This window comes from Lissotriton helveticus, chromosome 5_1 (genome assembly GCF_964261635.1).
Source record: "Lissotriton helveticus chromosome 5_1, aLisHel1.1, whole genome shotgun sequence".
NCBI lineage: Eukaryota > Metazoa > Chordata > Amphibia > Caudata > Salamandridae > Lissotriton > Lissotriton helveticus.
In genome coordinates, this window is record NC_136065.1 from 1,506,578,573 (window position 1) to 1,506,650,661 (window position 72,089).

A 72,089-nucleotide genomic window follows, 5' to 3' on the forward strand; every position below is an offset into this window, starting at 1 on the left:
AGGTTAGCCTTTCCCCTCATGACTTCTAGTTTATATCAACATGTTCCCTAAACATTAGATACCAGATAGGGTTTAAGTACATGTCGCTCCGACCCTCCAGACTCTAGTCTCTGCTCCTAGCACAGAGTTCGTAGCCCCAGCTTCTCCTAGTAAACACGTCATTGTCAGTTTTCGCGCACCATTAGGTTAAAGGTCCCGGCTCCTTAGGTAGCCCCCTCCAATGTTTCCGCCCATTCATGACATATTCTGTTACGTTTTGCATCACATGTCTAAGTAAACTCCCAGTTACACCTCTTATTTCTCTTATCTCTCGCGACTGCTACGTGTCACGCCTTCTACTCCACCTACTGTTACGCCTACTGCAATGTAATGCTATGTGTTTGCGCTATGTATATAAGTCAATGTTTTGTTATTAAATGTTAGCGCGCTCATCCCAGACCAAGCCCCGGCAGCTGCTGGGCCCCAGTTGTCCTGTCGGGCCTTATTGTCCTATTCCCATGCAGGTTGTCCTGATCCTGTCCTTGTGCTGTAATAAACCTGCAGAAACTCCTACTACCTCGAATCTTGACTCTTATTTATTGAGCTATCTGTTATGCTATAAGTCTAGTCAAAAATAGGGTATTATTTATTTATTTACCACATAATGGCGCCCGAATAGGGACTTGCCCTTTCCCCACGCGTCGGTGAAGCCACGCCGACCCCCTGACCCTCTGCAGTCGTGACGGAACCATACTGGCCAAGTGCAGATATTTCTGCTTCAAGTATCCCTCAGGCCCACGGAGGAGACGGAGGAGGCGGTCCAGCATCCGAACGAGACGGTGGAGGAACGCGGCGAGTCCCGACCAGAGCCCAAGCCGAGAGTCCAAGGTCCGAGGTATCCGGAGGCCCACCCGTAACTGATGTCCGAAGTCCGAGGTTCGTCGTCATAGTCCAGTCCCGTCCGAGGCCTTCCGTTCCGTGCTGCCCGGTGAGTACCATTGCTGGGGTAGTGTCTAGACAGGGTCAGTCTAAATTGACTCCTGGTCCGTGGGTTGGTGGTACCCAAGCCCACAAACGAAGTGTTCACCTAGGTGGATACGGGTCTTGATGCGTTCCTTTATGGGACCGGTATGTTCCGTACTGTTACAGCAGTGCATCCAGTAACTCTAGTCTGTTCCGTTCTCGAGAATTCTGTTCTGTTTCTGTTTTCAGTATTTTCAGGTAGTATTCTGTTCGAACTGTTATGTTATGATATTGTTTAATGTATTTCCAATGTCGTGGTATGCCTGAATTGTTTTCCCAATTGTTATTGTTTTTCGTGTATTGTATTGTGTTCCGATTCAAGTTTAGAATGCCGCTCTTTTCCAAGCTACGTCAGTTAAAAACTAGAAAGGGTCTGCTGGAAGCAGCAGTTCCTGTTCCGCCTAGGGACAGTCCAGGTCACTTTATGTATCAGAAACATGGCATAAGCGCCATATTGTATCTAGATTTATGGGTAGAGTATACCAAACAGTTAGAAGAAAAGTATAGATGGCCCGTATCGGGTACATGGGATGCCGAATGTATCATGCGAGTAGAAGAAGCATTATGGAAAAAGAAAGCCAGACAGTCACAGAAAGATGCCATCGAGTTATGGCGTAAGGAAGCGCATAGAAGAACGGAAAAGGAAGTCAGAAAGTCAGAGTTAAGTAGAGAATCCCAAGAACGAGCCCAAGAAAGAGAATTAATCGAGATAGGTGAACAAGTCAAAGCCGAACAGTCAGACAGACAGAGGCATGCCCTTATTAAGGGTATGTATCCTCTCCTTGCCGAAGGCTTGCCAAAAGCGACCCCAGAGGCACCCAGTAATTTCCCGCCACCATTAGTTCCGACCAAACTACGTCACAAACCGACCGCAGCTGATATTTTTATTTCGTCCTATTTGGACGACACAGTTCCAGAATATGCAAATCCAGTTCGCGCTCCACCTATCCCTGTAAATCAGGCACTTCCCGTTCCTCCAGACACCGGAGTACCTGTTACGGTACCCCCGGGTCAGCCTGTCATACAAGTTCAGCCCACGTTACAATTACCGACCCTGCAAGCACGAAGAATGTCAGTCGAAGATTCTAGTCTAGGGGCCGCAGGAGGAGGTCCTCCTCAAACCCCACCGCCACACAAGCGTTTATCAGCACTCGAATTACATGCTCAAGCATCACAGCGTACTCCTAAAAGTAATAAGTCTGTTACAGAAATCAGGCAAGCCCTTGCTGAATGTGTCTATGACACAGTCCCAGGCGAGTATAATATGGTTTTATATTCCGTACGCGTAAGAAGGGTGACCGAGTATCTAGTCACCTTACCAAATATGAAAGAAGATCTAGACAGAATATATCGTTTCATCCGTACAGGGGATGATCCAGAAAGCATTGGCGAAATTATGTCTCAAAGGAAAGCCGAGATTCAGCTCATGATATTAAAGTTCCTGATCAATTGTTTAATAAGAGAACAAGATTATCCGTCTAAAGATCCCGCCGAAATGAGAATTCTAACAAGGTGGAGTGATAATATAGCCGAGGGTAAGCACAAGACCATTAGTGCCATGGAAAGTATGTACAAGAAAATTCGTAAAGAAATAATAAGGTTACACGAACAGCGTAAAGCAGCACAAGTAAGCGAGAAAGAAAGTATCTCTGATCCTGAAGAGGAAGACGAGAATCCCGCCAGAATAGCGTATGTAGGAAAATCCAGATTTCCAGATCGCCATTTACGTCCAGAACCTAAGTCTATGTTTCATCATCCAGCACCAGAACAAGGTTCTTTAGAACAAGTATTTCAAGCTACCGATCACATCCTGAAATCACGAGTCGGTTATAGCGAATTAAGTACTATGCATGAACAAGAACTAGCCCGATCAGCAGTCCGATGGATTACTGATTCTACCACTTTTCCAGACGAAATAGTGGCACAAATGTTTCTGAAACTGCCCCCAGCCGAGCAACGACTGGTGGGTATGTATATGATCCAGCACCTCATTACCCTGTATGAGGGTCAACATTCTGATCCAGGCCCGTTACATGATATCCTGAACGAGTTACTCCAGTACAGATGGAGAGGTCTAGGTACCGATTTAATTAGTGTCATTCTAGAACAGCGCCACAAGTATAGAACGTTCCTGAACCCGCATTTTGTTCATGTCTCACCCCCAGAAAGTAAACCATTCTACATAGACAGACAGAATCCGCTACGAGAAGTCCACCCAGTCCAAGGGGCGGGTGGCGTAATGCAACGAGTGTTTGTATACACTCCGATTTCAAAGATGGAACTCCTTGAAATGAAGAAATTAATTCCCAGTCATGACAAAGATCCAGCGGGGTTCCATAGAGAATTAAAAGACATGCTCCGTATGGGAGAATACACGTACCCAGATATAATTAAAATGTTAAAGGTCCTGTTACCCGCAGGGGTGTATGAAAAGTTAAAAGAAAAAGAATGGGAGGTGGGAGAGAAAAAGATCGATTGGACAGCTCTAGAAGCTGAAGACAAGGCACGAGTACCAGGTACCGGTCTTGGAGATAAATGTAAAGAATTACCAGAATTATTGATTCAAGTTTTACCCAGATTATTGATAACTAGGAAAGAAGACTGGGATGCAATCTCAGCCTGTAAACAGAAACAAGATGAGGATATTAGTGATTTTTATTCTAGATTTGAGAAATGTTTCAGTATTAACAGTGGTCTCAAGACAAGTAGTGAGTCATACCCTCATCTTTTCGTTACCAAATTAGTCGAGAATTCAAGTCCACAAATTAAAAACCGAGTTTTGAAAGTCGAAAGCACCTGGCAAGCAAATACTCCGTCCCAGATGCTCCAGATGCTCCAGTATCACCAGAATAGAATCAGGGAAGAGCAAGAACACGAAAGAAAACGTATGAAAGACACGAAAATGAAAGTGCTAGTTGCACAATCTATTCCTCAAGACAGTCAGAAGAGGGGTCCGAATCAAGCCAGTCATCTTGCGGCTCCCGTTAAAGGGAACTGCAATTATTGTAAACAGCCAGGTCATTTTATAAACGAGTGTGCAGTTCTGAAACACAACATAGCTACTGGTAAGACTAAAGAAAGACCACGTCCGCCTAGACAAGAACAAGTTTCACAGACTCTTCAGTCACAGAATGCACAACAGACAGTTACAGTACCGCAGCCTATTGCTGCAACACAGCACGTTACATCGCAGATGTACCAGTATGCACAGTCCGAGTATCCAGAATACCAGTCATATTCATGAAACAGCCTAGAGAGGGAGGTAGGCTTGCCTCTCATAGAGATACCTGTAGACCAAGAAGGTCCCTATGTTCACAGTCAAGTATTAGGGAAAGACAGAAAGTTTTTGATCGATACAGGGGCAAGTAGGACCACAATTAGTCACGCCGAAGTACCAGGGGCTCCGCTCTCAGGCTCAAGAAATGTTTCCCTTGGATTTTCAGGAAAACCCATAGTTAATGAGATATCTAAGCCAGTTACTCTAGAAGTAGGTCCATTGTCCCGTACTACTGATCTGTTACTTACTAAGTCATGTCCAGAAAATCTATTAGGCATTAAGACACTGAAGGAATTAGGTGCAGTTATTTGCTGTTCCCCAGAGGGAATACGTCTGTTCCTACGTGACTTTAAGGGTCACTATGTATTACGAGATTTTGATTCAAGATTGTCTAATGTTCCGCAGCATTTATGGGCGCAAGGTCCAACTGATGTAGGTTACATGCAAATCACACCCTATCGTGTGACTCTCAAACCAGGTGTAGTGTTACCACGAATCAGGCAGTACAGATTGCCACCTGAGGCTGTAGCAGCCTTATCCAAAATTATTGACGAGCTCATGGCTCAAGGAGTAGTTGTAGAAACTGACTCCAATGTATGCAATTCTCCGATCATTCCAGTCATGAAACGTACTGACCCAAATGCACCCCCAGTATATCGATTAGTGATTGATTTACGAGAGCTTAACAAATGTATTATTCCTCAGTACCCAGTTGTTCCAGACATTTCTTCCCTGTTAACAGCCATTGATTCCGAAGCCATGTTTTTCACTGTTATTGACCTCAAGAATGCATTTTTTAGTGTTCCAATTCATCCAGATAGCCAGTTTCTTTTCGGATTTTGTTTAAATGGAAGGAGCTATATGTTTACACGCGCTCCTCAAGGTTTCACAGAAAGTCCTAGTATTTACAGTCAAGCACTCAAGAGACAACTAGACAATATTCACATGCCAACTGACACTGCCCTACTCCAGTATGTCGATGATCTACTGATCACAGCCCGTTCTGAACGTGCTTGCGAGCGAGCATCACTTACAGTTCTGTATTTTCTAGCCGAGATGGGGCACAAGGTGTCACCTTCGAAGCTTCAATTCTGTGTCCAGCAAGTGGTATACTTAGGACACTTGCTGTCCAAGAGGGGTAGGCAGTTGACACCCGACCGTATCCAGTTAATAGCGAGTCTTCCCCAGCCCAGAACCCAGAAGGAGGTACGTGCCTTTATCGGCCTTACTTCTTATTGTAGACAATGGATTCCCCAGTATGCATTTCTAGCCAAGCCACTGATACAGTTAACGACACAGGAGGCAGCCGTATCGACTGTCCTCCCTTGGACATCTGACCATACACTTAGTTTCAACGAGTTAAAGAAAGCCCTATGTCAAGCTCCAGTTCTAGCTACACCGAACTACAGTAAGCCTTTTACACTTTTCGTTACTGAACGCGAAGGTACAGCATTATCTGTCCTCACACAAGATCAAGCAGGTCAATACAAGCCCTGTGCTTATTTTTCGAGCACATTAGATCCAGTCGCCCAGGCGTTGCCTGCGTGCCTCAAGTCAGTTGCAGCCACAGCACTAGCTATCAGACAAAGTGATTCTATAGTTCTAGGACATTCCCTGACAGTACAAGTTCCACATTCAGTAGAAGTTCTTTTAAACCGAACACAAACTCAGCACTTGACAATTGCACGTTTAACAGGTTATGAATTGACACTGTTCCAGCCACACATAGAAATTAGACGCTGCAACGTCCTGAATCCTGCTACACTGTTACCATCAGTTAGTTCAAATCCAGACACACATGATTGTGTGGAAGTAGTTAACATTACGACAAAGCCAAGACAAGACCTGACAGATATTCCATTACCAGATCCTGACCTGACACTTTATGTGGATGGTTCATGTATGAGAACTAGTACAGGAGAACTAGTCGCCGCGTATGCAGTGACTACTGACACTGAAGTTATTGAAACACACCGTATTGATATCCTGTCCGCTCAAGCAGCAGAGCTAGTTGCTCTGACACAAGCCTGTATACATGCCAAGAACCTGAAGGTTAATGTTTACACAGATTCACGTTACGCATTCGGAGTTGTACACGACTTCGGAGTGCTCTGGCAGGAGAGAGGTTTCATGACTTCTCATGGAACCAAGATTCAGCATGGTCTCCTTATTCAAGCCCTGTTAGATGCCATACATTTACCGACATCTATTTCTATCATGAAATGCAAAGCACATACGAAAGTTACTGACATTATTTCCCAAGGTAATGATTTAGCAGACCGCACAGCCAAGCTTACAGCACAGACTCCAGACATCCCAGTTAATATGACACATACTCCAGATCCGATTACATGCATGACAGTTAAGGACCCTACTCAAGATGTCATAGATATCCAGTCACATGCTACTCCCGATGAAATCAAGAAATGGTCTGTACAAGGAGGGGTCCAGACAGATCAAGGATGGTTAACGAAGGGTAGAGCCACATGGTTTCTCCCCGATTCTATGGTTCAAGTCATTATCAATACCGCACATAGTCCAGCACATTTAGGAGAAAAAGCTATGTTAGATAGTATCCAGAACATTTGGTTCAATAAGCATTTACGAGCTGCAGCCAAGCAGAAAGTCCGTACCTGTATGATATGTTGTCAGTTTAATCCAGGTAAAAGTGTCCCGGTGGAACAAGGTGGTTTCCAGCCCCCTGACCACCCTTTTGAGGTCCTCCAGATGGATTATATTCAAATGGAGCGATGTCGAGGTTTCAAGTATGTCCTTGTAGTTGTATGCGCTTTGTCCAGGTGGACAGAAGCATATCCAGTCCCAGATTACACAGCCGCGACCACTGCCAAGCAGTTGGTTCGTGAATTCTTCCCTAGATATGGACTCCCTAGAGTCGTATATTCTGATAACGGCCAGCCATTCTCATCTGAACTCATGAGACACGTTTCCCTGTTGTTAGGGTACCAGTGGAAGTTCCATTGTGTACGCCATCCAGAAGCAGCTGGACTAGTCGAAAGGCATAATCAGACTCTGAAAATCCGTATAGCAAAAGTCTGTAAAGACAAGGGTGTGGACTGGTTAGTAGCTTTGCCAGTCGCTCTGTTTTACATGCGTATGGTCGCACATTCCAGATCAGGTCTGTCCCCGTATGAGGTCGTTTTCGGCCGCCCCCCCCAATATGTGGGGTACTCCTAGACCCCGAAGTATTACCGATGTTTCATGTAATATGCTGACAGATTACCTAGCTTCCTTGATGTCTGCCCTCAACTCATGTCGTTCACAGGTTGCCGCCGCATTTCCAGACAATACCGAGGTGGCACCGCACGAGATCGTTCCAGGATCCCTTGTGATGATCAGAAATTTTGACAGATCAAGTCCGCTGGAACCACGTTGGAAGGAGCCACGTCAGGTCCTCTTGACCACCCGGACTGCCGTCAAGTTGGAAGGCAGGAAGGGGTGGGTCCACCTTTCTCATGTAAAACTTTTCAATCCATTGAAACCAGTCTTCAAAAACATTTCCAAGAACATTTCCCAGGATTTGAAGGACTGCCAGAACATTGTTTTAAAGGACTGTCCCGCACAAGACATTATTACAACCCCTCCCTTGTTAGAGAAAACTCCGCAACAAGAGTATAAGTTAAAGCTCAGGTCTAATAAGTCAGCCAGTTTGATTGTATAAGTCCTCCCCTAGGTGAAACGGTTAGACTGTTTCTGACATGTATAAAATAGACCCCCATAGTGAGAGAGTCAGTCAAAGCTCAATCAAATGTATCGTTTTTCTGAGTTTCGTATTATTCATCAGCATAATGATTTCCTGCACCAGCTATGCTTTCTATCTGTGTTTTTCAGTTCCTCATGTAAATATGTCTGCTCATGCTACAGTAGAACACACGTTTAGTGATCTGCCCCCTCACGAATATTCATACCGCCTCGCTATGCGTAATAACACATTTATCCGTATGTTACATTATTCACACCAGACCAGCAATGCCACAAATTGTTGGGTGTGTGGTCGACTCCCCCCTTTCCAGACACCGAAGGGAGTTCTGCCACTCTTTCCTTACCCATTCTCACACAATGGTTCGTGTGGAGCATGGTCCACGTTAACGTCATCCTCAACAGATATGTCTTTTCTTAACAGTACATGTTTTCCAGACAAGCAAGGTCTCCCCCACAGAACAGGTTTAGATTTAGAAAATGAAGTATATAATTTAGGAAATTATTCGTCGAATTTCATGGTCCTGAATGTTCAGTCTGATACTACTCCAGACTCACCCGCTATTTCAGTACTACCAGTCAAAGGCGAATTATGTGTCCGTAGTTATGGTTCTATACATATAGGTCATAGTGAATGTACTACTGTTATCGAGTATAGTGACAGTAGGAAATCTATTTTTAAAGCTTCACGTCATTCTTATTTTGTTTGTGGTCAAACTGCATATGTCCGTCTGCCCCTCGATTGGGAGGGAACCTGTTACATTGCTTTCCTACTGCCACCTGTTTTTCTAGCCCCACCTGACTATCATAGGAATTCTTTCTTAGTACACACTAGACACAAGAGAAATCTCCCGATTGTCGATTATACTGAAACCGCCGCAGAGCAATTCATTGATATAGATAAAGGTGTTTTCCCTTATTTAGGTACAGTTGTAAATAGTAAGCTAATCCGTAGGTTAACAAGAACCCTTGAAGCAGTAGTAGATGAGACTGCCTCCGCTCTAGGTAATTTAACTGAAGAGCAATCCTTTATGAGAATTGTCGTTTTACAGAATCGTCTCGTCCTTGACGTCATACTGGCCGATAGGGGCGGGGCCTGTAGAATTCTCGGATCCAGTTGTTGCATTTTCATTCCAAATAACGCGCCGTCTGTTTATTCAGCTATAACCAGACTCCATAAAATTGCCCATCTGTTACACCAAGATCCAGGCACCTGGACATGGTCCGGTTGGTTCTGGAATATAATTTCCGCATGGGGTTGGAAAGTCCTGTCCTTTCTAGGTATTGCAGTAGCGATCATATTTAGCTGCTGCCTCTGTATACAATGTGGCCCTGCGATTTGCAGCATGTGTGCTACCTCTTGTATTCCCAGTCCCAAGCCCCGTTCTAAATCTCGTTCCAAGGCAATTCGAGACGAGCAAATGGTACTGTATGAAATGATAGACGGTATCATGAATATTGATGTTTCCTGATGAAAACGTAGTGACAAGGAGGGAATGTGGAAAAGTAAATTTTGCCATGTTCTGTGTCCCTACGCTTCATCCATCATATGTTATGTGTGCATGACCAATATGCATATGTTATTCCCCATTTCTGATTAAAGACGCAATTACAGTTGTGTCCACCTCTAGTACGTTAGTTTCCAGTCCTCGTGAATACTACGAATATCAGGCCTATGTAAGTAATGTTGCCACGTTTCTCAGTGTGCACGTTATTCAATTATAAAGTCCCCGTTTCCAGGCCTCAAAAGGGCCCGGACCACAGATTCAGCTCCTGTCTCCTGAAAGCCTCGCTGAGGAGCGATACAGCCCCCACCTGTATCCTCGACCCTTCACTCACTTCCTGCCTCGCAGTGCCCGGTGCACCCCGGCTCTGCCTCTGAGTCTGCCAAAAGTATGTTATAGTTCCAGTTATCAGTTCAGTCCTCCTCCTCTGCATTCCTAAGCTACTGAACTGCATCAATAGTTCCCGTCATTGTCTAGCCTTCTCGTCTCCATGTTGGAGAAATACTGTATTTAATGGTTATTTAGTATTCCTCATCACGCACTACATGTAGAATAATGCATGGTCCAGTCTTAGAGTCAGGTTAGCCTTTCCCCTCATGACTTCTAGTTTATATCAACATGTTCCCTAAACATTAGATACCAGATAGGGTTTAAGTACATGTCGCTCCGACCCTCCAGACTCTAGTCTCTGCTCCTAGCACAGAGTTCGTAGCCCCAGCTTCTCCTAGTAAACACGTCATTGTCAGTTTTCGCGCACCATTAGGTTAAAGGTCCCGGCTCCTTAGGTAGCCCCCTCCAATGTTTCCGCCCATTCATGACATATTCTGTTACGTTTTGCATCACATGTCTAAGTAAACTCCCAGTTACACCTCTTATTTCTCTTATCTCTCGCGACTGCTACGTGTCACGCCTTCTACTCCACCTACTGTTACGCCTACTGCAATGTAATGCTATGTGTTTGCGCTATGTATATAAGTCAATGTTTTGTTATTAAATGTTAGCGCGCTCATCCCAGACCAAGCCCCGGCAGCTGCTGGGCCCCAGTTGTCCTGTCGGGCCTTATTGTCCTATTCCCATGCAGGTTGTCCTGATCCTGTCCTTGTGCTGTAATAAACCTGCAGAAACTCCTACTACCTCGAATCTTGACTCTTATTTATTGAGCTATCTGTTATGCTATAAGTCTAGTCAAAAATAGGGTATTATTTATTTATTTACCACAATACAGATAGGCAAGTCTGAAATTTTGCAGACGTTAGACACCGATGATAACCGCGCGTGTCCGGGACAGCCTTGTAAATATTGTGAAGCGCCGTTAGCGATATTTTACAATGAAGTTTTACAAGGCACGCCTTTTGCATCTCATTAGCGATGCGAGGCGAGGAGGAAAGAAACCGGGAACTAAGGCAAGGAAAGACGCTCTAGCGTGTCCTAGTTAATAAAGTGACAAAATTATCGCCGCTTTTCACCTGAAAACGGACACTTAAGCGGCGATAATGTTATCGCCAGCCCTTGATAATATGCCCCTGGGGCTGCAAGAGGTATTGCAAATAAGCCCCAAGGTTTGGGAGAAGTAGAGCCAAGAACAATAAATGGACGCAAAAGAAAAATACTTTCGGTGTAAGTGACAAAAATACATAATGTAGTCACTAGTAAAATGCCAGACTTAAGGCTGGGTACAATATCACATTTACAATTAAACCATCTGTGTAAATTCATGTTTGCTCCTCTTATTCTCACTACTATGGGCCCTGATTCACCAGTGAACTGTAAAAGAACAGGCAGAGATTTATATATCTGCCTGAACAAACAGCAACTTTGAATTCACAAGCATTAATGCAGCATATCTGGAAAGATGCAACAGGCACAGATTTTCATTCATACTACTTACTGGGATTGTCATGATGATTCCCGCTGATTCCTGTTCTCACTGTGCAGAATTCTACATAGCATGATCCCATCTGAGATATCATAGGAGTGCATCATATGCATGCCTAGTCAGCACTCAAATATATTCTGTCTCATTAAATGGAGAGGAGTATTGCATATTTGAAGTTTTCCACATGACATACTCGTGTACAGAACGTGATTAATAAAGGTTTATGTGACACTTACATATTAAAGTGACAGGATCACTTAATATAAATGTATCCCATTGTGAGGTTATTAAGTGTGAATGTGTGTAAACTAATGTTTAAGCATTTATGTGTGTAAAGAGAATTTATCTCAGGCAAGTGCATTTAGAATGACATCTTCATAATTCTTTACAATTTATACATGTATTAAAGAGCTGCTTTCTGTGAGTAGAAATACATATTCTGTAACCCTAGGCACTACTGAAATTGGCTATAGTAAGTTTTGAGAAGCAGTTTGGTCCATGCTCCCGTTTAGAGTTTAACATGTAATTTGTATTTAACCTTCAATGTAGAGTTTCCACTGCAGGTATGGAGAGAGAAAGCCTCATTAGTTAGCATGGGAGGGTTTTGTTTTCTTTAGCTAGCAAGGTATGAGAAGACGCAGTTGGCAAGGAAAAGCCCGATAAAGAGCAAGGAGGCGAGTTCTAATGGGAGAGGAATGACCAAGGACGCGTGAAATTGCAACTTATCGATATGGGAAGGCTGGTAAAAGTATTCGGTTGTACTCAAGCTATGGAAATTCACCGGCAAAGATCCTGTGGTATTGTCTACTCTGACAGCAATTGGTATTTTATGATGGATGAAGTGAGAGACAGGAAAGTCATCTTAGGTTTTCACAGGGAGCAGACCTATGCTTCTGCTTGTGTGGCTACTTGACCCATGGTTGGAGTGCCTTCTAATGAAGACTCCAACAGCTGACACCTTTCTGATTTCACCCCTACTGAATGCTTCTTAGTTTAGGGTTGCCCTTTTAAGATAAATTAGGGATAGATAGCTAGCTCATGCTTATTAAGGAGAATCATCAGATGAAATGTAATCCTCAATTATTTTTCCTGATCGTTTGCATCATCATCATAGAGCTAGTCGTCTGTTTGGTGTTATACAGTGAATCTCTACAGTAGATTTGGTCCTATCTTGGTCTTTCAGGGAGTCTGTGTGGAAGCTATAAAGCTGTGGAGGAGGACCTTGCAACCACCCAGTACATGAGGATGGGGGCTTGTGTAGCACTTATGACATCAATTTCTGGGAGAAATGATTTCTCTTTCTTTCACACCCTCCTCTTTGGCTACATGAGCAGATGGATTGACCGTGTATAAAGCTAACAATCAGAGTTGAATTGTTCCTTGAAACATACAGAAAACCCCCCAATATAATCACTTCAAGACTGCATCTTTCACTTAAATCTACTCCTACCAAGGAAAGTATTTTTCGGCCTTGACAATCTCTCCAGTTACCTATCATTTTCAAAGACATTCGACTCATTTTATTCCTGTCCCTCATCGCCACTCGTTGCTTCTCTAACTGTTATATCTGTATGTATCAAGATATGGGAAATCCCTGCCCTCTGCCTGCGATTGTTCACAATCTGCATCCTACAGCGAACTCAGGCAACCTTGCACCATGGTGCAAAGGTGCCTGTGTTACAGGCAGATTTGTTTTTTGTGCAGGACGGGACACCTGCACGAAAACAATCCTTAGAGGCATTTCTTCTTTCTCAGTGTGCCGCAGAATGCAGCACACCTAGAAAGAGAAAAAGACATTCATTCAGTCAGTGACTTAATGGCAATATGCATGAAGGGAAGCCAGGGTCCAAATCCGGTATTCCCTGCATGGCTAAATTTTGTAATCTAAGTCGAATTAATTTACTTCATGTGTCTAATTTACTTAAAGGTGACATTTGAGAACACTATCAAGTAATTCAGTTTAAGATAGACTCTACAAAAAACTCCCTTGTGTGCTTATTAGTCTGCAATGTTCCATCATCCATAACAATAATATTGGCCATGATGTAAGGGACAGATGTAGGATGGAACCGTGAATGCCTTTACCATGCATGCCTTTACCACGCTTCCATAACCATGCATATGCCTTTACCACTCATGCCTTTACCACCCAATTGATTACCATGCATATGCCTTTACCACGCATGCCTTTACAATGAAAATGCGTTTTGCAGGTAGGTGTAAAACCTTGAAATATATATATATATATATATATATATATATATATATATATATATATATATATATATATATATATATATATATATATATATATATATATATATATATATATATATATATATATATATCAAGTACGAAGAATCTCCCAGATGTCAGGAAATACACGACGACACACCAAAGGTTGCTGTGCTTCAAAAAGTTTATTTCAGGCAGCAAAAACAAACAACGCGTTTCACCAACAGGCTTGATCACGTTTGTAATGGATTTCAAAATGATAGTCCTATTTACAAAAAACAAAATATTGACATAGAAAAAGGACTACTGTGCACTCACCCCCCAGTGTAAAATACATGGCAGACATATTGGAGAGGTGTAGTATTTAGAACAAAATCAATATGATATGCAATTATTGCCTCAAAAAGCGATAAATACAACAAATTCTTTGGTTGTCAATGACAAAACAAATCAAATAAGGCTGCATAGGAATGTAGGATCAAAAACATTCATCTTGACCAGAAAAACCAAATGGACAAACCCTGTTCACATATATATATATATATTACCTACTGGCGGTCGCCAGTAGGTATATATAGTTAGGATTTTTTCCCTATGGGATTTTTGAAAATTCTATGTCTAATAACTTTGGCGTTTGTGGACGGAATTGGCTGAAATTTTCAGGAAAATGGAACATTTTGTTTCTGAGCAGCTCCTGGAAATTTGGGGGGGGTTCGTCAAGGGGGGGCTGAGAAAAAAGGGGGGTCCCAAAACGTGGTTTTCCCATGTTCATTTCCATAGGGCGGTTGGCCTCACTTTTAGGCCGAACGGCTGAATGGATTTGCACGAAACTTGGCAAAATTGTAGGGACTGTTAGCCCGATGTGCCTTTGCTAGGTCTCAATATATGTGCTCCAGTGGATTTTGAGAAATTAACGTTCAAAAAAAGATATATATCTGTAAGCGCGCTCCGGGCAGCGCTCCGGTTCGCGTACTTGACGCGTAACGGAATTTCGCGTAGCGAAGCTGATTGGCTCTCCGGTGTCTGTCAACATTCTAAACAGTCCGGAGCGGCCGCCATCTTGTCTCTTGGTAGGATCGAGAGACAAGAGGAGGCCAAAACAAAGGGGGAAATGACCATAAGGGGGCATAGTAGATCCTCCCTGACCCCCTAGGTTTGATGTGGAGGCTTTAAAAGGGCCCCGCAGGGCAAAAAAAAAATAAAACATTTTTTTGTTTTTTTGCGTGGGAAGCGCCCGGTCCGCGAACCGGGAAGCGTTCTGGGGAGCGTACTATAAGGAAAAAAGAATGATAGACTTTTCAAATACTGTATGTTAATTGATTGTTGGTTTTGTTAATTATTTTTTAATTTCTTTATTTTTTAAGCAATTATTTATTATTGTGATTGTGTTTCAAAATTTAATAACATTTCTAACATTTCACTGTCTGAAATGTTGTCATTTTCATTGAACATAGCTTGTAATCTCTGAGTGTGTAAAATGTCCTCATTTTGAAGGAGGTCATCTACTGCTTGCACACATTGCAGTAGTTCTTGGTCCCAAGTTTCATCCATAAATTCTATATAATTTGGATCAATTATTCTTGGCTGCTCTCTTGCAGGACAATTTGAAATGAAACTTTCTGTTCGCCTTCCATGTTGCCTGAAATTTGGATAAAAAAATATATATTAGTAGAGATAGGGCACTGTTGGGATTAATTTTGGGCAGTGTATAGTATCAGAGTGGAAGTAGGAATATATAAAAGTGTATGTGATTTAACGTAAGTAAATTCATAATTATACAAGAGAAACCTAACTCCATCCATAACTATAACAGAGAAGTCTATCTAAATCTATAACTACTACAGAGGGATAGTATATAACTATCAGAAAAAGATTACCATATTAACTGATAGTGCACAATATACTTCAGTTTTTAAAATAACAACTTACCTTTACAAAGAGGTTGAAGTGATTAGTGAAAATCCAATTGAAATGTACACCAGGAAGTAGTAGTCAAAATGGCTGTGTTTCCTTCTCTTCCTTTATATATATTCAGGTATGTAACCAATCAAATGTCAGGTAAAAAAAGTAGAAAATGAAAGTAACATTTTCATTGGTTGTCAATTCCAACACTTCAGATGTGTTTTGTGAAGTAATTTACCTCACGGTATTTAGAGAGGTCTACAGGCTAAATGGCTAAATGGAATTTCAATCAAATTTGTGAAAATGATAGGGATTGGTATGTAGTATGAGCTAATCTATATTTGGTGAAAGTGTCTCCAGTCGTTTTTCTGTAAATTACTTTCCCACCTTTTTTGATGGAGCGCTTCCCGGGGAGCGCCCCGGTACGCGAACTGGCGAGCGCCCCGGTACGCGAACCTGAAGCGTTACGTGAGTCCACCATTTTGTGTTTCGGTCGAATTAAGATACAAGATGGAGGGCAACTAATGTTCAGAATGGGTAGAAGGGGGCACGGTAGACTTATCTTGACCCCCTAGGTTTTCTGAGGGTGGCTGAGGAGGCCCATATGTGCGGAAAAAAAATAATTTAAAAAAAAATTTCGCGAGGTTAGCTTCCGGTCCGCGTACCGGGTAGCGCCCCGGGGAGCGTACTTTGTTGAAAATTAGTGAAAAAAGTTAGAGTAAAATAATAATTGTGAGTGATCAGATTTAGGGTAGCTCTGAGAAGAGCTTTTGGGTTTATGGTACATTTAGGTACTTATAAGTAGGTACCAATGCAGAGTCTTAAATTCAGAATGAAAACTCTGTTCCCTTCATCTGAGAAGTGAACTCCATCTCCTCTGTAGATATCTTGCATGTAGTAACGCAAGTTATTGTTGTACACGGAGCCCATTCCATGGTCTCTCATGTAAGCTGAAACAGATTTGTTTACATGCTTCCTCGACTTCTCAATTTGTGGACAAAATTGGTTCGACCACCTCCATTTCTGTCTTTGGCATATATTTGAATATACCAAGGCAGTCTGAGGAAAAAGTGCCATTAATTGCTCAAAGATGTCCTTTAAAAGCATTTCCAGACCTACCCCAGTCAAAGTGCCCAAGTCATTACCTCCACAGTGCACAATTAACAGGTCAGGTTTTGGCAAATGCATAAAGGTTTTCACCAATGGTATCAATTGGTGACATTTTAATCCTCTGTGGCCAAACCACTTAATTTCCACATCTTGTAAATTGAGGTTAGGTAAATTTCTGTTATAAGCATACCTCTGAGCCCAGTAGATGTAACTATGTCCAACAATCCAGACAGAAAACATGGTGAGAGAAGGTTCTGCTGCAGTCAGATGAAGTGTGGCAATGAAATGGCAGTTGAAAAAATAAGAGTTTAAAATGAAAAAAACTGTGGAGTTTCTGTGTTAATGAAGCAGTAACAGTGATTGGTGGATTTTGATTGCTGAAAACAGAAAGTTAGGGTGCATGGATGAGTTCTTTGAAAGATGTATTTTGAGTGGTCAAGAAAAAATCATTAAATGAAAGATTTCACTGGATATGCAGGTGCACTGAGAGTTCAGAGTTCAATTGAAACATTGTTGTGTGAACTTGCAAACACCAGAGGTCTTCCAAGAGGTAGTTGCTATGCAAAAAAGGCAGAGAGGGCAGAGGGGGGAAGGGTTTTGATTTGAAAAAAGTGAGGGAAGAGTTTTGATTGGGTGACATGAGAGATATGTGTGAAGAATTACAGCATTTCTGTGCTTTTGATAGCTGCAGACTCTGGAGTGCATACCTTTTGCTCTGCTAAAGACAAAGTGGTGTGTTTCTGAGACTGTTTTGAAACTCATAAAGTATTTGCTAAGGTGAGAAAAGATTTATTTAATTTAGATAGAGAATAGTGTGCTTTAAGGAGAAAATTATGAAGAAAGTTGTGTTTTTAAAATGTTGCTTTGCCTCAAGTGTTTTACAAATAGATTTTGTTTCTTTGAGAAATTGTAATTGGAGAAAATGTGAAGTATTAGTACTGACAGGGTGTTTTTGTGCATAGGAGCTGTGCAGTGTTTTCAAATTATGACTTGAAAATCGTTTTTGAGGAAAAGGAATGCTTTTAACATTTATGACAAGGACATAATGGTGTATGCTTCTTTATAAGGCATTTGAGTGTCTCTGATGTTATTTTTCCCATTTTAATGTAAGACCTTTCCCCGTGGTGCAAATTCCTTGTAAATATGCTCCCACCTGTGCTTGGCAAATTTAGATTTTGATTTTTTAAGTTACATAGCCATGTTAAAAGTGACCCAAAAATGCTTCAAAGGCTTTAAAAAAACGCTTTCATGTGTCTTAAGGACATTTTAATTCATTTCCCCATGAATGTAGGTAGGCCTCACCTTAAACAAACCTTTGGATAGGCCACACCTTATCGTCATCCTGAATTAATCATTTAAAATGCTAGGGACAGATTTATGATAGGTGTATGCCTCTTTTGCGCCACTGTGCGTCACTTTTGTGAAGCAGTGGCGGTGCAAAAGATTTGCTATGTGGCGACAAAATTACAAATTGATGCATCTAGGCAGATGTGTCATGCTGTAAAAAAAACGTGCCACATGAAACCGATGCAGCAGTGATGCAAAAGATGGACCATGTTGCAAGACAGGCCTCACTTCATCTCCATCAAGATAAGAAGCTTAGGGATAGATTTATGATGACTGGTGCATCCCCAGGGATGTGCCAGTCATCCTGCGCCGCTGTTCCGCCACCCATGGTGCGCTGCATTTACAATGTGGCGCACCATGGGGCAAAAACAGCACAGATGCGTGACGCATCTGTGCCGTAAAGGTGGCGCATTGCTGGAGCTGCATCGCAAGTGCCATGCAGCTCCAGCAAGGCTTAGGGGTGCCCCATCTCCATTTAATCTGCAACCCTGAGTAGGCCTCACCTTAAACAAACCTCTGGATAGGCCACACCTTATCGTCATCCTGAATCAATCATTTAACATGTTAGGGAAAGATTTATAATAGCCGTGTGCCTCTTTTGTGCCGCTGTGCGTCACTTTTGTGACGCAGTGGCGGTGCAAAAGATTTGCTATGTGGCGACATATTTAAAAATTGATGCATCTAGGCAGATGTGTCATGCTGTAAAGTCCTGTGCCACATGAAACCTGCGTCAGTTTTCATATAGGTGTTTTGTTGCAAGGTATGCATTAATTTGCAAGAAAGCCCTGTAAAACTAACACAGTGAAATTTAGAAGATATCACTGACTCAGCTTTATAGCATTGCTGAATCAAATCATTACGCCTGTTTGAAACAGGCATAAGGAGTGATGCACCATGCAATGTGTGGCTTGCTCCTGTGCATTGCAGTAGGCATGTTGCGCTTACGACGTGATTCCTGCAATGTGCTGCTTTTGCGGCACAGATGCGTGACGCATCTGTGCTGTTTTCACTCAATGGTGCTCCACATTTAAAATGCTAGGGACAGATTTATGATAGGTGTATGCCTCTTTTGCGCCACTGTACGTCACTTTTGTGACGCAGTGGCGGTGCAAAAGATTTGCTATGTGGCGACAAAATTACAAATTGATGCATCTAGGCAGATGTGTCATGCTGTAAAAAAACCGTGCCACATGAAACCGATGCAGCAGTGATGCAAAAGATGCACCATGTTGCAAGACAGGCCTCACTTCATCTCCAACAAGATAAGAAGCTTAGGGATAGATTTATGATGACTGGTGCATCCCCAGGGATGTGCCAGTCATCCTGCGCTGCTGTTCCGCCACCCATGGTGCGCTGCATTTACAATGCGGCGCACCATGGGGCAAAAACAGCACAGATGCGTGACGCACCTGTGCCGTAAAGGTGGCGCATTGCTGGAGCTGCATCGCAAGTGCCATGGAGCTCCAGCAAGGCTCAGGGGTGCCCCATCTCCATTTAATCTGCAACCCGGAGTAGGCCTCACCTTAAACAAACCTCTGGATAGGCCACACCTTATCGTCATCCTGAATCAATCATTTAACATGTTAGGGACAGATTTATGATAGCCGTGTGCCTCTTTTGTGCCGCTGTGCGTCACTTTTGTGACGCAGCGGCGGTGCAAAAGATTTGCTATGTGGCGACATATTTAAAAATTGATGCATCTAGGCAGATGTGTCATGCTGTAAAGTCCTGTGCCACATGAAACCTGCGTCAGTTTTCATATAGGTGTTTTGTTGCAAGGTATGCATTAATTTGCAAGAAAGCCCTGTAAAACTAACACAGTGAAATTTAGAAGATTTCACTGACTCAGCTTTATAGCATTGCTGAATCAAATCATTACGCCTGTTTGAAACAGGCATAAGGAGTGATGCACCATGCAATGTGTGGCTTGCTCCTGTGCGTTGCAGTAGACATGTTGCGCTTACGACGTGATTCCTGCAATGTGCTGCTTTTGCGGCACAGATGCGTGACGCATCTGTGCTGTTTTCACTCAATGGTGCTCCACATTGTAAATGCAGCACACCATGGGTGGCAGAGCAGCGGTGCACATTAACTGGTGCATCTCTGGGAATGCGTCAGTTAACATAAATCTGCCACTTTACATTTAAGTATGAGCAGGGGACACAGAGTTGGTGAGGCTTATTCAAGGTTAAGAAGAGATGAGTCCTGTTCACTGAAAACTTGGACATAGGCCTTACCTCCTCAGCATCGCTGGTCATGGCTAAATAATAGCTGCAAAATGTTACTCTTGTTAAACAATTTTAATATTATAGTCTCTGAGATTTGTGCCTTACTCTGCAACATCTCATTGTTGTTCTCTTTCTTTAAAGATAACGACAACATCAACATGAGCGACAATCAGCAATCAGTTGATCTCGACCTCATAATTGAACTCGTAATTGAAACATCAGTGGAAGTAGATCCCTTGGATGATTTAAATCCTGAGGATGAAGAAGAACATGATGAGGATGCAGATTTGTCAGAATTGTATGACATAGGGTGGGAAGCTGACGTGCTTGAGCCTATGGAACTATAAACATTTATTTTTAAAAATTTATAATAAATGAAAAGTAAAAATGTAAACCGTTTCATTTAAAAATAAAGACACCTTCAAAAACAGGTTATGTGTAGTGTCTTCAATAAAATATTAAAATATGCTCATAAAATTAGATCAGATTCACATATAAAACAGCACAGGTAAAATGAATATGAATTCCATTTCTTTTCTGCTATTTCTGTATTCTAAATTTGCCAAGCACTAAAAATGTCAAGTAGTGTGTTAAGTTTTTGATGACTGTTATTGATTTACTGTTTGGTAATAGTGGTTAATAACATTTTTTATTATATTTTACCACAGATTCAACTGCAGATCATTTCAAGATTTCAGCATGCCAACTAAAGAAAGACTTAGAAAGGCTGCAAAACGTCAAAGACAGCAGGTAAATGATATAATGCAGCAGTCCTCTAAGAAAAAAACTTGTCAAGTGACCAAGAAAGCACCGGGTAAGAGCACAAAAACATTTATAAGAAATATTTGTAGTAAAAAAAATATTACTACAGAAAATGTTTCAGTCCAGAAAAAGAGAAGCATTTTAAATGGAAAGGAGAGGCCAATCAAAAATGTTACTGCTAGAGCAAGAGATAACTCTGTGCATGATAGTAGAAGGAAACAACAGTTTAGGGACATTCGTAAACGAATGTTCCGCAACAGGATAATTGGCAATTTGTTAAAAAATATTAAGAAAGGTCAACAGAAAGTGGTTTTTTATAAGAGAAAAAAAAAAGTTGAGAAAGTTATTGATCAGGCATTTGAAATTAAACGTAAGTTATTTATTTTGATAATCAATAGAATTAGGAAGCTAAACAAGGCAATTTATGATTTCAAAAGAAATAGTAGATGGAAGAGAATAGTTAATCGTAGTAATTTTTGTGAAGTTTTTTCCGGAGAATGGATGCATAGTTCAAGTTGTGAGGCATTTTTTAATGAGGAAAGTTATTTCCAGGATAATGATTTGGTGCATGCAGTTGACACCAGTGGTCGAGCTTATGAAGTGAAAGATGGTTGTCCAGTTGAAAAAGAAAAACTTGTGACAACAGAGACAGAAGAGGTGTTAGGTAATGAGGTTTTAGGAAGACGTCCTAAGGGTCCTGTGTACACCTGGAAGTGTAGTAGTATTTGCAGTGTGCGACAGGATTCCATCAATTTGCTTTGTGATTTTGTACGGACATTTAATAAGAAAAGTTTGAAGCAGAAAATGAAGTTGTTTCAAGAATTAGATCCTTGCAGAGTGAGAGAAGTGACAGGTTTGCATGGTCATTCACTGGCTTGTCTTTCCAGGAGAGTATGCCAGAGTGTTTTTCATCATTTCAGGATGCTAGCAGTGCATCATAATAAAGTGAGGAAATTAGTTAGAATGTTGTATTATGCTAAGAGTCCAGCAATTATGCTTAAACAATTATGCGCTGCTCTTTTGCATGGTTCAGAAGTAGATGTGAAGAATATTTGTGCAGAAATTGAGTTTGGTTACTTTGGAAGTAAAGAGGAGAATGTTGAAATTGACCAAGAAGAAGAGGGTAATGTGGAAGATAGTGTACAGGTTTCCAGTACAGATAATTTTCAGAGGGAAATTGCGACGTTTCAGGTGAAATCAAGTGAGAGGCCTAATTTCACTTGTGTGTGTTGTCGACGCACTTATTATAAGAATCAGACTAAGTTAGTGGATTTATATGCAAAAAGTGAAAGGGAAAATAATAGTGAATGGAAGGATTTCACAACATATTTGATGGTAGAAAATTGTTTTGATTTGGGATCGGATCAACGTGTGTGTACTTATTGTTGTAGCAAATTAAATCAAAACCAGATGCCTGCTAGAGCAGTTCATAATAATGTGGAATTGGTTGAGATTCCTTCTGAATTGAAGGATTTAAATACTTATGAATCTATTTTGATTCAAAGTATCCATCCCTTTCAGGCTATTGTAAGAATGGAGCCAAAGACAGGGAAATTGCCTCCATCAGATTTACAGAGAGGATTAAAGGGAAGAGTTGTTTATTTGCCTCTAGATTTGAAGAAAAACATTAACACAATTGGAGTAGAAAAAGTGGAAGAGGAACCTCTGGTTATCTTAGTTAATGGGGTTCCGACAAAGAATAAGAAAATATGGCAAGATTTAGTGGATGTTAGGAAAGTCAAAAAGGCAACATTGTATTTGAAAAAAAATAATAAGTACTATAAGAATGTTTATGTTGCAGAAGAGGAAGTAAGTGAGGAAGAAGATAGCGATTTGTGTGCTGGTCAAATTGAGAAAGTAGAACCCACTACTAGTGAAGAAATATATGAACATTATAGTATTCATCCTTTGCATTCCAAGGAAGTCATGGGGAATGCTATTGAGTTGTTTCAAATGAAACAAGCCAAAGGGAGTCCCATTAGTGTTTGGGAGGAAAGTTTGGAAGCTCGGTGTTTCCCACAGCTTTTTCCAACAGGTCAGGGAGGAAGATATGATGAGCGACCTCATCAAATTCCTGCTTCTGAATACCGGACTTTGCGATTGTATGCAGGAGATGCTAGGTTTCGACAATGTATTCCCTATTTGTTTCATCTCCTGTTTGAAAGCGATCTGTCTGGACTGTCATATGCAGTGAACCACATCTTGAAAAGTGGTATACACATGCAAAACATCTCGGCAAGTGACTTTATGGATAAAGTCAATGTCCAAGACAGTATTTTAGATTCTCACCTGATTAATCTCATGGCGTGTCAGCGTGGTACTAATGAGTACTGGTACCGTCGTCATGGTGATTTAAAATGTATGCTGAGGAACTTAGGAACTCCCACATGGTTCCTCACTCTGAGCTGTGCCGAGTATGGCTGGGAAGACTTACTTCAATTTCTATGAGAGGCAAATGGAAACATCGAAAACATCGAATTCAAGACACCCGGAGAACTGTGCTCTTTGGATCCAGTCAATGTATGCCGGTACTTCAATCATAGATTTGAAGCTATGATGTCTTTCATCATGAATAAGAAGAATCCACCTCTTGGAGAGGTGTTGGATTTCTTCTGGAGAAAGGAGTACCAAGCAAGAGATGCTCTTCACATACATATGCTGTTGTGGATCAAGGATGCACCTAAATTTGGAACAGATCCAGAAGACTCAGTGATGAGTTTCATACAACAGTATTCTACGTGTGCTGTTCCAAACGCAAAGGAGAAGAAAAGCCTAAGAGAAAAAGCTCTACGTTTCCAAAGCCATCGTTGTGGAAAGTACTGTCGTCGTAAATTCCGAAACAAGGACAAGTTCTACACCAAATGTCGTTTCGGCTTTCCACGACCGGTGATTTCTAAAGGAAGAGTAAACAGTTTGATGTCTTCGCTGCGACATAATGTGATGAAGAAATCACCTAAAAACACATACAATTTGAAGAGGAACGAAGAGTCCAAGTACATCAACGACTACAACCCGGTGATTTTGTCCATGTGGAATGCTAACATGGATATACAGTTTGTGGCTGATAACTGTATGGCTGTGGCTCGGTATGTGACATCTTACATCACCAAAAAAGAGAAGACAGAATTGAAGGATATGTGGGAGGACATTTCCCATGAAAAGAGCCTCAGCAAGAAGTTGTACAGTTTCAGTCTGAAGATGTTGTCGCATCGAGAAATCGGAGCTTACGAATGTTCTGACCGGTTGTCTTCAGCAAGTCTCTATGCCAAATCCAGGAGTATCGTTTGGGCGAGTCTTGGTCTTGCTGCAACGCGTAATCGAGTTCTGAAACCTCTGCGGGAAATTGAGTATTTGGCCGAAAAGGAGCCAAACAGTACCGACATTTTGAAGACCAACATGTTGGATACATATTATCCAAATCGAAGCAGTCACCTCGAGAATGTTTGTCTGTATGAGGTTCTTCAAAATTACATATTCAAGAGGAATATCAAAGAAGATACTGAGAAAGGAGTGTATGCTGTAATTGGAAGTGAGGGATGTCTGGTCAAGCAAAGAAAATGCCACTTGGTAAACCATCGAAAATTGAGTGGCGAATCTCCTGAAAAAAAGGAGTTTTTTTATTTAGCACTTTTACAACTTTTCAAGCCTTGGCGTGCAGAAGAGGAACTGCTTGGAGATTTCCTCTGTTACGAAGACTCTTTCACTGCCGCCAAGGAGACCATAGAATGTCCTGCTTTTCCCAAATATGTAGAAATGTTGAATGTGGAAATCGAGCAGGAAGCAACGATTGCAGCCGAGATTGCCAGAGACAGTTCTCAGGACAGTCAGAGTTCTGCTTCATTGAGTCAGGATCCACTAGGAGGACCTGTTATCGAAAATGAAGCTGCCACTGCTATGAATGAAGTGGAAAGAGCCATGGCACATGCTCAGGAGGATGCGGTTAACATAGAAGAGTTGGAAAGACAACTCAACGTTGAGCAGAGGAAAATATATGACGAAGTTACCATGCAAATTGATCATGGATTAAGTCATGAGAAGAAAGAGTGCTCATGTACGTCGTTGAAGCCTGTCCGACTCTACGTGAGTGGAGAAGCGGGAACTGGAAAAAGTTTCCTTATTAAAGCAATTTCATGTTATTTGCAGGAAAGGACTGAGTCATCGCTGTCTTGTGTTGTCACCGCTCCAACTGGACTGGCAGCACATAACATTAAAGGGATTACTTTACATCGTTTACTGATGCTGCCAGTGGAGCATGACAACAATTTACAATATCACAAGCTATCTGGAGATGCTTGTTGTGAAGTTTCAAGAATCTTGAGGAAAATGAAACTTCTTATCATTGACGAAGTAAGCATGGTTTCCAATGTCATGCTTGCCTTTGTGCATTTGAGAATGCAAGAAGTTCTCAAAACAGAGTATGATGTGTTATTTGGTGGCAAACACATCATTGTTTTCGGAGATCTTCTGCAGCTGACACCAGTGAAAGGGCAACCTGTGTTCAAAATGCTCACGCATGAAGATACCAGGAAGTGCCTAGGGAGCATTGGCAACGTCAATATATGGTTAAACTTCAATTATGCTGAACTGCATGAAAATATGCGTCAGGCGAAGGATGAAGTTTACAAGAATATTCTACAAGATGTTAGAATTGGAAAAGTGACCGAGCATGGGAAAGAAGCTTTACATGCACGATTACTGTCAAATTTATATCCAGAACAAGATGTTGTGCCTGAGAATATTTTTCAGAAAATTACTGAGAAGAAATCTGGAATATGTTTGATGCCAACTCTTGCAGAATGTGCCATCTTCAACAACAAAATGTTGCATTTAGAAAAGCAAGAGATTGTGAAACTGGAAGCTATTGACAGAGTAGAGCATATGGGATCAACAATTATTTTGTCTGAGAATTTGAAATCCAAATTGGATTCATTAGAGAAGACTATATCTAAAACTGCAGGTTTTGAAAAGAGTCTGAATGTGTGCTTTAACTGCCGTATAATTTTAAGAAGGAATTTACATGTTGAAAGAGGTCTGGTAAATGGATCAATGGGTAATGTGGTTGATTTTGTGAAATACAGAAATAGAGATGGAATTGAATTTTTAAAAATTTAATTTGATGGCATTGAGGAAGTACAGCTAATTGGTTGTTGTTCTGCTAGATTTTTGCTTGTAAAAGACTTATATGTTCGCCGTAAGCAGTTTCCTGTTTGCTTGGCATATGCGGTGACAATCCATAAATCGCAAGGTTTAAGTGTAGACAGTGCATTGGTGAATATTGGCAGTTCTGTGTTCAAGGAGGGTATGGCATATGTGGCATTGTCAAGAGTTAGAACTTTATCAGGATTGTACTTGATTGAGTGTGATGTCACAAACATTTGTGCGGATCTAGATTGTGTTAAGGAATACAATAGGTTGAGAAGAGAGTATGCCCCACATTTGCCTCAATATCCTTTGTTTGAGAAACGTGTGGTAGGCCGGAAATGAAGAAATGTGACCAATAGTAGGGAGGTTGTAGCAAAAAGACGAAAAGTCGATGAACCCGAAATTATAAGCAGAAAGAAAATGGATTCTGTTGAAGATGTTGTTGGTTTTCAATTTGAAAATAGTTCTGGTGTCAACTGCTATGCTAATGTAGTGGTTAATGTTTTGTTTTCTCTAGAAAATGTAAAAGAAGAGATTGTGGTCAATTCTGATCAAAGATTATGCAGTTTGTTAAATTCTGTGTTAGAGAAATGTAGCACTGATAGAACAAAAATAGAAAGTGTGTCTGAAATTCGAAATCTGTTAGACAGATGTTCAGGCCAAACACAATTCTCTCAAAATATTCAGCAAGATTGTCAGGAGTTTTTATTGTATATGCTTGATGTATTGCATGCTGAAGGTGTAGATGTAGATCACCTGTTTGGGCTTTCTTATCAATGGCAGCATGACTGCGAGAACTGTAGGGTATCAAGTACTACTAGTGTAGACTCAGAAAGATTTATATATTTAACTTTGCCAGACAGTAAATCAGTCTCCTTTAATAAGCTAGTAAAAGCAGCTGATCACAACATGGAATGTAGCCAATGTAAATCTGAAATGATGTCAACCTTATTTATACGAACATATGGCCAGTATGTCATTTTAATGTTCCAACGATGTAGGTCTGATGGAACAAAATTGACAACTTTAATTAAAAATTTTGTGGCTTCACAGTTGTCAATATCAGGAAGGACTTTTGTAACTGTAGCAATTATATATCATGACGGTCCTTCAATAACATCAGGACATTACACAGCTTATTTAAAGTCTAGAAATGGCTGGTCATTCTGCAACGATTCTGTTTTAATTTTCAAAAAAAAATTGCCGTATGACCTTAAAAATTCTTACCTGGTGTTTTTAAAACCAAAATTTTAGGGAAAGAATCTCGGGATGTGCTCTGAGGAATTTCAAGAAGTTCTAATGGCTCCTACACGATTTGGCCTTGAGGATAAGTGTAGTACAGAGACATAACTTCTTACCATAACAATGGACGTCATGGAAAAATAAGTGCACTTTGAATGAGTTCAGAAAAACTATTTCTTTTTATAAGCTAATTCAAGCAGCCAATCAAAACATGGAGTAGAGGGAATGTAAGTCTGCAATGCTGTCTACTGTTTTATATTGCTTTGTGATTAAAAGTGATGTAGAGAATTAAATAATTGTAGTAGTCATAGAGGTAGTGTAAGTCTGCTTCATAGTAAGCAGTATCAGTGTCATAGGAAATGTAGAACATGAGTGAGAAAGAAGGGTAAGATATTAGTTATCCAGGATTGTGAAAATGATCTTCAACATTTTAATTCTGAAAGTTGCGGAAATACAACATGACGGGATTGGCTTTCAAGAATTCCAAGAGTTATAAATGGCTCTGACATGATTTGGCCTTGTGGAAACGTGTGGTAGAGAGCGAGAAGTCATTTATTGTATGTAACATATTTTTCAAAACGATGGAGGTTTTCTTTCAGAAAGTGGCGGACTGAAAGTAATAACAGCACAACAGAGTGTAAGCTGTTCATAGGACATCCTTCGACGTCATGGAAAGTAAGTTAACTTTAAGGAGTTCTGAATTCTGATTTGTTATGTTGTATGGGTTTTTTAAACACAATCATTTTGATTGTGTTTTTTTTTCCCCGCTGTTATATGATGAATACCTTCAAGTCACTGTTTTTAGTGAAATTTGATACATTCTGAGAACAGCAAAAATAAACCATTTAACATGTATAATTAATTCTGTACTGTTTGCATTTATGATGTACATGTAGAACTGTGTAGGAGGCATGGAGAAGGTGAGGCTTCTGTAAGTGTCAAAGTTGTTGCATACAGTGCTGCACTTCTGGGTACTGTTTCATATGCTGGACTACATCTGCACTATGAGATACCTAAGCAAAGGCAACACAGGTGATGTGATTGTGAAATGAGGAAATGAAACTCCACATGTTTCAATTACATCACCTGTGTTTCCTAGGTTTACGAATGACATTGTGCAGATGAAGTTTAGGTCTGTCCACAGACACAGAAGAGGTCTGGCCCTTGTTCAAGAGTGAAGTGGATATGACTTACTTCATTGGTAGGCCTTCACATGTATTATCTCCTCTGTACTCTTCAACAACTCGAAATTTCATTTGGAACCCTGAGTAGGCCTCACCTGAAACAAACCTCTGGATAGGACACATCTTATTGGCATCCTGAAACAATTATTTAAAATGTTAAGGGCAATTTTATGATGGCTTTGCACCTCTTTTGCGCTGCCATTGCATCACTGTTGTGAGACAGCAGCAGTGCAAAAGATGCACCATGTTGCAAGATAGACCTCACTTCATCTGCATCAAGATACTGTTAGTTTAAAATGTATATTTTTAGGACTGTGTAGGGGCATGGAGAAGCAGAGGCTTCTGTAAGTGTCAAAGTTGTTGAAAAACTGTTTGTCCTTCAATCTTTTCCCTTGTCTTTTCTAATTTATGAAAAACATGTTTTAATATTTTTCAAATGTTTGTTCTCTCTTTCACAGATTGAAAGTATAAAAATAACAAATGACTAACTTAACGACAATTACAAGGTAAATGTTTTGTACTCTTTTCGTTATATTTCTATCACATTTAACTTCCATTAGTTCCACTGCTTCATTTCTTTAACCATCACTTTCCTGCCTTTGCTACTTCCCTCATTCCTTTCTCTATTACTTAATTACTCTACTCTTTCCACTATTTTTCTTAGTCCCTCTCTTCTCATACTTCTTCACTCTTGGTCACTCACTCTGTCTCTATTACTGTCACTGTTTCTGACTGATCAAAAAATTTTTTTTAAAAAAGAACAGTAAGTATAAGGGAAGGAAACAGACAATTATGTTAAAAAAAAAACAGCTATAGGGAGTAAACTAGGGATACTGTTACCCGCAATCCTCTGCTGATGATGTCACTGACCATGTCATGAATGATGTAATATGTGACATCATCAGCAGTGGATTGCGGGTAACAGTATCTCTAGTTTACTCCCCTATAGCTGTCTTTCTTTTAACATAACTGTCTGTTTCCTTCCCTTATACTTACTGTTCTTTTAAAAAAAAAAAAAAAATTTTGGTTCGCTCTCGGTTCGCGTACCGGTGAGCGAACCGGGAAGCTAACCAAGAGAAATAGAGGTTGGCAGAGTTCCAAATATTCTACCAATTTTTTTATTACGGGGAGGTAGTTCTGAAAAGAACTTTTTTTTTAATTGTTTTTGTTTTATATTTTTTTTATTATTTTTCTGAACTTTTTTTACTTTTTTTGAATTTTTCTGAACGGTTTTATATATTTTTGGGGTTTTTTTTGGGGGGGGGAAACGAAAACGATTCATTGTAAAGGGCTCAACAGGAGCAACAAAAAAAAAAGAATTTATTGTCTGGGGCGTTTCGGACAAACATGATTATCGATAGCTCTGTCGATTAACGTGATGCTACTTTCTCTGTAGCAAATGAACTGATTACAAAGTACGCAGACTTGTTTTTCTTCCCCGAATCTCATTTGTATATTCGGGACCATCTCCCTCCCCTCTGGTCCCGTCACTTCCGGTACAACAGATCTTCTGGCCATAGAAGGGGGATTATCTTGCTCGTTACGTAACTGTGCAGCACTGTAATTGTTAGGATGCCACCTACTCATATGGCGATGCATTGTGTAGTTTCCGTAACTGTATTTCTTCTCGGTCCCTCTGGACAGTCTATCTTGACATATAAGGCAAGTTACGTACCTTGCATTGACTTTTTTCTGGCCTCGGGGAAATTTAAAAAATTGCCAAATAAAGTTTTCTTTCAGGTGAGACCTCCTGGGCTCCTCAGGCAAAAACTGCCTCTCTTCCTGCTCTTCCTCCTCTTCCTCTTCTTCCTCTTCTTGCTGAATTATAACTTCAGCAGGTGGTCCTCTCTTCCTTGGATGTGGTGGAGGTGGTGGGGAAGCACCAGCTGAAGCTACTAATGAAGCCATTGCTCACTGGTAACAAAGGGTCTTTCTCTCACAAAGATGAAAGTCAGAGTGAGGAAAGAAGGAGGGGTTTTCATCATTTGGGAAAAACAATAGTTCTAAACCAATGAAAAGTGTTAATTTTAGATCACATGACCTAGTCTTACATCATTAGGAAACCAAAAGTGAAATGAACCAATGAAAAGTGTTATTACCAAGTCACATGACCTGCTGTGTTTACGTTACGCGCTTTGGGCCGCGTCCCGGTTCGCTTCCGGGAAGCTGCACTTCGCGCCTCGCTTCGCGTACCGGTTCGCTTCCGGGTACGCTAACGTGGCACGTCATATGACGTATCACGCGACAACGCGAAACGTCATGCTGACGCGACGCGTCACGATGTTGTTTTCTAACGCGACAGTTGCGCAAACGGAACGTTTACCGGTTCGCGGACCGGGTCGCGGCTCCGAATTGAGCTAACGGGAAGCTAACCGGTTCGCGGACCGGCAGCGAAACAATAAAAATAATTTAAAAAAAATTGTATTAAAAACATGTAAAAAATATTTTTCGATTTAAAGAAGAATACATTGTAAAGGTTTTGATATTTGCTATTAAAAAACCATTGAAATTCACTGAAAAAAACATAGGTTATAGACCATATATAGTTAGGAATTAGCATTTACAAAACCTTGAAAATTCACTGAAAAAACCATAGGTTATAGACCATATATAGTTAGGGATTAGCATTTAAAAAACCTTATTTTACTCACACAAAACCATTGAAATTCCATATATAGTTAGTTGTACTAACTATATATCGCGCACCCGCAATCCACTGCTGATCATGTCACATATTACATCATTCATGACATGGTCAGTGACATCACTGATGACATCACTGATGACATCTCAAATGACATCACTGATGACATCACTGATGACATCTCAAATGACATGACTGATGACATCACTGATGACATCTCAAATGACATCACTGATGACATCTCATTTGACATTACTGATGACATCACTGATGACATCATTCATGTGATAATACGATGAACTTCTTCAGACTCTAAAATAACCTTAGATACACTCAGTGTAAACAGACACTCACAGATTGTCACTCATCCATGGAGTTACTCACACACCTACTCAGTCATGCAAAGAATCAATTACACCTCCATTTCCTCAACTATACAGTTATACATACCTTACTTATTCAAACATATACTAACACATATTTACTCTCTTTTACAATCCCTGATACAAGTTCACAATGATCAATACAGCCACTCACACATTCACTGGCTCTTATGCACAGTTATTTATATATGTCAACTCTCACATGTACTGTGTTTTACATATGTACTTACTTTGACATGTAGCACTGAGATATCCATTCACTCACCAATGCACTCAGTCAACCGCCCATACAGCTGTTTCCACATGCACTTTTGAACCCATATATCTAGTGAATCAACTGCTTACACATCTATGCACAGAGTCATACACCTCCCAGCCACCCACACACACACTCAGTCTCCCATACAAATACTTGGGCAACCAATCAATAACCCATATACTTACTCATATAGCTACTGATCAACACATGCAGCAGTTTACAGAACAACAGACATAATGATGCACAAATTAAGACAGTTTACTCACTAACCCATGCACTCAGTGACACACATTTAATCACTCACTCATACAGTCAGTCATGCACCTACTAAATCCTTCATCCAGACACTTATACATCCACTCATTCTTCAATATGTAAGACATTTGAGATGTCATCAGTGATGTCATCAGTGATGTCATTTGAGATGTCATCAGTGATGTCATCAGTGATGTCACTGACCATGTCATGAATGATGTAATATGTGACATGATCAGCAGTGGATTGCGGGTGCGCGATATATAGTTAGTACAACTAACTATATATGGAATTTCAATGGTTTTGTGTGAGTAAAATAAGGTTTTTTAAATGCTAATCCCTAACTATATATGGTCTATAACCTATGGTTTTTTCAGTGAATTTTCAAGGTTTTGTAAATGCTAATTCCTAACTATATATGGTCTATAACCTATGGTTTTTTCAGTGAATATATATATATATATATATATTCCAGCTCCAGGTGTCCCTTTCTTGGAAACGCACTCGCAAAGGTTGGTGTCACAATCCTTTATTAGGAACAATAATCTCCCAACGCTGTAGGGATTACAGCATGTCGAAAAGCCTTACGCGTTTCAAAGCAGATTGCTTCTTCCTCAGAGGCTCGACTGATGCAAAGGGACACACCCACAGTTTTAACACATCCCACGCCCATCTCGGGGCAAAGCATTCTGGGTCCTGTAGTGTGTCCTGAAAAATAACACCCACAATTAGGTACATCAATGTTCACTTGCTGCCCTTTACAGTCCTTTATAAGAGCCCGCAGATGGGCCCCAGCGTGGCGATGCCCATGCGATACCAACCAAGTCCCACATGTTAGGTCATATCAAGTCAGCCCGTGGCCCACAGTTTTTGTGGTGGTGCGTTCCCCGCAGCAAGGACTGCCGCGTATTAAATTCCAGCTCCAGGTGTCCCTTTCTTGGAAACGCACTCGCAAAGGTTGGTGTCACAATCCTTTATTAGGAACAAACATCTCCCAACGCTGTAGGGATTACAGCATGTCGAAAAGCCTTACGCGTTTCAAAGCAGATTGCTTCTTCCTCAGAGGCTCGACTGATGCAAAGGGACACACCCACAGTTTTAACACATCCCACGCCCATCTCGGGGCAAAGCATTCTGGGTCCTGTAGTGTGTCCTGAAAAATAACACCCACAATTAGGTACATCAATGTTCACTTGCTGCCCTTTACAGTCCTTTATAAGAGCCCGCAGATGGGCCCCAGCGTGGCGATGCCCATGCGATACCAACCAAGTCCCACATGTTAGGTCATATCAAGTCAGCCCGTGGCCCACAGTTTTTGTGGTGGTGCGTTCCCCGCAGCAAGGACTGCCGCGTATTAAATTCCAGCTCCAGGTGTCCCATTCTTGGAAACGCACTCGCAAAGGTTGGTGTCACAATCCTTTATTAGGAACAAACATCTCCCAAAGCTGTATGGATTACAGCATGTCGAAAAGCCTTACGCGTTTCAAAGCAGATTGCTTCTTCCTCAGAGGCTCGACTGATGCAAAGGGACACACCCACAGTTTTAACACATCCCACGCCCATCTCGGGGCAAAGCATTCTGGGTCCTGTAGTGTGTCCTGAAAAATAACACCCACAATTAGGTACATCAATGTTCACTTGCTGCCCTTTACTGTCCTTTATAAGAGCCCGCAGATGGGCCCCAGCGTGGCGATGCCCATGCGATACCAACCAAGTCCCACATGTTAGGTCATATCAAGTCAGCCCGTGGCCCACAGTTTTTGTGGTGGTGCGTTCCCCGCAGCAAGGACTGCCGCGTATTAAATTCCAGCTCCAGGTGTCCCATTCTTGGAAACGCACTCGCAAAGGTTGGTGTCACAATCCTTTATTAGGAACAAACATCTCCCAACGCTGTAGGGATTACAGCATGTCGAAAAGCCTTACGCGTTTCAAAGCAGATTGCTTCTTCCTCAGAGGCTCGACTGATGCAAAGGGACACACCCACAGTTTTAACACATCCCACGCCCATCTCGGGGCAAAGCATTCTGGGTCCTGTAGTGTGTCCTGAAAAATAACACCAACAATTAGGTACATCAATGTTCACTTGCTGCCCTTTACAGTCCTTTATAAGAGCCCGCAGATGGGCCCCAGCGTGGCGATGCCCATGCGATACCAACCAAGTCCCACATGTTAGGTCATATCAAGTCAGCCCATGGCCCACAGTTTTTGTGGTGGTGCGTTCCCCGCAGCAAGGACTGCCGCGTATTAAATTCCAGCTCCAGGTGTCCCTTTCTTGGAAACGCACTCGCAAAGGTTGGTGTCACAATCCTTTATTAGGAACAAACATCTCCCAACGCTGTAGGGATTACAGCATGTCGAAAAGCCTTACGCGTTTCAAAGCAGATTGCTTCTTCCTCAGCGGCTCGACTGATGCAAAGGGACACACCCACAGTTTTAACACATCCCACGCCCATCTCGGGGCAAAGCATTCTGGGTCCTGTAGTGTGTCCTGAAAAATAACACCCACAATTAGGTACGTCAATGTTCACTTGCTGCCCTTTACAGTCCTTTATAGGAGCCCGCAGATGGGCCCCAGCGTGGCGATGCCCATGCGATACCAACCAAGTGCCACATGTTAGGTCATATCAAGTCAGCCCGTGGCCCACAGTTTTTGTGGTGGTGCGTTCCCCGCAGCAAGGACTGCCGCGTATTAAATTCCAGCTCCAGGTGTCTCTTTCTTGGAAACGCACTCGCAAAGGTTGGTGTCACAATCCTTTATTAGGAACAAACATCTCCCAACGCTGTAGGGATTACAGCATGTCGAAAAGCCTTACGCGTTTCAAAGCAGATTGCTTCTTCCTCAGAGGCTCGACTGATGCAAAGGGACACACCCACAGTTTTAACACATCCCACGCCCATCTCGGGGCAAAGCATTCTGGGTCCTGTAGTGTGTCCTGAAAAATAACACCCACAATTAGGTACATCAATGTTCACTTGCTGCCCTTTACAGTCCTTTATAAGAGCCCGCAGATGGGCCCCAGCGTGGCGATGCCCATGCGATACCAACCAAGTCCCACATGTTAGGTCATATCAAGTCAGCCCGTGGCCCACAGTTTTTGTGGTGGTGCGTTCCCCGCAGCAAGGACTGCCGCGTATTAAATTCCAGCTCCAGGTGTCCCTTTCTTGGAAACGCACTCGCAAAGGTTGGTGTCACAATCCTTTATTAGGAACAAACATCTCCCAACGCTGTAGGGATTACAGCATGTCGAAAAGCCTTACGCGTTTCAAAGCAGATTGCTTCTTCCTCAGAGGCTCGACTGATGCAAAGGGACACACCCACAGTTTTAACACATCCCACGCCCATCTCGGGGCAAAGCATTCTGGGTCCTGTAGTGAGTCCTGAAAAATAACACCCACAATTAGGTACATCAATGTTCACTTGCTGCCCTTTACAGTCCTTTATAAGAGCCCGCAGATGGGCCCCAGCGTGGCGATGCCCATGCGATACCAACCAAGTCCCACATGTTAGGTCATATCAAGTCAGCCCGTGGCCCGTGGCCCACAGTTTTTGTGGTGGTGCGTTCCCCGCAGCAAGGACTGCCGCGTATTAAATTCCAGCTCCAGGTGTCCCTTTCTTGGAAACGCACTTATAAAGGACTGTAAAGGGCAGCAAGTGAACATTGATGTACCTAATTGTGGGTGTTATTTTTCAGGACACACTACAGGACCCAGGATGCTTTGCCCCGAGATGGGCGTGGGATGTGTTAAAACTGTGGGTGTGTCCCTTTGCATCAGTCGAGCCTCTGAGGAAGAAGCAATCTGCTTTGAAACGCGTAAGGCTTTTCGACATGCTGTAATCCCAACGCTCGTAAGGACGCTACTCCGCACAAGAAGGTTAGCAAACCCTTTTATTAAGGCAGCTGCACACCAAAGCTGGTATTAATCAATTCCCAACGCGTTTCAAGGCAAACATGCCTCTTCTTCCTGGGGCAGATAGCAAATGACGAAAAAAACAACAACCGTCATTTTTGTATGCTCTCTCCAGTGAGGCATACTGGTAGTTGTAGTCCAAAATCTCCCCCTCCAGTGGGGTCTGTACACTTGCCACTGTTTAATTTCTGCTTTTCAATTCAATTAATTTTTCAATTTAATTAATAAAAGGGTTTGCTAACCTTCTTGTGCGGAGTAGCGTCCTTACGATCAGAGGAACTTTGGCAAGATATATATATATATATATATATTCACTGAAAAAACCATAGGTTATAGACCATATATAGTTAGGAAATAGCATTTAAAAAACCTTATTTTACTCACACAAAACCATTGAAATTCCATATATAGTTAGTTGTACTAACTATATATCGCGCACCCGCAATCCACTGCTGATCATGTCACATATTACATCATTCATGACATGGTCAGTGACATCACTGATGACATCACTGATGACATCTCAAATGACATCACTGATGACATCACTGATGACAACATCCAGTGACTGTATGTTTCTGTAAAGTTAAAATATGTCTTACATATTGAAGACTGAGTGGATGTATAAGTGTCTGAATGAAGGTTTTAGTAGGTGCGTGACTGACTGTATGAGTGAGTGATTAAATGTGTCTCACTGAATGCATAGGTTAGTGACTAAACTGTCTTAATTTGTGCATCATTATGTCTGGTATTCTGTAAACTGCTGCATGTGTTGATCAGTAGCTATATGAGTAACTATATGGGTTATTGATTGATTGTCCAAGTATTTGTATGGGAGACTGAGTGTGTGTGTGGCTGGCTGGGAGATGTGTGACTCTGTGCAGATCAATGTGTTCTTGTATCAATGATTTATAAGAGAGTAAGTATGTGTTAGAATATGTTTGAAAATGTAAGGTACTCTATGTTTAACTGTATAGATTAGAACATGGAAGTGTGATTGATTCTTTACAGGACTGACTAGGTGTGTGAGTAACTCCAAGGATGAGTGGCAGAGTGTGAGTGTCTGTATAGGGTGTATGAGTGCATATGATAGTGTTGTAAAGATGAGTGATTGTATGTATGAATGATTGTATGGGTGAATGAGTGAATGTGTGTGTAGACGTAGGAATCAGTGAGTGCGTATGTAGTAACTAGTATTGGTGTGTCAATTGTTTAAAAAAATATATTCTGTATTTAACACTGGGTGTAACAGAGGTTATATTAAAGTGTGAGGAGATGCATTGTATTGTCACATGAATGATATCATCAGTGATGTGACCATTGATGTCAAATGAGATGTCATCAGTGATGTCATTTGAGATGTTATCAGTGATGTCATTTGAGATGTTATCAGTGATGTCATCAGTGATGTCATTTGAGATGTCATCAGTGATGTCATCAGTGATGTCATTTGAGATGTCATCAGTGATGTCATCAGTGATGTCATTTGAGATGTCATCAGTGATGTCATCAGTGATGTCACTGACCATGTCATGAATGATGTAATATGTGACATGATCAGCAGTGGATTGCGGGTGCGCGATATATAGTTAGTACAACTAACTATATATGGAATTTCAATGGTTTTGTGTGAGTAAAATAAGGTTTTTTAAATGCTATTTCCTAACTATATATGGTCTATAACCTATGGTTTTTTCAGTGAATTTTCAAGGTTTTGTAAATGCTAATTCCTAACTATATATGGTCTATAACCTATGGTTTTTTCAGTGAATTTCATTGGTTTTTTAAAAGCTAATATCTATAGCTGTAAAATGTATTCTTCTTTAAATCCAAAAATATATTTTATATGTTTATTAATAATTTTTTTTAAATATTTTTTTTGTTTCGCTCCCGGTCCGCGAACCGAGAAGCTTCCCGTTAGCTCAATTTGATTCCGCGACCCGGTCCGCGAACCGGTAAGAAATCAACATAGTGACGGTATCGCGTTGCCGCGTAATGCGTCTTATGACGTACTGCGTTAGCGCACCCGGAAGTGCCCCGGGGCGCGGACCGAGGCGCGAAACGCAGCTCCCCAGAAGCGATCCGCGGCGCGAAAGTGCGACGTATCTCGTTGCCGCGAAATGCGTCTTGTGACGTATCGCGTTAGCACACCCGGAAGTGTCCCGGGGCGCGGACCGGGGCGCGAAGCTTAGCGACCCGGAAGCTAACCGGGGAGCGTTCCGCAGCGCGTAACATGAGCGTGAGAGGTCATGTGACTTGTTAATAAAACTTTTCATTGGTTCATTTCACTTTTGGTTTCATAATGATGGAAGGCTAGGTCAGGTGACTTAAAAATAACACTTTTCATTGGTTGAGAAGTATTGTTTTTTCCCAAATGATGAAAACCCCTCCTTCTTTCCTCACTCTAACTTTCATCATTGTGAGAGGAAGACCTATTTTGCTTGTTGGAAAATGGCTTCATTGGTAGCTTCAGCTGGTGGACCCCCACCACCACCACCACCTCCTCATGGGAAGAGAGGACCACCTCCCCAGGTCCTGACCAACACTGAGGAGGAAGAGGAAGAAATGGATGAGGAGGGAGAAGAACCACAATTTTTAGAAGAGTTGCCCCGGGTTTCCAGAAAGAAAGCCAGTTTCATCTGGCAGTTTTTTTCAGGACCTCGTGGCCAAAAAAAAGTCAACGCGAGGTATGTCACCTGCCTGATATGCAAGGAACAATTGTCCAGAGGGACGGACAAAAAATATAGCTTTGGAAATCATACAATGCACAGGCACATGACGAGGAAACATCCCCTAAATTACAGCCGGGCGGAATTAAGGGATATGCACGACAATCCAAGACCAACTCCTGTGGCCAGACCAACAATACCGGTTTCTCTAACACCAGAAGAGGCACGGGAAACTGTGCCAAATATTCAAGAAAATTTTGGGCACATGATTCACTTATGTATGCACTGTCGTGCATTATTAGCTTGTGGCAACATGAGCATCAATGCACTCAACCTGGCGTATGAACACCATGATTGCCCTAACCGCCCCCAGTAATTTTTTTTTGCTCCTGTTGAGCCCTTTTCAACGCCTGTTTTTTGTTGTTTCCCCCCCCCCCAAAAAAACCCCAAAAAAATATAAAATCGTTCAAAAAATACAAAAAAAACAAAAAATGTTCAAAAAAAAAAATATATATAAAACAACAAAAATATTTAAAAAAAAGTTATTTTCAGAACTACCTTCCCTTTCCAAAAAAATTGCTAGAATGTTTAGCACTCTGGCAAGCTCTATTTCTTTTGGTTCGCTTCCGGGTTAGCTTCCCGGTACGCGGACCGGGAGCTAACCCAAAAAATAAAAAAAATAAAAAAGTGTAAGTATAAGGAAAGGAAACAGAGAGTGATGTTAAAAGAAAGACAGCTATAGGGAGTAAAGACGAGATACTGTTTAATAGATCTATTTACCGAAGAAAAGACAGAAGAGGGTATAATTGTGAAAAACAAAATAGATAACGAAGTGAAAGAAAAAAAAAGAGAGTATAACATTAACAAAGAAGAGTTTCTTGGAGAATGTGAGTGAATGTTCAAAATAAGATTAAAACATGAGGAATAACAGAGAGAAAAAATAGAAAACAGAAAACAAAAAATAACAGAAAAAGATTAATTGAAACCGCAAAGAAATGTAATTAACATAGAGCCATATCATCAACATAGGCAATAAAAGTTTTGCAGCTTTTATTGGCAGAAATGTGTCGCTAAAGCTGCTTTTGTGGCAGAAAACTGCCACTAAAACCACTTTTGCACCAGTTTTCTGCCAATAAAAAGAGCAATAATTTTATTGGCTGTGTTCATAATATTCCCCTTAGTGTGCTTCAACTACACAGAGAAAGCATTATGAACAAGTAGTGATAGAGTGATCAGTCAAAGACACTAAGAGTAATAGAGACGCAGTGAGTGAACAAGAGTGAGGAACTATGAGAAGAGAGGGACTGAGAAAAAGAGTGGAAGGAGTTGAGTAAGTAGGTAATAGAGAAAGGAATGAGGGAAGTAGCAAAGGCAGGAAACTGAGGGTTAAAGAAATGAAGCAGTGGAACTAATAGTAGTTAAATGTGATAGAAATGTAACGAAAACAGTACAAAATATTTACCTTATAATTGTCGTTAAATTACTCACTTTTTGTTTTTATACTTTCAATCTGTGAAAGAGAGAACAAACATTTGAAAAATATTAAAAAATGTATTTAAAAATTAGAAAAGACAAGGGAAAAGATTGAAGGACAAACAGTTTTTCAACAACTTTGACACTTACAGAAGCTTCTGCTTCTCCAGGCCCCCTACACAGTCCTAAAGATATACATTTTAAACTAACAGTATCTTGATGCAGATGAAGTGAGGCCTATCTTAAAACATGGTGCATCTTTTGCATTGCTGTTGTTTCAGAAAAGTGTCGCAAGACACTAAAATTTTAAATAATTGCTTCAGGATGCCAATAAGATGTCTACTATCCAGAGGTTTGTTTCAGGTGAGGCCTACTCAGGGTTGCAGATGAGATTTACACTTGTTGAAGAGTACAGAGGAGATAATACATGTGAAGGTCTACCAATGAAGTGAGTCATGTCCACTGCACTCTTCAACAAAGTTCAAACCTCCTATGTTTCCCTGGACAGACCTAAACTTGATCTGCACAATGTGATTCGTAATGATAGGAAACACAGGTGATGTAAATGAAATACGTGCAATTTATTTTGCTCATTTCACAATCACATCACTTGTGTTTCCTTTGCTTAGGTATCTCATTGTGCAGATGTAGTCCAGCATATGAAAGAATACGCAGAAGTGCAGCACTGCATGCAACAACTTTGACACTTACAGAAGCCTCACCTTCTCCATGCCTCCTACACAGTTCTACATATACATCATAAATGCAAATAGTACAGAATTAATTATACATGTTAAATGGTTTATTTTTGCTGTTCTCAGAATGTATCAAAATTCACTAAAAACAGTGACTTGAAGGTATTCATCATATAACAGCGGGGAAAAAAAAACACAATCAAAATGATTGTGTTTAAAAAACCCATACAACATAAGAAATGAAAATTCAGAACTCCTTAAAGTTAACTTACTTTCCATGACGTCCAAGGATGTCCTATGAACAGCTTACACTCTTTTGTGCTGTTATTACTTTCAGCCCGCCACTTTCTGAAAGAAAATCTCCATCGTTTTTAAAAACACGTTACATGCAATAAATGACTTCTTGCTCTCTACCACAAGTTTCCACAAGGCCAAATCTGGTCAGAGCCATTTATAACTCTTGGATTTCTTGTAAGCCAATCCCGTCATTTGGCATTTCCGCAACTTTCAGAATTAAAATGTTGAAGATCATTTTCACAATCCTGGAATAGTAATATCTTCCCCTTCTTGCTCAGTCATGTTCTACATTTCCTATGACACTGATACTGCTTACTATGAAGCAGACTTACACTACCTCTATGACTACTACCATTATTTAATTCTCTACATCACTTTTAATCACAAAGCAATGTAAAACAGTAGACAGCATTGCAGACTTACATTCCCTCTACTCCATGTTTTGATTGGCTGCTTCAATTAGCTTATAAAAAGAAACAGTTTTTCTGAACTCATTCAAAGTGCACGTATTTCTCCATGATGTCCAGTCCTATGGTTAGAAGTTATGTCTCTGAACTACACTTATCCTCAAGGCCAAATTGTGTAGGAGCCATTAGAACTTCTTGAAATTCCACAGAGCACATCCCGAGATTATTTCCCTAAAATTTTGGTTTTAAAAACACCAGGTAAGAGTTTTTAAGGTCATACGGCAATTTTTTTTTGAAAATTAAAACAGAATCATTGCAGAATGACCAGCCATTTCTAGACTTTAAATAAGCTGTGTAATGTCCTGATGTTATTGAAGGGCCGTCATGATATATAATTGCTGCAGTTACAAAAGTCCTTCCTGATATTGACAACTGCGAAGCTACAAAATTTTTAATTAAAGTTGTCAATTTTGTTCCATCAGGCCTACATCGTTGGAACATTAAAATGACATACTGGCCATATGTTCGTATAAATAATGTGGACATCATTTCAGATTTACATTGGCTACACTCCATGTTGTGATCAGCTGCTTTTACTAGCTTATTAAAGGAGACTGATTTACTGTCTGGCAAAGTTAAATATATAAATCTTTCTGAGTCTACACTAGTAGTACTTGATACCATACAGTTCTCGCAGTCATGCTGCCATTGATAAGAAAGCCCAAACAGCTGATCTACATCTACACCTTCAGCATGTAATACATCAAGCATATACAATAAAAACTCCTGACAATCTTGCTGAATATTTTGAGAGAATTGTGTTTGGCCTGAACATCTGTCTAACAGATTTCGAATTTCAGACACACTTTCTATGTTTCTTCTATCAGTGCTACATTTCTCTAACACAGAATTTAACAAACTGCAAAATCTTTGATCAGAATTGACCACAATCTCTTCTTTTACATTTTCTAGAGAAAACAAAACATTAACCACTACATTAGCATAGCAGTTGACACCAGAACTGTTTTCAAATTGAAAACCAACAACATCTTCAACAGAATCCTTTTTGTTTCTGCTTGTAATTTTAGGTTCATTGACTTTTCGTCTTTTTGCTACAACCTCCCCAGTATTGGTCACATTTCTTCGTTTCCGGCCTACCACACGTTTCTCAAACAAAGGATACTGAGGCAAATGTGGCGCATACTCTCTTCTTAACCTATTGTATTCCTTAACACAATCTAGATCAGCACAAATGTTTGTGACATCACACTCAATCAAGTACAATCCCGATAAAGTTCTAACTCGTGACAATGCCACATATGCCATACCCTCCTTGAACACAGAACTGCCAATATTCACCAATGCACTGTCTACACTTAAACCTTGCGATTTATGGATTGTCACCGCATATGCCAAGCAAACAGGAAACTGCTTACGGCGAACATATAAGTCTTTTACAAGCAAAAATCTAGCAGAGCAACGACCAATTAGCTGTACTTCCTCAATGCCATCAAATTTAATTTTTAAAAATTCAATTCCATCTCTATTTCTGTATTTTACAAAATCAACAACATTACCCATTGATCCATTTACCAGACCTCTTTCAACATGTAAATTCCTTCTTAAAATTATACGGCAGTTCAAGCACACATTCAGAGTCTTTTCAAAACCTGCAGTTTTAGATATACTCTTCTCTAATGAATCCAATTTTGTTTTCAGATTCTCAGACAAAATAATTGTTGATCCCATATGCTCTACTCTGTCAATAGCTTCCAGTTTCACAATCTCTTGCTTTTCTAAATGCAACATTTTGTTGTTGAATTTGGCACATTCTGCAAGAGTTGGCATCAAACATATTCCAGATTTCTTATCAGTAATTTTCTGAAAAATATTCTCAGGCACAACATCTTGTTCTGGATATAAATTTGACAGTAATCGTGCATGTAAAGCTTCTTTCCCATGCTCGGTCACTTTTCCAATTCTAACATCTTGTAGAATAGTCTTGTAAACTTCATCCTTCGCCTGACGCATATTTTCATGCAGTTCAGCATAATTGAAGTTTACCCATATATTGACGTTGCCAATGCTGCCTAGGCACTTCCTGGTATCTTCATGCGTGAGCATTTTGAACACAGGTTGCCCTTTCACTGGTGTCAGCTGCAGAAGATCTCCGAAAACAATGATGTGTTTGCCACCAAATAACACATCATACTCTGTTTTGAGAACTTCTTGCATCCTCAAATGCACAAAGGCAAGCATGACATTGGAAACCATGCTTACTTCGTCAATGATAAGAAGTTTCATTTTCCTCAAGATTCTTGAAACTTCAAAACAAGCATCTCCAGATAGCTTGTGATATTGTAATTTGTTGTCATGCTCCACTGGCAGCATCAGTAAACGATGTAAAGTAATCCCTTTAATGTTATGTGCTGCCAGTCCAGTTGGAGCGGTGACAACACAAGACAGCGATGACTCTGTCCTTTCCTGCAAATAGCATGAAATTGCTTTAATGAGGAAACTTTTTCCAGTTCCCGCTTCTCCACTCACGTACAGTCGGACAGGCTTCAACGACGTACATGAGCACTCTTTCTTGTCATGACTTAATCCATGATCAATTTGCATGGTAACTTCGTCATATATTTTCCTCTGCTCAACGTTGAGTTGTCTTTCCAACTCTTCTAAGTTAACCGCATCCTCCTGAGCATGTGCCATGGCTCTTTCCACTTCATTCATGGCAGTGGCAGCTTCATTTTCGATAACAGGTCCTCCTAGTGGATCCTGACTCAATGAAGCAGAACTCTGACTGTCCTGAGAACTGTCTCTGGCAATCTCGGCTGCAATCGTTGCTTCCTGCTCAATTTCCGCATTCAACATTTCTACATATTTGGGAAAAGCAGGACATTCTATAGTCTCCTTGGCGGCATTGAAAGAGTCTTCGTAACAGAGGAAATCTCCAAGCAGTTCCTCTTCTGCACGCCAAGGCTTGAAAAGTTGCAAAAGTGCTAAATAGAAAAACTCATTTTTTTCAGGAGATTCGCCACTCAATTTTCGATGGTTTACCAAGTGGCATTTTCTTTGCTTGACCAGACATCCCTCACTTCCTATTACAGCATACACTCCTTTCTCAGTATCTTCTTTGATGTTCCTCTTGAATATGTAATTTTGAAGAACCTCATACAGACAAACATTGTCGAGGTGACTGCTTCTATTTGGATAATATGTATCCAACATGTTGGTCTTCAAAATGTCGGTACTGTTTGGCTCCTTTTCCGCCAAATACTCAATTTCCCGCACAGGTTTCAGAACTCGATTACGCGTTGCAGCAAGACCAAGACTCGCCCAAACGATACTCCTGGACTTGGCATAGAGACTTGCTGAAGACAACCGGTCAGAGCATTCGTAAGCTCCGATTTCTCGATGCGACAACATCTTCAGACTGAAACTGTACAACTTCTTGCTGAGGCTCTTTTCATGGGAAATGTCCTCCGACATATCCTTCAATTCTGTCTTCTCTTTTTTGGTGATGTAAGACGTCACATACCGAGCCACAGCCATACAGTTATCAGCCACAAACTGTATATCCATGTTAGCATTCCACATGGACAAAATCACCGGGTTGTAGTCGTTGATGTACTTGGACTCTTCGTTCCTCTTCAAATTGTATGTGTTTTTAGGTGATTTCTTCATGACATTATGTCGCAGCGAAGACATCAAACTGTTTACTCTTCCTTTAGAAATCACCGGTCGTGGAAAACCGAAACGACATTTGGTGTAGAACTTGTCCTTGTTTCGGAATTTACGACGGCAGTACTTTCCACATCGATGGCTTTGGAAACGCAGAACTTTTTCTCTTAGGCTTTTCTTCTCCTTTGCGTTTGGAACAGCACACGTAGAATACTGTTGGATGAAACTCATCACTGAGTCTTCTGGATCCGTTCCAAATTTAGGTGCATCCTTGATCCACAGCAACATATGTATATGAGGAGCACCTCTTGCTTGGTACTCCTTTCTCCAGAAGAAATCCAACACCTCTCCAAGAGGTGGATTCTTCTTATTCATGATGAAAGACATCATAGCTTCAAATCTATGATTGAAGTACCTACATACATTGACTGGATCCAAAGAGCACAGTTCTCCGGGTGTCTTGAATTCGATGTTATCTACGTTAGCATTTGCCTCTCGTAGAAATTCAAGTAAGTCTTCCCAGCCATACTCGGCACAGCTCAGAGTGAGGAACCATGTGGGAGTACCTAAGTTCCTCAGCATACATTTTAAATCACCATGACGACGGTACCAGTACTCATTAGTACCACGCTGACACGCCATGAGATTAATCAGGTGAGAATCCAAAATACTGTCTTGGACATTGACTTTATCCATAAAGTCACTTGCCGAGATGTTTTGCATGTGTATACCACTTTTCAAGATGTGGTTCACTGCATATGACAGTCCAGACAGATCGCTTTCAAACAGGAGATGAAACAAATAGGGAATGCATTGTCGAAACCTAGCATCTCCTGCATACAATCGCAAAGTCCGGTATTCAGAAGCAGAAATTTGATGAGGTCGCTCATCATATCTTCCTCCCTGACCTGTTGGAAAAAGCTGTGGGAAACACCGAGCTTCCAAACTTTCCTCCCAAACACTAATGGGACTCCCTTTGGCTTGTTTCATTTGAAACAACTCAATAGCATTCCCCATGACTTCCTTGGAATGCAAAGGATGAACACTATAATGTTCATATATTTCTTCACTAGTAGAGGGTTCTACTTTCTCAATTTGACCAGCACACAAATCGCTATCCTCTTCCTCACTTACTTCCTCTTCTGCAACATATACATTCTTATAGTATTTATTATTTTTTTTCAAATACAATGTTGCCTTTTTAACTTTCCTAACATCTACTAAATCTTGCCATATTTTCTTATTCTTTGTCGGAACCCCATTAACTAAGATAACCAGAGGTTCCTCTTCCACTTTTTCTACTCCAATTGTGTTAATGTTTTTCTTCAAATCTAGAGGCAAATAAACAACTCTTCCCTTTAATCCTCTCTGTAAATCTGATGGAGGCAATTTCCCTGTCTTTGGCTCCATTCTTACAATAGCCTGAAAGGGATGGATACTTTGAATCAAAATAGATTCATAAGTATTTAAATCCTTCAATTCAGAAGGAATCTCAACCAATTCCAGATTATTATGAACTGCTCTAGCAGGCATCTGGTTTTGATTTAATTTGCAACAACAATAAGTACACACACGTTGATCCAATCCCAAATCAAAACAATTTTCTACCATCAAGTATGTTGCGAAATCCTTCCATTCACTATTATCTTCCCTTTCACTTTTTGCATATAAATCCACTAACTTAGTCTGATTCTTATAATAAGTGCGTCGACAACACACACAAGTGAAATTAGGCCTCTCACTTGATTTCACCTCAAACGTCGCAATTTCCCTCTGGAAATTATCTGTACTGGAAACCTGTACACTATCTTCCACATGACCCTCTTCTTCTTGCTCAATTTCAACATTCTCCTCTTTACTTCCAAAGTAACAAAACTCAATTTCTTCACATATATTCTTCACATCTATTTCAGAACCATGCAAAAGAGCAGCGCATAATTGTTTAAGCATAATTGCTGGACTCTTAGCATAATACAACATTCTAACTAATTTCCTCACTTTATTATGATGCACTGCTAGCATCCTGAAATGATGAAAAACACTCTGGCATACTCTCCTGGAAAGACAAGCCAGTGAATGACCATGCAAACCTGTCACTTCTCTTTCTCTGCAAGGATCTAATTCTTGCAACAACCTTATTTTCTGCTTCAAACTTTTCTTATTAAATGACCGTACAAAATCACAAAGCAAATTGATGGAATCCTGTCGCACACTGCAAATACTACTACACTTCCAGGTGTACACAGGACCCTTAGCACGTCTTCCTAAAACCTCATTACCTAACACCTCTTCTGCCTCTGTTGTCACAAGTTTTTCTTTTTCAACTGGACAACCATCTTTCACTTCATAAGCAGGACCACTGGTGTCAACTGCATGCACCAAATCATTATCCTGGAAATAACTCTCCTCATTAAAAAATGCCTCACAGCTTGAACTATGCATCCATTATCCAGAAAAAACTTCACAAAAATTACTACGATTAACTATTCTCTTCCATCTACTATTTCTTTTGAAATCATAAATTACCTTGTTTAGCTTCCTAATTCTATTGATTATCAAAATAAATAACTTACGTTTAATTTCAAATGCCTGATCAATAACTTTCTCAACTTTTTTTTTCTCTTATAAAAAACCAGTTTCTGTTGACCTTTCTTAATATTTTTTAACAAATTGCCAATTATCCTGTTGCGGAACATTCGTTTACGAATCTCCCTAAACTGTTGTTTCCTTCTACTATCATGCACAGAGTTATCTCTTGCTCTAGCAGTAACATTTTTGATTGGCCTTTCCTTTCCATTTGAATTCCTTCTCGTTTTATGGACTGAAACATTTTCTGTAGTAATATTTTTTTTACTACACATATTTCTTATGAAATATTTTGTGCTCTTACCCGGTGCTTTCTTCGTGACTTGACAAATCTTTTTGTTAGAGGACTGCTGCTTATTTTCTTTCACCTGCTGTCTTTGACGTTTTGCAGCCTTTCTCTGTCTTTCTATTGTTGGCATGGTGAAATCTTGAAATGATCTGCAGTTGAATCTGTGGTAAAATATAATAAAAAATGTTATTAACCATTATTACCAAACAGTAAAACAATAACAGTGATCAAAAACTTAACACACTACTTGACATTTTAAATAGAAGATTTTTTAGTCCTTGCAAATTTACAATACAGAAATAGCAGAAAAGAAATGACATTTATATTTATGTTACCTGTGCTATTTTATATGTGAATCTGATCTAATTTTATGAGCATATTTTAATATTTTATTGAAGACACTACACATAACCTGCTTTTGAAGGTGTCTTTATTTTTAAATTAAACGGTTTACCTTTTTACTTTTTATTAATTATAAATTTTAAAAATAAATGTTTATATTTCCATAGGCTCAAGCAGGTCAGCTTCCCATCCTATGTCATATAATTCGGACAAATCTGCATCCTCATCACGCTCTTCTTCATCCTCAGGATTTAAATCATCCAAGGGATCAACATCCACTGATGTTTCAATTACAAGTTCAATGATGAGGTCAAAATCAACTGATTGCAGATTGTCGCTCATGTTGAGGTTGTCTTTATCTTTAAAGAAAGATAACAACAATGAGATGTTGCAGAGTAAGAGACAAATCTCAGAGATTATAATAGTAAAATTGTCTAACAAGAGTAACATTTTGCAGCTATTATTTAGCCATGTCCAGCGATGCTGAGCAGGTGAAGCCTATGTCTAAATTTTCAGTGAACAGGACTCATCTCTTCTTAACCTTGGATAAGCCTCACCGACTCTGTGTCCCCTGCACATACTTAAATGTAAAGGGGCAGATTTATGTTAAATGGCACATCCCCAGGCATGCACCAGTTAACGTGCACCACTACTCTGCCACCCATGGTGTGCCGTATTTACAATCAGATAGGAGAAAGCTTCGTCAAAACCCTGCGCCTGCTTTAAGCAGGCATAGGTCTTGACACAACATTGTGGAGATGGGGCACCCCTGAGCCTTGCTTGAGCTGCATCGCACTTGCGATACAACTCCAGCAATCACTACCTTTACAGCACAGATACGTCACGCATCTGTGCCATTTTTGCCCCATGATGCCCCGTATTCTAAATGCAGCACACCATGGGTGGCGGAACAGCGGCGCAGGATGACTGACACATCCCTGGTGATGCACCAGTCATCATAAATCTATCCCTAAGCTTCTTATCTTGTTACAGATGAACCGCCATATGTAGCATGAAACTATTTTGCATTTCCTAAATAGCGAATTTTAAGGAATAAATAGCAATTCTTTACCATTCCTAATTTGCAATGAGCAAATTGCTAATTGCAAGTTACCCATTCATTTCCATGGGCTAGGAGGCTCATAGGAATGAAGGTTTAATTTGCGATTAGCAATTTGCTCATCACAAATTAGGAATTTTTCCAAGGGTGCAGGGGTGTCTCAAGAACACCCTGCTGCACCCCTGAAAAAGAAATTTGGGGGCATATGGCACACATACATGCCCTAAGGGCATGTGTTGGCGTCATATGGCACCTTTTGTTTTTTTGAAAAAAAGCTTTTTGAAAAGAATTCACAAATTACCACCAATTTACCACAATAGTTTCCAAATCCTTAATGTCATTTTTTACATATTTTTTGTTTGATACATTTCATTTAAGTAGTCACAAAATTTGCAAATCCTTCAGTGCAATTGCAAAATAAGGAATAGCAAATTTTGCTACTCCTTATTTTGCATCAAACTTGTTTGATACATACCATTTGTCTAATTAACATTCGCAAAGGCCGAAATTCGTAGAATTTTGATCTTTGCGAATGCTAATTAGCTTGATACATATGGCCCCAAGTGAGGCCTGTCTTGCGACATGGTGCATCTTTTGCATCACTGCTGCATCGGTTTCATGTGGTACGTTTTTTTTACACCATGACATATCTGCCTAAATGCATCAATTTGTAATGTTGTCGCCTCATAGCAAATCTTTTGCACCGCCGCTGCATCATAAAAGTGACGCACAGTGGCACAAAAGAGGCATACACCTATCATAAATCTGTCCCTAGAATTTTAAATGATTAATCCAGGATGACGATAAAGTGTGGCCTATCCAGAGGTTTGTTTAAGGTGAGGCCTACTCAGGATTGCAGATTAAAGTTACGCTTGATGAAGAATACAGAGGAGATAATACATGTATAGGCCTACCAATGAAGTAAGTAATGTCCACTTTATTGCGCCAGTCATCATAAATGTATCCCTAAGCTTCTTATCTTGTTACAGATGAACCACCATATGTACCATCAAACTATTTTGCATTTCCTAAATAGCAAATTTTAAGGAATAAATAGCAATTCTTTACCATTCCTAATTTGCAATGAGCAAATTGCTAATTGCAAATTAGCACCGCCGCTGCATCATAAAAGTGACGCACAGTGGCACAAAAGAGGCATACACCTATCATAAATCTGTCCCTAGCATTTTAAATGATTAATCCAGGATGACAATAAGGTGTGGCCTATCCAAAGGTTTGTTTAAGGTGAGGCCTACTCAGGATTGCAGATTAAAGTTATGCTTGATGAAGAATACAGAGGAGATAATACATGTAAAGGCCTATCAATGAAGTAAGTAATGTCCACTTTATTGCGCCAGTCATCATAAATGTATCCCTAAGCTTCTTATCTTGTTACAGATGAACCACCATATGTACCATCAAACTATTTTGCATTTCCTAAATAGCAAATTTTAAGGAATAAATAGCAATTCTTTACCATTCCTAATTTGCAATGAGCAAATTGCTAATTGCAAATTACCCATTCACTTCCATGGGCTAGGAGGCTCATAGGAATGAAGGTTGCAATTTGCGATTAGCAATTAGCTCATCACAAAATAGGAATTTTTTCAAGCGTGCAGGGGTATCTCAAGAACACCCTCGTACACCCCTGAAAAAGAAATTTGGGGGCATATGGCAAACATACATGTCCTAAGGACATGTATAGGCGTCATATGGCACCTTTTGTTTTTTGGAAAAAAATGCTTTTTGAAAAGAATTCGCAAATTACCACAAACTAGAAGTTGGTGGTAGTTTCCAAATCCTTAATATCATTTTTTACATATTTTTTGTTTGATACATTGCATTTAAGGAATCGCAAAATTTGCAAATCCTTCAGTGCAATCGCAAAATAAGGAATAGCAAATTTTGAATTAAGGACATTTTAAGTAATTTCCACATGTGCAGTGTTTTCAAATTATGATTTGAAAATCGTTTTTGGGGAAAAGTAATGGTTTGCAAATTTATGACAAGGACATAATGGTGTATGCTTCTCTATAAGGCATTTCAGTGTCTCTGATGTCATTTTTCCCATATTACATTATAAGACCTTTCCCCATGGAGCACATTCCTTGTAAATATGCTCCCACCTGTGCATGGTGAATTTAGATTTTGACTGTTTGAGTCACATAGCCATGTTAAAAGTCACCCCAAAAAATTGCAAACGCTTTAAAAAAACACATTCATGTGTCTTAAGGACATTTTAAGTCATTTCCCCGTGGACAGTGTTTTGTAAGTGGCGCAAAAGAGGCATACACCTATCATAAATCTGTCCCTAGCATTTTAAATGATTAATTCAGGATGACGATAAGGTGTGGCCTATCCAGAGGTTTGTTTAAGGTGAGGCCTACTCAGGGTTGCAGATTAAAGTTACGCTTGATGAAGAATACAGAGGACATAATACATGTAAAGCTCTACCAATGAAGTAAGTAATGTCCACTTCATTGCGCCAGTCATCATAAATGTATCCCTAAGCTTCTTATCTTGTTAGACATCAACCGCCATATGTATCATATAACTATTTTGCATTTCCAAAATAGCGAATTTTAAGGAATAAATAGCGATTCTTTACCATTCCTAATTTGCGATGAGCAAATTGCTAATTGCAAATTACCCATTCATTTCCATGGAGCAGGAGGCCCATAAGAATGAAGGTGCAATTTGCGATTAGCAATTAGCTCATCGCAAATTAGGAATTTTTCCAAAGGTGCAGGGGTGTCTCAAGAACACCCTGCTGCACCCCTGAAAACGAAATTTGTGGACATATGGCGCACATAAATTTTAACAACATTCCTTTACCTCAAAAACGATTTTCAATTCATAATTTGAAAACACTACCCACAGGGAAATTACTTAAAATGTCCTTAAGACACATGAAAGTGTTTTTTTATTGCCTTTCCAGCATGGTTGGGTCACTTTTAACATGGCTATGTAACACAAACATTTAAAATCTAAATTTCCCATGCACAGGTCGGAGCATATTTACAAGCAACTTGCGCCACAGAGAAATGTCTTACATTAAAATGGGAAAAATAACATCAGGGACAGTCAATTGCCGTATAAAGAAGCATACACCATTATGTCCTTGTCATAAATTTAAAAACAATTCCTTTTCCCCAAAAACGATTTTCAAATCATAATTTCAAAACACTGCAAATGGGAAAATTACTTAAAATGTCCTTAAAACACATAAAAGCGTTTTTGATTGCCTTTGCAGCATGTTTGTATCACTTTTAACATGGCTATGTAACACAAACATTCAAAATCTAAATTTTCCATGCACATGTGGGAGCATATTTACAAGCAATTTGCGCCACATAATTCATAATTTTCTCCTAAAAGCACACTATTCTCTATCTAAATTAAAGAAATATTTTCTCACCTTAGCAAATACTTTGAGTTTGAAAACAGTCTCAGAAACACACCAATTTGTCTTCAGCAGAGCAAAAGGTATGCACTCCAGAGTCTGCAGCTATCAAAAGCACAGAAATGCTGTAATTCTTCACACATATCTCTCATGTCACCCAATCAAAACTCTTCCCTCACTTTTTTTCAAATGAAAACCCTTCCCCCCTCTGCCATTTCATGCCTTTTCTGCATGGCAACCACCTCTTGGAAGACTTCTGGTGTTTGCAAGTTCACACAACTTTGTTGCAATTGAACTCTGAACTCTCAGTGCACCTGCATATCCAGTGCATTCTTTCATTTAATGATTTTTTATTGACCATTCAAAATACATCTTTCAAAGAACACATCCGTGCACCCTAACTTTCTGTTTTCAGCAATCAAAATCCACCAATCACTGTTACTGCTTCATGAACACAGAAACTCCACATTTTTTTTCATTTTAAACTCTCATTTTTTCAACTGCCATTTCATTGTCACACTTCATCTGACTGCAGGAGAACCTTCTCTCACCATGTTTTCTGTCTGGATTGTTGGACATAGTTATATTCACTGGGCTCAAAGGTACGTTGAAAACAGGAAATTACCTAACCTCAATTTACAAGATGTGGAAATTAAGTGGTTTGGCCACAGAGGATTAAAATGTCACCAATTGATACCATTGGTGAAAACCTTTATGCATTTGCCCAAACCTGACCTGTTAATTGTGCACTGTGGAGGTAATGACTTGGGCACTTTGACTGGTGTAGGTCTGGAAATGCTTTTAAAGGACACCTTTGAGCAATTAATGGCACTTTTTCCTCAGACTGCCTTGGTATATTCAAATATATGCCAAAGACAGAAATGGAGGTGGTCAAACCAATTTTGTCCACAAATTGAGAAGTCGAGGAAGCATGTAAACAAATCTGTTTCAGCTTACATGAGAGACCATGGAATGGGCTCCCTGTACAACAATAACTTGCGTTACTACATGCAAGATATCTACAGAGGAGATGGAGTTCACTTCTCAGATGAGGGCAACAGAGTTTTCACTCTGAATTTAAGAATGTGCATTGGTACCTACTTATAAGTACCTAAATGTACCATAAACCCAAAAGCTCTTCTCAGAGCTACCCTACATCTGATCACTCACAATTATTATTTTACTCTAACATTTTTCACTAATTTCCAACAAAGTACGCTCCCTGGGGCGCTACCCGGTACGCAAACCGGGAGCTAACCTCGCGAATTTTTTTTTAAAAATGTTTTTTTTTCGCACATATAAGCCTCCTCAGCCACCCTCAGAAAACCTAGGGGGTCAAGATAACTCTACCGTGCCCCCTTCTACCCATTCTGAACATTATTTGCCCTCCATCTTGTATCTTAATTCGACCGAAACACAAAATGGTGGACTCCCGGAACGCTTAAGGTTCGCGAACCGGGGCGCTCAACGGTACGCGTACCGGGTCGCTCCCTGGGAAGCGCACCATCAAAAAAGGTGGGAAAGTAGTTCACAGAAAAGCCACTGGAGACAATTTCACCAAATATAGATTAGCTCATACTACATACCAATCCCTACCATTTTCACAAATTTGATTGGAATTCCATTTAGTCATTTAGCCTGTAGACCTCTCTAAATACCCTGAGGTAAATTACTTCACAAAACACATCTGAAGTGTTGGAATTGACAACCAATGAAAATGTTACTTTCATTTTCTACTTTTTTTACCTGACATTTCATTGGTTATATACCTGAATATATATAAAGGAAGAGAAGAAAACACAGCCATTTTGACTACTACTTCTTGCTGTACATTTCAATAGTATTTTCACTAATTCCTTCAACTTCTTTCTAAAGGTAAGTTTTTATTTTTAAAACTGAAGTATATTGTGCACTATAAGTTAATATGGTAAACTTTTTCTGATAGATATATACTATCCCTCTGTAGTAGTTATAGATTTAGAGAGACTTCTCTGTTATAGTTATGGATGGAGTTAGGCTTCTCTTGTATAATTATGAATTTACTTACGTTAAATCACATACACTTTTTTATATTCCTACTTCCACTCTGATACTATACACTGCCCAAAGATAAATTCACTGATAAAAAATGCCTATCTAAAAATATTCCCAACATTGCCCTATCTCTACTAATATATATTTTTTTAATCCAAATTTCAGGCAAAATGGAAGGCGAAAACCAAGTTTCTTTTGAAATGGACCTGCAAGAGAGCAGCCAAGAATTGATTGATACAATTGATCAAATTGACATTGAATTTTTCGATGAAACTTGGGACAATGAACTACTGCAATGTGTACAAGCAGTAGATAACCTCCTTGCAAATGAGGACATTTTACACCCTCAGAGACTACAATGTATATTCCATGATAATTATGAAATTTCTGACAATGAAATGTTAGAAAGTTTAATAAATTATGAAACACAATCACAATAAAAAAAATGCTTAAAAAATAAAAAAAATAAAAAATAATCAACAAAAACAACAATCAATTAACATACAGCATTTGAAAAGTCTATCATTCATTTTTCATTGCAGTACGCTGCCCAGAACGCTTCCCGGTTCGCGGACCGGGCGCTCCCCACGAAAAAAAAAAAACAAAACATTTTTTTGTTTTTTTTGCCCCGCGGGGCCCTTTTAAGACCTCCACATTAAACCTAGGGGGTCAGGGAGGATCTAGTATGCCCCCTTATGGTCATTTTCGCCTTTGTTTTGGCCTCCTCTTGTCTCTCAATCCTACCGAGAGACAAGATGGCGGCCGCTCCGGACTGTTTAGAATGTTGACAGACACCGGAGAGCCAATCAGCTTAGCTACGCGAAGTTCCGGTACGCTTAAGGTCCGCCGACCGGAGCGCTGCCCGGAGCGCGCTTACAGATATATATCTTTTTTTAAACGTTAATTTCTCAAAATCCACTGGAGCACATATATTGAGACCTAGAAAAGGCACATCGGGCTACCAGTCCCTACAATTTTGCCAAGTTTCATGCAAATCCATTCAGCCGTTCGGGCTAAAAGTGAGGCCAACCGCCCTATGGAAAACTCAATGTTAAAAACACGTTTTGGGACCCTCCTTTTTTCTCGGCCCCCCCTTGACGAACCCCCCCCCAAATTTTCAGGGGCTGCTCAGAAACAAAATGTTCAATTTTCCTGAAAAGTTCAGCCAATTCCGTCCACAAACGCCAAAGTTATTAGACATAGAATTTTCAAAAATCCCATAGGGAAAAAATCCTAACTATATATACCGCCAGTAGGTAATATATATCTATATATATATATATATATATATATATATATATATATATGAAGAAAACAAGGTTGCCCAAGATGAAGAAGCCACAAACACGGCGAGCTTGAACCATTTATTTGAGGATTGCAGCAGCTTTTCACCAGCGCTAAAAACACCAATCGTTGTGCCAGACGCGTTTCGGGCGTGGCAGCCCTTGATCACTGGCGTACACACAGAACAGCAGCAAGAAAAGTGAACCAAGTCCCCATGTTAAGTATCAAACCCCAGTGGGCGTTTCCAAGATTGCACCATGGTTATCGTAGTTCACTTTTTAAATCCAAACCCCAGTGGGCGCCGCTGCGCTGACAATTCTTACCCAAGTGGGGTGTTTGAAGTAAGCCAGAAAGCGACTCTGCCAATATTCCATCCTCAAATTAGACTCGTCGTACCGTTAGTGTCTTAATGTTCATGGCACCACGGACCCGCTTGGTAGGCAGTGGGGCTTCTTCGCGGCGTAGACAGGCCGCTAACATGAAGAAAACAAGGTTGCCCAAGATGAAGAAGCCACAAACACGGCGAGCTTGAACCATTTATTTGAGGATTGCAGCAGCCTTTCACCAGCGCTAAAAACACCAATCGTTGTGCCAGACGCGTTTCGGGCGTGGCAGCCCTTGATCACTGGCGTACACACAGAACAGCAGCAAGAAAAATGAACCAAGTCCCCATGTTAAGTATCAAACCCCAGTGGGCGTTTCCAAGATTGCACCATGGTTATCGTAGTTCACTTTTTAAATCCAAACCCCAGTGGGCGCCGCTGCGCTGACAATTCTTACCCAAGTGGGGTGTTTGAAGTAAGCCAGAAAGCGACTCTGCCAATATTCCATCCTCAAATTAGACTCGTCGTACCGTTAGTGTCTTAATGTTCATAGCACCACGGACCCGCTTGGTAGGCAGTGGGGCTTCTTCGCGGCGTAGACAGGCCGCTAACATGAAGAAAACAAGGTTGCCCAAGATGAAGAAGCCACAAACACGGCGAGCTTGAACCATTTATTTGAGGATTGCAGCAGCCTTTCACCAGCGCTAAAAACACCAATCGTTGTGCCAGACGCGTTTCGGGCGTGGCAGCCCTTGATCACTGGCGTACACACAGAACAGCAGCAAGAAAAGTGAACCAAGTCCCCATGTTAAGTATCAAACCCCAGTGGGCGTTTCCAAGATTGCACCATGGTTATCGTAGTTCACTTTTTAAATCCAAACCCCAGTGGGCGCCGCTGCGCTGACAATTCTTACCCAAGTGGGGTGTTTGAAGTAAGCCAGAAAGCGACTCTGCCAATATTCCATCCTCAAATTAGACTCGTCGTACCGTTAGTGTCTTAATGTTCATGGCACCACGGACCCGCTTGGTAGGCAGTGGGGCTTCTTCGCGGCGTAGACAGGCCGCTAACATGAAGAAAACAAGGTTGCCCAAGATGAAGAAGCCACAAACACGGCGAGCTTGAACCATTTATTTGAGGATTGCAGCAGCCTTTCACCAGCGCTAAAAACACCAATCGTTGTGCCAGACGCATTTCGGGCGTGGCAGCCCTTGATCACTGGCGTACACACAGAACAGCAGCAAGAAAAGTGAACCAAGTCCCCATGTTAAGTATCAAACCCCAGTGGGCGTTTCCAAGATTGCACCATGGTTATCGTAGTTCACTTTTTAAATCCAAACCCCAGTGGGCGCCGCTGCGCTGACAATTCTTACCCAAGTGGGGTGTTTGAAGTAAGCCAGAAAGCGACTCTGCCAATATTCCATCCTCAAATTAGACTCGTCGTACCGTTAGTGTCTTAATGTTCATGGCACCACGGACCCGCTTGGTAGGCAGTGGGGCTTCTTCGCGGCGTAGACAGGCCGCTAACATGAAGAAAACAAGGTTGCCCAAGATGAAGAAGCCACAAACACGGCGAGCTTGAACCATTTATTTGAGGATTGCAGCAGCCTTTCACCAGCGCTAAAAACACCAATCGTTGTGCCAGACGCGTTTCGGGCGTGGCAGCCCTTGATCACTGGCGTACACACAGAACAGCAGCAAGAAAAGTGAACCAAGTCCCCATGTTAAGTATCAAACCCCAGTGGGCGTTTCCAAGATTGCACCATGGTTATCGTAGTTCACTTTTTAAATCCAAACCCCAGTGGGCGCCGCTGCGCTGACAATTCTTACCCAAGTGGGGTGTTTGAAGTAAGCCAGAAAGCGACTCTGCCAATATTCCATCCTCAAATTAGACTCGTCGTACCGTTAGTGTCTTAATGTTCATGGCACCACGGACCCGCTTGGTAGGCAGTGGGGCTTCTTCGCGGCGTAGACAGGCCGCTAACATGAAGAAAACAAGGTTGCCCAAGATGAAGAAGCCACAAACACGGCGAGCTTGAACCATTTATTTGAGGATTGCAGCAGCCTTTCACCAGCGCTAAAAACACCAATCGTTGTGCCAGACGCGTTTCGGGCGTGGCAGCCCTTGATCACTGGCGTACACACAGAACAGCAGCAAGAAAAGTGAACCAAGTCCCCATGTTAAGTATCAAACCCCAGTGGGCGTTTCCAAGATTGCACCATGGTTATCGTAGTTCACTTTTTAAATCCAAACCCCAGTGGGCGCCGCTGCGCTGACAATTCTTACCCAAGTGGGGTGTTTGAAGTAAGCCAGAAAGCGACTCTGCCAATATTCCATCCTCAAATTAGACTCGTCGTACCGTTAGTGTCTTAATGTTCATGGCACCACGGACCCGCTTGGTAGGCAGTGGGGCTTCTTCGCGGCGTAGACAGGCCGCTAACATGAAGAAAACAAGGTTGCCCAAGATGAAGAAGCCACAAACACGGCGAGCTTGAACCATTTATTTGAGGATTGCAGCAGCCTTTCACCAGCGCTAAAAACACCAATCGTTGTGCCAGACGCGTTTCGGGCGTGGCAGCCCTTGATCACTGGCGTACACACAGAACAGCAGCAAGAAAAGTGAACCAAGTCCCCATGTTAAGTATCAAACCCCAGTGGGCGTTTCCAAGATTGCACCATGGTTATCGTAGTTCACTTTTTAAATCCAAACCCCAGTGGGCGCCGCTGCGCTGACAATTCTTACCCAAGTGGGGTGTTTGAAGTAAGTCAGAAAGCGACTCTGCCAATATTCCATCCTCAAATTAGACTCGTCGTACCGTTAGTGTCTTAATGTTCATGGCACCACGGACCCGCTTGGTAGGCAGTGGGGCTTCTTCGCGGCGTAGACAGGCCGCTAACATGAAGAAAACAAGGTTGCCCAAGATGAAGAAGCCACAAACACGGCGAGCTTGAACCATTTATTTGAGGATTGCAGCAGCCTTTCACCAGCGCTAAAAACACCAATCGTAGTGCCAGACGCGTTTCGGGCGTGGCAGCCCTTGATCACTGGCGTACACACAGAACAGCAGCAAGAAAAGTGAACCAAGTCCCCATGTTAAGTATCAAACCCCAGTGGGCGTTTCCAAGATTGCACCATGGTTATCGTAGTTCACTTTTTAAATCCAAACCCCAGTGGGCGCCGCTGCGCTGACAATTCTTACCCAAGTGGGGTGTTTGAAGTAAGCCAGAAAGCGACTCTGCCAATATTCCATCCTCAAATTAGACTCGTCGTACCGTTAGTGTCTTAATGTTCATGGCACCACGGACCCGCTTGGTAGGCAGTGGGGCTTCTTCGCGGCGTAGATAGGCCGCTAACATGAAGAAAACAAGGTTGCCCAAGATGAAGAAGCCACAAACACGGCGAGCTTGAACCATTTATTTGAGGATTGCAGCAGCCTTTCACCAGCGCTAAAAACACCAATCGTTGTGCCAGACGCGTTTCGGGCGTGGCAGCCCTTGATCACTGGCGTACACACAGAACAGCAGCAAGAAAAGTGAACCAAGTCCCCATGTTAAGTATCAAACCCCAGTGGGCGTTTCCAAGATTGCACCATGGTTATCGTAGTTCACTTTTTAAATCCAAACCCCAGTGGGCGCCGCTGCGCTGACAATTCTTACCCAAGTGGGGTGTTTGAAGTAAGCCAGAAAGCGACTCTGCCAATATTCCATCCTCAAACCTTGTTTTCTTCATGTTAGCGGCCTGTCTACGCCGCGAAGAAGCCCCACTGCCTACCAAGCGGGTCCGTGGTGCCATGAACATTAAGACACTAACGGTACGACGAGTCTAATTTGAGGATGGAATATTGGCAGAGTCGCTTTCTGGCTTACTTCAAACACCCTACTTGGGTAAGAATTGTCAGCGCAGCGGCGCCCACTGGGGTTTGGATTTAAAAAGTGAACTACGATAACCATGGTGCAATCTTGGAAACGCCCACTGGGGTTTGATACTTAACATGGGGACTTGGTTCACTTTTCTTGCTGCTGTTCTGTGTGTACGCCAGTGATCAAGGGCTGCCATGCCCGAAACGCGTCTGGCACAACGATTGGTGTTTTTAGCGCTGGTGAAAGGCTGCTGCAATCCTCAAATAAATGGTTCAAGCTCGCCGTGTTTGTGGCTTCTTCATCTTGGGCAACCTTGTTTTCTTCATGTTAGCGGCCTGTCTACGCCGCGAAGAAGCCCCACTGCCTACCAAGCGGGTGCGTGGTTCCATGAACATTAAGACACTAACGGTACGACGAGTCTAATTTGAGGATGGAATATTGGCAGAGTCGCTTTCTGGCTTACTTCAAACACCCCACTTGGGTAAGAATTGTCAGCGCAGCGGCGCCCACTGGGGTTTGGATTTAAAAAGTGAACTACGATAACCATGGTGCAATCTTGGAAACGCCCACTGGGGTTTGATACTTAACATGGGGACTTGGTTCACTTTTCTTGCTGCTGTTCTGTGTGTACGCCAGTGATCAAGGGCTGCCATGCCCGAAACGCGTCTGGCACAACGATTGGTGTTTTTAGCGCTGGTGAAAGGCTGCTGCAATCCTCAAATAAATGGTTCAAGCTCGCCGTGTTTGTGGCTTCTTCATCTTGGGCAACCTTGTTTTCTTCATGTTAGCGGCCTGTCTACGCCGCGAAGAAGCCCCACTGCCTACCAAGCGGGTCCGTGGTGCCATGAACATTAAGACACTAACGGTACGACGAGTCTAATTTGAGGATGGAATATTGGCAGAGTCGCTTTCTGGCTTACTTCAAACACCCCACTTGGGTAAGAATTGTCAGCGCAGCGGCGCCCACTGAGGTTTGGATTTAAAAAGTGAACTACGATAACCATGGTGCAATCTTGGAAACGCCCACTGGGGTTTGATACTTAACATGGGGACTTGGTTCACTTTTCTTGCTGCTGTTCTGTGTGTACGCCAGTGATCAAGGGCTGCCATGCCCGAAACGCGTCTGGCACAACGATTGGTGTTTTTAGCGCTGGTGAAAGGCTGCTGCAATCCTCAAATAAATGGTTCAAGCTCGCCGTGTTTGTGGCTTCTTCATCTTGGGCAACCTTGTTTTCTTCATGTTAGCGGCCTGTCTACGCCGCGAAGAAGCCCCACTGCCTACCAAGCGGGTCCGTGGTGCCATGAACATTAAGACACTAACGGTACGACGAGTCTAATTTGAGGATGGAATATTGGCAGAGTCGCTTTCTGGCTTACTTCAAACACCCCACTTGGGTAAGAATTGTCAGCGCAGCGGCGCCCACTGGGGTTTGGATTTAAAAAGTGAACTACGATAACCATGGTGCAATCTTGGAAACGCCCACTGGGGTTTGATACTTAACATGGGGACTTGGTTCACTTTTCTTGCTGCTGTTCTGTGTGTACGCCAGTGATCAAGGGCTGCCATGCCCGAAACGCGTCTGGCACAACGATTGGATTTTTTTAGCGCTGGTGAAAGGCTGCTGCAATCCTCAAATAAATGGTTCAAGCTCGCCGTGTTTGTGGCTTCTTCATCTTGGGCAACCTTGTTTTCTTCATGTTAGCGGCCTGTCTACGCCGCGAAGAAGCCCCACTGCCTACCAAGCGGGTCCGTGGTGCCATGAACATTAAGACACTAACGGTACGACGAGTCTAATTTGAGGATGGAATATTGGCAGAGTCGCTTTCTGGCTTACTTCAAACACCCCACTTGGGTAAGAATTGTCAGCGCAGCGGCGCCCACTGGGGTTTGGATTTAAAAAGTGAACTACGATAACCATGGTGCAATCTTGGAAACGCCCACTGGGGTTTGATACTTAACATGGGGACTTGGTTCACTTTTCTTGCTGCTGTTCTGTGTGTACGCCAGTGATCAAGGGCTGCCATGCCCGAAACGCGTCTGGCACAACGATTGGTGTTTTTAGCGCTGGTGAAAGGCTGCTGCAATCCTCAAATAAATGGTTCAAGCTCGCCGTGTTTGTGGCTTCTTCATCTTGGGCAACCTTGTTTTCTTCATGTTAGCGGCCTGTCTACGCCGCGAAGAAGCCCCACTGCCTACCAAGCGGGTCCGTGGTGCCATGAACATTAAGACACTAACGGTACGACGAGTCTAATTTGAGGATGGAATATTGGCAGAGTCGCTTTCTGGCTTACTTCAAACACCCCACTTGGGTAAGAATTGTCAGCGCAGCGGCGCCCACTGGGGTTTGGATTTAAAAAGTGAACTACGATAACCATGGTGCAATCTTGGAAACGCCAACTGGGGTTTGATACTTAACATGGGGACTTGGTTCACTTTTCTTGCTGCTGTTCTGTGTGTACGCCAGTGATCAAGGGCTGCCATGCCCGAAACGCGTCTGGCACAACGATTGGTGTTTTTAGCGCTGGTGAAAGGCTGCTGCAATCCTCAAATAAATGGTTCAAGCTCGCCGTGTTTGTGGCTTCTTCATCTTGGGCAACCTTGTTTTCTTCATGTTAGCGGCCTGTCTACGCCGCGAAGAAGCCCCACTGCCTACCAAGCGGGTCCGTGGTGCCATGAACATTAAGACACTAACGGTACGACGAGTCTAATTTGAGGATGGAATATTGGCAGAGTCGCTTTCTGGCTTACTTCAAACACCCCACTTGGGTAAGAATTGTCAGCGCAGCGGCGCCCACTGGGGTTTGGATTTAAAAAGTGAACTACGATAACCATGGTGCAATCTTGGAAACGCCCACTGGGGTTTGATACTTAACATGGGGACTTGGTTCACTTTTCTTGCTGCTGTCCTGTGTGTACGCCAGTGATCAAGGGCTGCCATGCCCGAAACGCGTCTGGCACAACGATTGGTGTTTTTAGCGCTGGTGAAAGGCTGCTGCAATCCTCAAATAAATGGTTCAAGCTCGCCGTGTTTGTGGCTTCTTCATCTTGGGCAACCTTGTTTTCTTCATGTTAGCGGCCTGTCTACGCCGCGAAGAAGCCCCACTGCCTACCAAGCGGGTCCGTGGTGCCATGAACATTAAGACACTAACGGTACGACGAGTCTAATTTGAGGATGGAATATTGGCAGAGTCGCTTTCTGGCTTACTTCAAACACCCCACTTGGGTAAGAATTGTCAGCGCAGCGGCGCCCACTGGGGTTTGGATTTAAAAAGTGAACTACGATAACCATGGTGCAATCTTGGAAACGCCCACTGGGGTTTGATAGTTAACATGGGGACTTGGTTCACTTTTCTTGCTGCTGTTCTGTGTGTACGCCAGTGATCAAGGGCTGCCATGCCCGAAACGCGTCTGGCACAACGATTGGTGTTTTTAGCGCTGGTGAAAGGCTGCTGCAATCCTCAAATAAATTGTTCAAGCTCGCCGTGTTTGTGGCTTCTTCATCTTGGGCAACCTTGTTTTCTTCATGTTAGCGGCCTGTCTACGCCGCGAAGAAGCCCCACTGCCTACCAAGCGGGTCCGTGGTGCCATGAACATTAAGACACTAACGGTACGACGAGTCTAATTTGAGGATGGAATATTGGCAGAGTCGCTTTCTGGCTTACTTCAAACACCCCACTTGGGTAAGAATTGTCAGCGCAGCGGCGCCCACTGGGGTTTGGATTTAAAAAGTGAACTACGATAACCATGGTGCAATCTTGGAAACGCCAACTGGGGTTTGATACTTAACATGGGGACTTGGTTCACTTTTCTTGCTGCTGTTCTGTGTGTACGCCAGTGATCAAGAGCTGCCATGCCCGAAACGCGTCTGGCACAACGATTGGTGTTTTTAGCGCTGGTGAAAGGCTGCTGCAATCCTCAAATAAATGGTTCAAGCTCGCCGTGTTTGTGGCTTCTTCATCTTGGGCAACCTTGTTTTCTTCATGTTAGCGGCCTGTCTACGCCGCGAAGAAGCCCCACTGCCTACCAAGCGGGTCCGTGGTGCCATGAACATTAAGACACTAACGGTACGACGAGTCTAATTTGAGGATGGAATATTGGCAGAGTCGCTTTCTGGCTTACTTCAAACACCCCACTTGGGTAAGAATTGTCAGCGCAGCGGCGCCCACTGGGGTTTGGATTTAAAAAGTGAACTACGATAACCATGGTGCAATCTTGGAAACGCCCACTGGGGTTTGATACTTAACATGGGGACTTGGTTCACTTTTCTTGCTGCTGTCCTGTGTGTACGCCAGTGATCAAGGGCTGCCATGCCCGAAACGCGTCTGGCACAACGATTGGTGTTTTTAGCGCTGGTGAAAGGCTGCTGCAATCCTCAAATAAATGGTTCAAGCTCGCCGTGTTTGTGGCTTCTTCATCTTGGGCAACCTTGTTTTCTTCATGTTAGCGGCCTGTCTACGCCGCGAAGAAGCCCCACTGCCTACCAAGCGGGTCCGTGGTGCCATGAACATTAAGACACTAACGGTACGACGAGTCTAATTTGAGGATGGAATATTGGCAGAGTCGCTTTCTGGCTTACTTCAAACACCCCACTTGAGTAAGAATTGTCAGCGCAGCGGCGCCCACTGGGGTTTGGATTTAAAAAGTGAACTACGATAACCATGGTGCAATCTTGGAAACGCCCACTGGGGTTTGATAGTTAACATGGGGACTTGGTTCACTTTTCTTGCTGCTGTTCTGTGTGTACGCCAGTGATCAAGGGCTGCCATGCCCGAAACGCGTCTGGCACAACGATTGGTGTTTTTAGCGCTGGTGAAAGGCTGCTGCAATCCTCAAATAAATGGTTCAAGCTCGCCGTGTTTGTGGCTTCTTCATCTTGGGCAACCTTGTTTTCCTCATGTTAGCGGCCTGTCTACGCCGCGAAGAAGCCCCACTGCCTACCAAGCGGGTCCGTGGTGCCATGAACATTAAGACACTAACGGTACGACGAGTCTAATTTGAGGATGGAATATTGGCAGAGTCGCTTTCTGGCTTACTTCAAACACCCCACTTGGGTAAGAATTGTCAGCGCAGCGGCGCCCACTGGGGTTTGGATTTAAAAAGTGAACTACGATAACCATGGTGCAATCTTGGAAACGCCCACTGGGGTTTGATACTTAACATGGGGACTTGGTTCACTTTTCTTGCTGCTGTTCTGTGTGTACGCCAGTGATCAAGGGCTGCCATGCCCGAAACGCGTCTGGCACAACGATTGGTGTTTTTAGCGCTGGTGAAAGGCTGCTGCAATCCTCAAATAAATGGTTCAAGCTCGCCGTGTTTGTGGCTTCTTCATCTTGGGCAACCTTGTTTTCTTCATGTTAGCGGCCTGTCTACGCCGCGAAGAAGCCCCACTGCCTACCAAGCGGGTCCGTGGTGCCATGAACATTAAGACACTAACGGTACGACGAGTCTAATTTGAGGATGGAATGTTGGCAGAGTCGCTTTCTGGCTTACTTAAAACACCCCACTTGGGTAAGAATTGTCAGCGCAGCGGCGCCCACTGGGGTTTGGATTTAAAAAGTGAACTACGATAACCATGGTGCAATCTTGGAAACGCCCACTGGGGTTTGATACTTAACATGGAGACTTGGTTCACTTTTCTTGCTGCTGTTCTGTGTGTACGCCAGTGATCAAGGGCTGCCATGCCCGAAACGCGTCTGGCACAACGATTGGTGTTTTTAGCGCTGGTGAAAGGCTGCTGCAATCCTCAAATAAATGGTTCAAGCTCGCCGTGTTTGTGGCTTCTTCATCTTGGGCAACCTTGTTTTCTTCATGTTAGCGGCCTGTCTACGCCGCGAAGAAGCCCCACTGCCTACCAAGCGGGTCCGTGGTGCCATGAACATTAAGACACTAACGGTACGACGAGTCTAATTTGAGGATGGAATATTGGCAGAGTCGCTTTCTGGCTTACTTCAAACACCCCACTTGGGTAAGAATTGTCAGCGCAGCGGCGCCCACTGGGGTTTGGATTTAAAAAGTGAACTACGATAACCATGGTGCAATCTTGGAAACGCCCACTGGGGTTGGATACTTAACATGGGGACTTGGTTCACTTTTCTTGCTGCTGTTCTGTGTGTACGCCAGTGATCAAGGGCTGCCATGCCCGAAACGCGTCTGGCACAACGATTGGTGTTTTTAGCGCTGGTGAAAGGCTGCTGCAATCCTCAAATAAATGGTTCAAGCTCGCCGTGTTTGTGGCTTCTTCATCTTGGGCAACCTTGTTTTCTTCATGTTAGCGGCCTGTCTACGCCGCGAAGAAGCCCCACTGCCTACCAAGCGGGTCCGTGGTGCCATGAACATTAAGACACTAACGGTACGACGAGTCTAATTTGAGGATGGAATATTGGCAGAGTCGCTTTCTGGCTTACTTCAAACACCCCACTTGGGTAAGAATTGTCAGCGCAGCGGCGCCCACTGGGGTTTGGATTTAAAAAGTGAACTACGATAACCATGGTGCAATCTTGGAAACGCCCACTGGGGTTTGATACTTAACATGGGGACTTGGTTCACTTTTCTTGCTGCTGTTCTGTGTGTACGCCAGTGATCAAGGGCTGCCATGCCCGAAACGCGTCTGGCACAACGATTGGTGTTTTTAGCGCTGGTGAAAGGCTGCTGCAATCCTCAAATAAATGGTTCAAGCTCGCCGTGTTTGTGGCTTCTTCATCTTGGGCAACCTTGTTTTCTTCATGTTAGCGGCCTGTCTACGCCGCGAAGAAGCCCCACTGCCTACCAAGCGGGTCCATGGTGCCATGAACATTAAGACACTAACGGTACGACGAGTCTAATTTGAGGATGGAATATTGGCAGAGTCGCTTTCTGGCTTACTTCAAACACCCCACTTGGGTAAGAATTGTCAGCGCAGCGGCGCCCACTGGGGTTTGGATTTAAAAAGTGAACTACGATAACCATGGTGCAATCTTGGAAACGCCCACTGGGGTTTGATACTTAACATGGGGACTTGGTTCACTTTTCTTGCTGCTGTTCTGTGTGTACGCCAGTGATCAAGGGCTGCCATGCCCGAAACGCGTCTGGCACAACGATTGGTGTTTTTAGCGCTGGTGAAAGGCTGCTGCAATCCTCAAATAAATGGTTCAAGCTCGCCGTGTTTGTGGCTTCTTCATCTTGGGCAACCTTGTTTTCTTCATGTTAGCGGCCTGTCTACGCCGCGAAGAAGCCCCACTGCCTACCAAGCGGGTGCGTGGTTCCATGAACATTAAGACACTAACGGTACGACGAGTCTAATTTGAGGATGGAATATTGGCAGAGTCGCTTTCTGGCTTACTTCAAACACCCCACTTGGGTAAGAATTGTCAGCGCAGCGGCGCCCACTGGGGTTTGGATTTAAAAAGTGAACTACGATAACCATGGTGCAATCTTGGAAACGCCCACTGGGGTTTGATACTTAACATGGGGACTTGGTTCACTTTTCTTGCTGCTGTTCTGTGTGTACGCCAGTGATCAAGGGCTGCCATGCCCGAAACGCGTCTGGCACAACGATTGGTGTTTTTAGCGCTGGTGAAAGGCTGCTGCAATCCTCAAATAAATGGTTCAAGCTCGCCGTGTTTGTGGCTTCTTCATCTTGGGCAACCTTGTTTTCTTCATGTTAGCGGCCTGTCTACGCCGCGAAGAAGCCCCACTGCCTACCAAGCGGGTCCGTGGTGCCATGAACATTAAGACACTAACGGTACGACGAGTCTAATTTGAGGATGGAATATTGGCAGAGTCGCTTTCTGGCTTACTTCAAACACCCCACTTGGGTAAGAATTGTCAGCGCAGCGGCGCCCACTGGGGTTTGGATTTAAAAAGTGAACTACGATAACCATGGTGCAATCTTGGAAACGCCCACTGGGGTTTGATACTTAACATGGGGACTTGGTTCACTTTTCTTGCTGCTGTTCTGTGTGTACGCCAGTGATCAAGGGCTGCCATGCCCGAAACGCGTCTGGCACAACGATTGGTGTTTTTAGCGCTGGTGAAAGGCTGCTGCAATCCTCAAATAAATGGTTCAAGCTCGCCGTGTTTGTGGCTTCTTCATCTTGGGCAACCTTGTTTTCTTCATGTTAGCGGCCTGTCTACGCCGCGAAGAAGCCCCACTGCCTACCAAGCGGGTCCGTGGTGCCATGAACATTAAGACACTAACGGTACGACGAGTCTAATTTGAGGATGGAATATTGGCAGAGTCGCTTTCTGGCTTACTTCAAACACCCCACTTGGGTAAGAATTGTCAGCGCAGCGGCGCCCACTGGGGTTTGGATTTAAAAAGTGAACTACGATAACCATGGTGCAATCTTGGAAACGCCCACTGGGGTTTGATACTTAACATGGGGACTTGGTTCACTTTTCTTGCTGCTGTTCTGTGTGTACACCAGTGATCAAGGGCTGCCATGCCCGAAACGCGTCTGGCACAACGATTGGATTTTTTTAGCGCTGGTGAAAGGCTGCTGCAATCCTCAAATAAATGGTTCAAGCTCGCCGTGTTTGTGGCTTCTTCATCTTGGGCAACCTTGTTTTCTTCATGTTAGCGGCCTGTCTACGCCGCGAAGAAGCCCCACTGCCTACCAAGCGGGTCCGTGGTGCCATGAACATTAAGACACTAACGGTACGACGAGTCTAATTTGAGGATGGAATATTGGCAGAGTCGCTTTCTGGCTTACTTCAAACACCCCACTTGGGTAAGAATTGTCAGCGCAGCGGCGCCCACTGGGGTTTGGATTTAAAAAGTGAACTACGATAACCATGGTGCAATCTTGGAAACGCCCACTGGGGTTTGATACTTAACATGGGGACTTGGTTCACTTTTCTTGCTGCTGTTCTGTGTGTACGCCAGTGATCAAGGGCTGCCATGCCCGAAACGCGTCTGGCACAACGATTGGTGTTTTTAGCGCTGGTGAAAGGCTGCTGCAATCCTCAAATAAATGGTTCAAGCTCGCCGTGTTTGTGGCTTCTTCATCTTGGGCAACCTTGTTTTCTTCATGTTAGCGGCCTGTCTACGCCGCGAAGAAGCCCCACTGCCTACCAAGCGGGTCCGTGGTGCCATGAACATTAAGACACTAACGGTACGACGAGTCTAATTTGAGGATGGAATATTGGCAGAGTCGCTTTCTGGCTTACTTCAAACACCCCACTTGGGTAAGAATTGTCAGCGCAGCGGCGCCCACTGGGGTTTGGATTTAAAAAGTGAACTACGATAACCATGGTGCAATCTTGGAAACGCCAACTGGGGTTTGATACTTAACATGGGGACTTGGTTCACTTTTCTTGCTGCTGTTCTGTGTGTACGCCAGTGATCAAGGGTTGCCATGCCCGAAACGCGTCTGGCACAACGATTGGTGTTTTTAGCGCTGGTGAAAGGCTGCTGCAATCCTCAAATAAATGGTTCAAGCTCGCCGTGTTTGTGGCTTCTTCATCTTGGGCAACCTTGTTTTCTTCATGTTAGCGGCCTGTCTACGCCGCGAAGAAGCCCCACTGCCTACCAAGCGGGTCCGTGGTGCCATGAACATTAAGACACTAACGGTACGACGAGTCTAATTTGAGGATGGAATATTGGCAGAGTCGCTTTCTGGCTTACTTCAAACACCCCACTTGGGTAAGAATTGTCAGCGCAGCGGCGCCCACTGGGGTTTGGATTTAAAAAGTGAACTATGATAACCATGGTGCAATCTTGGAAACGCCCACTGGGGTTTGATACTTAACATGGGGACTTGGTTCACTTTTCTTGCTGCTGTTCTGTGTGTACGCCAGTGATCAAGGGCTGCCATGCCCGAAACGCGTCTGGCACAACGATTGGTGTTTTTAGCGCTGGTGAAAGGCTGCTGCAATCCTCAAATAAATGGTTCAAGCTCGCCGTGTTTGTGGCTTCTTCATCTTGGGCAACCTTGTTTTCTTCATGTTAGCGGCCTGTCTACGCCGCGAAGAAGCCCCACTGCCTACCAAGCGGGTGCGTGGTTCCATGAACATTAAGACACTAACGGTACGACGAGTCTAATTTGAGGATGGAATATTGGCAGAGTCGCTTTCTGGCTTACTTCAAACACCCCACTTGGGTAAGAATTGTCAGCGCAGCGGCGCCCACTGGGGTTTGGATTTAAAAAGTGAACTACGATAACCATGGTGCAATCTTGGAAACGCCCACTGGGGTTTGATACTTAACATGGGGACTTGGTTCACTTTTCTTGCTGCTGTTCTGTGTGTACGCCAGTGATCAAGGGCTGCCATGCCCGAAACGCGTCTGGCACAACGATTGGTGTTTTTAGCGCTGGTGAAAGGCTGCTGCAATCCTCAAATAAATGGTTCAAGCTCGCCGTGTTTGTGGCTTCTTCATCTTGGGCAACCTTGTTTTCTTCATGTTAGCGGCCTGTCTACGCCGCGAAGAAGCCCCACTGCCTACCAAGCGGGTCCGTGGTGCCATGAACATTAAGACACTAACGGTACGACGAGTCTAATTTGAGGATGGAATATTGGCAGAGTCGCTTTCTGGCTTACTTCAAACACCCCACTTGGGTAAGAATTGTCAGCGCAGCGGCGCCCACTGGGGTTTGGATTTAAAAAGTGAACTACGATAACCATGGTGCAATCTTGGAAACGCCCACTGGGGTTTGATACTTAACATGGGGACTTGGTTCACTTTTCTTGCTGCTGTTCTGTGTGTACGCCAGTGATCAAGGGCTGCCATGCCCGAAACGCGTCTGGCACAACGATTGGTGTTTTTAGCGCTGGTGAAAGGCTGCTGCAATCCTCAAATAAATGGTTCAAGCTCGCCGTGTTTGTGGCTTCTTCATCTTGGGCAACCTTGTTTTCTTCATGTTAGCGGCCTGTCTACGCCGCGAAGAAGCCCCACTGCCTACCAAGCGGGTCCGTGGTGCCATGAACATTAAGACACTAACGGTACGACGAGTCTAATTTGAGGATGGAATATTGGCAGAGTCGCTTTCTGGCTTACTTCAAACACCCCACTTGGGTAAGAATTGTCAGCGCAGCGGCGCCCACTGGGGTTTGGATTTAAAAAGTGAACTACGATAACCATGGTGCAATCTTGGAAACGCCCACTGGGGTTTGATACTTAACATGGGGACTTGGTTCACTTTTCTTGCTGCTGTTCTGTGTGTACGCCAGTGATCAAGGGCTGCCATGCCCGAAACGCGTCTGGCACAACGATTGGATTTTTTTAGCGCTGGTGAAAGGCTGCTGCAATCCTCAAATAAATGGTTCAAGCTCGCCGTGTTTGTGGCTTCTTCATCTTGGGCAACCTTGTTTTCTTCATGTTAGCGGCCTGTCTACGCCGCGAAGAAGCCCCACTGCCTACCAAGCGGGTCCGTGGTGCCATGAACATTAAGACACTAACGGTACGACGAGTCTAATTTGAGGATGGAATATTGGCAGAGTCGCTTTCTGGCTTACTTCAAACACCCCACTTGGGTAAGAATTGTCAGCGCAGCGGCGCCCACTGGGGTTTGGATTTAAAAAGTGAACTACGATAACCATGGTGCAATCTTGGAAACGCCCACTGGGGTTTGATACTTAACATGGGGACTTGGTTCACTTTTCTTGCTGCTGTTCTGTGTGTACGCCAGTGATCAAGGGCTGCCATGCCCGAAACGCGTCTGGCACAACGATTGGTGTTTTTAGCGCTGGTGAAAGGCTGCTGCAATCCTCAAATAAATGGTTCAA